This window comes from Aulonocara stuartgranti (assembly GCF_965226115.1).
Source record: "Aulonocara stuartgranti genome assembly, chromosome: 4".
Classification (NCBI taxonomy): Eukaryota; Metazoa; Chordata; class Actinopteri; order Cichliformes; family Cichlidae; genus Aulonocara; species Aulonocara stuartgranti.
The window spans coordinates 38,506,886-38,567,873 of NC_138942.1; the positions used below are offsets into that span (position 1 = coordinate 38,506,886).

Sequence of the window (60,988 nt, forward strand, 5' to 3'; positions counted from 1 at the left end):
ACAGCTGGCGCCGAAGGGGTATCCGCATTATGATGGTGATTTTTCTTTTGCAAAGACTCATGAGAATTTCAATCCAGCTTCCGCCCAGAGTTGTTCCGAGTGGTTTCTTCTCTGATGTAATCCAACATACATACGCTCAGAGGTGTTATTCTGAGCCTTCACTGCAGCCGTAAGTGTCTCCAAGCTCTTAACCATGCTGCCTTCAGTGAGTCCTTTCTGAGAAGCCGCACCTCGTCCCATTGTTTCAATCCCAGCGGACAGCCTTGTGGGGGTTTGAACAGCCGGTTCCGCTTCCTTAATTCTCCGATAAGCCAGGGCCAAGCCAGCTCCGATCAGCAAGAACCCTGTTATCATGGTTCCAAATAGGTAGATATCTTCAGCGTCCTCGATCCACAGTCCTGCCAGGCACACGATCCTCCATTTCTGCCACCCGTCCATCGTGTACACGAAAGTCCCTCCGGGGCACTCGGGCTCTCCCGAGCCCAGACTTCTTGTTGAGAAAAGGGTGTAAATAGCATTCAGAGACCAGTTGATCAAATCCATAATTCTCTTTTAGGTTTAGAGAACAGACTGTGAGAGAGTGTTCCAGGGAAAGTAATGCACACAAGACAAGACAAGGACACAAGAGGCTAAGCAGGGAAGATAAGGGGAAGGAGGAGAAAAGTGTGACTGCCTTCGCCGAGAGCCAAACAACCCAGGATTTGAATCCTGGGTTGTGTGAAATCCCAGAAATACACCTTAGACAAAGTGAACTAGGGTGTAGGTCTGTTAGGTCATGTTGTAGTGATCCTCGGGTTGGGGGATGGGTGTTCATACTGGAGTGCAAAATTAAAACCAATGTAAGATGGACAAGAAACATTCAAAGCCATCAGGTGCTCAGTTTAGAAAAAATAGAAAAGAAGAGGAGGAGAAACGAGCAAAGATGCAGGTAAGCAGATGTGTGATTGGATGATGGCAGCTCATCCTGAAACAATCAGAATCAGAATAGTTTATTAATCCTGAAGGAAATAATGTGGGTTACAGTTGCTCCAAGAAGAAATGGTAAAAATAAGATTCCCGAAGAAAGGCGACTTGTTCAGCTTCATTTTCTCCGACAATCACGTCTCTGTTTCTGTAAACGTATCTCTTCTGCTTTTTAGATTATCTCAACGGTGCGCACTGATTCATTGTGAAAGGTTAAGGCAAATCCAGGTATACACCTACAAGGTGAGGTTGTACAGTAATGGCATGTATACATGTACAAAGCTCTTTCTGGAATGCGCATTTACTTACAAAGTTAAAGATAGAGAAGACTTAGATGATTGTCATAGATGCAGTTGATGCAAATCAAGCCAAGGCAATAAGTGATTTTTAGCGGATTAATGTCTGGGGTGTGATCTGTACTGAATTTATGTAAGAAAATCAATAAATTGAATAGTTTATCTGGGAAAAAAAAAAGAAATGGTAAAAATAGTAACAGTAACAGACTAAACTCCAAATAATACATTAGGTTACAGATTTTAATATTAATGAGTCAGTGTCAAGTGTTGATTTGTCCTGTTCTCATTGTATGACGAATGATGATGGCTGTCTGGTAGCTGTTTGCTCTCTCTCTCTCTTCATATATGTGTGTGTGTGTTTCTCTGGCGAAATTCAGTGTGGTTCCGACAACAGTTTTATGTTAATGTACAATCCTTAATTAATATGTTGTGTGTGTGTGTGTGTGTGTGTGTGTGTGTGTGTGTGTGTGTGTGTGTGTGTGTGTGTGTGTTTGCCCGGGGCACCAAACAGGCTAGGACCGCCACTGAGTGAGATGTCGCCTTTCTCACGGTCCGGGCTGAAAGCCGACAGCTCGCTGATGTTTCGGCGGGTCCGCGCTTTGTGTTTACGTCTTTTTTGCGCTGATTCTGAAGCTGTTAGTTTGATCTCTCTTCAAACAATATTGAGTAAACCAGCAGCAAAAGAAGATCCAAACTACGCTTCACGTAAACATCGTCATGAATTTTCTCTGACTTTGAATCGAATCGTGGATCAAATCAATTCTAGAAATCAGTGACGACACACAGCCCTAACAGTTACACAATCATACCAAAACTCTGTTCTGATAGTTTCCACTTTCTCTTTTGTATCAAACATCCTGAGACAATATTCGGGATAAATAACCACAATTTATCAATAATAACAATTTTTTTATTCAGTTTAGAGGTTTAGAGCCTGTTTCACTTGAATCGTCCACTTGATGGCGCAGTAGAGCAAATGAATCATCACAATGTTTCGAACCATGAGTCGACCAGGTGGATGGAAGCTTCAGTTCATCACGAGGCTTCATCTCACCATCACTAACTGAGTCATTCCACGAGAATGGTTAAAATCGGACTTGGATGTTTCCACATTTTTTACCAAAATGTATTATTTATATGTATATCCCACATCATTAAGGATATATTTAACTATCAGAAAAATGCATTTTCCCATCTCAGGCATTAGTTTTCTTTTATTATTGATCATATTTTCAAGATGTAGTGACTGTAATTCTTCAACCCCGTTATGGACACTTTGGAGGCTCTCTGAACATTATCATAAAATGTATTTCTAAAGACATCAATATGTTTACATTAATTAGATGTCCCCATACTAATTCAATAATTTTACATAGAAAAGTTACATAAAATCACAAATTTTTACTTTCTTAAATCCTGAAATGTAACTAATGAGTGAAAGCAATCTTGTCATTTTTAATCAAAAATTTAGTTTAACTAAGAATTGTAATAAAAATCAATGATCATATGATAGCGCTCAATATCTTAGACAGAGATCCCCAAACATTAAATTATTTTTTTCAACATTTTAAGAAAATTATATATGAAAATGTAGGTGTGACGGGGTTGAGACTAGCATAACAGGGTTGAAGAGACAAATACAGCGTTACATATAAACAGTTGTTTACTCCTAAATTCAATGTACAGGACTTCCATTAACATTATATCTCACTTTGTAACCATAGCAAGGACACCAGATACAAACTGCAGTAGAGTTAAGTTTTATTAATCTCAAGTAAAAACAACCACAACAGCACATTAACAACTAACAAACATTGTAAAGTGAATTGCTCAAATGTAGCATAATGTGTGTGTGTGTGTGTGTGTGCGTGCGTGCGTGCGTGCGTGTGTGTGTGTGTGTGTGTCTAGGCATAAGTGCTGATGAGGTGCTAAAAGTCACCTCACCCTTGCTCCGATAACATACAATTAAACTTGTTGAACTGGTTGAAGTAATAACAATAATAATCAGTTAACGATTTCAGTGTGTCTGTCTGTATCAGTGTCCATGTCAGAGTGTTTTTGCATGTGTGTGCTTGCTTCGGTGTGTGTGTCTGTATATATGCATGAATGTGCCGGTTGTTTCATGAATTCATCTTGTGAGTCGGTTCCACACCTGTTTCAAGACTTCCACATGGCGCCTTGTCACAGCCCGTGGGGGTGGAATGAGTTCAAGGACATCATCAAACAGGTACCAGAGGATATCATCCTGATGCGGCTAGAACAATCGGTTTGACCCAACACGATGCATGCATTTGACCTGGACTTGTGTTGTTTGTATGTTTAGAATGATGCCTGGATACAAATCATCGTCATATCTGAGAATACACCATTTACCAACCAGCTCCGGACTCTCCCACTGGATTTCTTTTTCTGGATTCCTCCCACTGCCTGTCTGTGATACAGCTGTTTCTATCTTCTGGCCAACAGTGAAACACTGGGTGTTGCAGCTCTTGCAGTTAAACTGCTTCTGTGTTGTGCACATGCAGCTTACATCACGAACCATCAGTTTTCCTGGAGCTGCAGTAACGACCTGGTGAATTCTCATGGTTCCAGGAACAGCTGGTATCTGCTTCGGCATTTTCTCCATAGCTTCCTCAACATCTTCGCTTTTCACAAAGAACAGTTTCACACTTGTGTTTGTTTCAGAAAAGGCCCTGAATAACTCTTCTGCATCTGGGATGTCATGCCCCTTTGCTACCATCATGTCAGCTGCTCTTTTTAAGGCTCCCCCGACACCATCTGGTGCTCCTTTTCCATGACTGGCCTCGAAAAATTCCAAGAACCAGCCTTGAATCCTCTTCTGTCCAGTTATCCTCTTCTGTCCAGTTCTGTAGTGAAAAGGTAGAAGTTTCCTCGTTGTTTGTATCGCGTACAGGCTTAAAAAGTGCAGCAAAGACACTTGTGGATGTTGGCCTTGAAGGTAATCTAGCCCAGGATTTAGGTGCTGCCATATTGCTGGAGGGCCTTTATGTCTACTGGGGGAGATGGTGCTAAAGCACACAGGCTCTGGCTGTGTCCCAATTCAGGGTCTGCACGCTTGAAGTACGCGTACTACGCACGGTGCGTACTATAAGTACGAGAAGTGCGGAAGTGAGAGGCCTGTGAAATGGGACGGTCTAGCCTGCCTCGCGCTGTTCAGGTTGCCTAGCAACCATGATACTAACCGCGAATGACAAAAATGAATGATCAACAAAGCAAAAATGTTTTGTTGATCATTCATTTTTGTCATGACATCACTTTGAGTAGTTGAGTATTTGAGGCTGAGACCACAGGACTGGATATATATATATATATATATATATATATATATATATATATATATATATATATATATATATATATATATATATATATATATATATATATACCCAAGTTAACGCTGAATGTACAAACATCACTAATGTCACATGACTTTGCCAACATGTGGCCAACAGTCATGTTTTAATGTTCTTCGTTATTAAACATTTGCACATAAATAAGTGACATCGTATTCAGTACTTACTTTTGACAGTTCACTCTTCAGCTGCTCCCTTCTGCCGCAAAATTGCGGCAAAATTATCCACACCCACCGCTGCGCTATGAATTGTGTGATATATGGGACCACGAAGTGTGCACCGGACCACGCTTGATATTTGGGGAAATCGACGGTGCATTTGAAGCACACTTCGAATTGGGACAGCCGTCGTCGCATGGCGGTGACGTAATCGCACTTAAAATGCGTACTTCAAGCGTGCAGTCTCTGAATTGGGACACAGCCTGAGAATCCACAAACATACAACACACCAGTATGAAGGGCAGCCTGCTGATGTGAAGCCCCAAAGTGGACCGCCTGTACTTGAGAACTGTATTTACAGCTGTAGTTTTCTGAGAAGTCAACATGTAAAAGTCTCCTCCCCTGACATGTTGTTCTTCAGCTCACGGCAGAAGGCATACTGCTGCTTGAAGTGATGCATTTGAAATTTCTTTACAAAGCTGTGGAAGAGCTCAATGAGGTCCTCTTGTGTGCCCTCCACAGATTTCTTGACTGTCACCTTGACAGTTGCCTCCATCTCTCAGCTCACTCTGCAGGTTTCTCTCCCTTCTTTCAGGATCAGCTTTAAGGCGTTCCCGATACTTCTTTTGCCTTTCTGCTGCTGTTGTTGGTGCCATCTTACTCGCATCCTTAACATGGAACATAAATCACATTCAGCATGCATGCAGTATAAGAATGGTGATTGAATATAATAATAATTGATTTAAATAATTGGATAACTTAACAACCAAAGTATTAAACTCTCAACCCCATAACAATCTCACAACCGCGTTACAATCAAAAACATAACAGGGTTGAGATTTTTGCACAAACGGGCCGCTGCTCAATATAGTGAATACCAGACAGAGAACACATGGCATGCATGAAATTCAAAATCACCATATATTCAGGAACTAACAAAAAACTTTTCATAAGTAATAGTTTTCTTTTTTTCATGTTACGGTGTTGAGTCATTGAGGTTGATGACCACAATATCACAAGATAAATGACTAAAATAAAGGAAAAGAATGGAGCAACTTGCCTGTCTCTGGTCCTGTTGTCCAAAAGACTTCAGTGATGTCACTTCCTGATGTATACGAATTCTGGATCACACCATTGTATTTATGGGGGTGGGATCATTCATGTGACGGGGTTGAAGGGTTAGTCAGGTACAGGAATAATTGTGATTTTATTGAATAATTAACAATTAAATTTGAAAAAAAGAAATATTAACAGCAAAAGAGCACAAACAGATGTTTAGGTTGATACCAAAATTTATTGACTTTTTAAATAGTTTTATTTGGTATTTTCAAAGTAAACTTTCATCAAGGCCATGAGGGACATGACAAAATAGGTGGTGTCAAATGAAAAAACTGTATTATTTCCCATAAAAAGATCAAAATTAGTTCAGTTTTTTACACTGTATTAAATGGTACATTTCAATATATATGTAAAGCTGTTTAAACAGAAAGTTTGGTGACCCAATAGATGAAATACACCATAAGAGGTGAGAGGGACTCAAATTGTGCCATTTTCATGGAATGACTCGACTACACGACAACCTATGACTCAATGACCCACACATGTATCAACTTTATTTAGTTATTTATTTAATTTTGTACTTTTTTGATATTATTAGGATGATTTAAGTTTAACGAGTAAGTTCTGAGTTCATTTTTGCCACGTCTCTGAGTTTGCTTACAGCTGCAAGGCTCTTAAATACAGTAACAAAGTATTTGTATTTCTTTACCACTAACCTCTGGAAATTATATTACAATACTGTTCAAGAGTTTTGCGCTGTGTTGTAAATTAGTCTCCATGAAAAATGTGCCAATAAGGGCATCATTTGCAGAAAACGTCCATTTGAAATCAAAACTGAGTGTCACGATACGGACTGTGTTGTGACAGCTGAAACGCACAAGCGAAACGTCGTTCGGAGGATTCCTACGGACCGTGAACGCAGCACTGGACTCAGCCCTCCCATCCACCCTCTGTATCGATGTAGTTGTTTCAAAGATGGCGGACTTCCTGCCGTCCCGCTCCGTTTTATCTGCATTTTTCCCCAACTGCCTCCTTACAAGGGGCGAGGCAGAGCAGCTGCGGAAATCCAAAGAGATAGATAAGTGTATTCATCGAGACAAGACTTATGTTAAAAGGCTTGTAAAGATCTTATTGCTCGGGGCGGGAGAAAGCGGCAAGTCCACTTTCCTCAAGCAAATGCGTATTATTCATGGGCAGGACTTCGATCAGAAGGCCAAAGAAGAATTCAGGGCTACGATTTTTAGTAATGTTATTAAAGGTAAGCCGACATTATACCGACTGCTTTTCACATATTGAAACAGGTTTGTTCCGACGTGTGTAGAGATGGGGCTGTAGGAGCAGCCAGTGGGAAGTTGCTAGCTTCTGTTCAGCCGATTTTCTGTGTTCGACCAAGCTAGTCTGGTTAGCTTGTTGAGTAGCCAAGAAACGCCTCTGCTGCTTGTGTGTGCATGGTGGATCTGAACGCAGCACTTGATCGTCTGTGATTAGTAAAAGCTTCGCCGATATTTACGTATGATTTCTGCTCTCTTGTTCAGTCAAAAACATGCAGACTGGTTCGTCTTTATGGACAAAGTTGAGGAAAAGGGAACCAGTTTATTTGGAGTGCACTGGGTGTGTTGTTTATTACTTTTAAGCCTCTAAGTGTTACATAATCGCTCTGTAGCGATGTCTTTTTGCGAACCAGGCCAGTTTTTCATTGCTTTGCGATAAAAGAGCAGACGCGAGCATGCTGTATTATGGGAAGTGTTGCCTTGTGTGGTTTGTCATGAAAGTTTTTGTAGGAAGTGCAGGGCCACCCATGCGAGAGCTGCCGTTTTGTTCCAGCTTAACTGGTTTTCATGCTTTCTGGGGATGTTTGCCAACATTTCAACTGGTCTAAACAGATATTTCTAGTCGCAGAATAATCATATTTATGACATTTTATAGGTGAAAATGGACGTTTTGTTTTTGTTGTTGAATTTGAATATAAATATTAAGTCATTTTTTTGTAATCAAATATTGAAGTAAACCGATGTCCAGATTCTAATTGTTGGCCAAAATAGTCAGCAGTTTACAGATGCAAAGTTATTCATTGGGACTTTCTATAGATAATTGATGAATAAATTAAAACATATTAGATAAGACTAATCTATAAAGGACCATTCATGTCTCTTTAAACATTGTTGAATAACTGAAATCTCACAACCTGCAACCTAACAGGAAAGGAAAAACCAGCTGTTTGTGGAGAAGCACAGCAAACCGTGACCGACAGTTACACAGCAAACAATCGTCAAAGGCATCTGGTAGAGTGAGGCACGTCTGTGGCGCTATGCTCATTACAGCACCATACTTTAAATCATCTAGGTTACTGTTAGCTGAGCTGACATAATTCTGCCCCGTACACGAGGAGGTTTTCTAGTTTTATTCAGTGACGTCTTCAAACTGGTCAAACTTGAGACACAGTTGCAGGCACTGGAGCTCCGAGTGCTCCGAACCTGTGGTTTCACACGTGTTTCACGTTGATACAGATCATACGTTGATTTCAGGGTTTTTCCAGAAAAAAACAGCATCAACTAACTAACTAGGCCTACTTTAAAGAATGATACCGTCCTACTTCCTTAACGTTTCGTCAACATTGAAGGATTCTTATGACCTGCAGCACATTTCCTCTTTCTACCGTCACTCTAACAATTGCTGACAGATGGCATATAAATCTTTTCAGGGTGGGACTCTCACCATGAAGTTTGGGAGTGATTCCTTTAGATTTCTTAGAGCAACTTTCTTATAACAGAGATGAGCAATTTCATCCTGGATGGCGAAATACCGAAATTTGTCAATCCCACCATGATTTCACGAAAACTCGCTTTGCAATTTAACGTCACCGCTGTCTTTACACTGAACGAAGATAACTGATCTGACCAAATCCCTCAGAGGAGTTGCTAAAAATACAAGATCTGAAAATATCACCAAAATTATACATTGAGTTAAAAATGGCTGACTTCATGTTGTTGGTTCTTTTTGTTGAGACTTTTTACGCCCTGTTGTCTTACAGGCTGCCAAATGTCAGACTCATAGATGAAACGTAGTGCAGCGGCTGCTTTTTGAAATTTTGTAGGTGGTGCTTGGAGACAGTGTGCAATAGGGCTGCCACGATTAGTCGACTACTCACGATTACGTCGACTATCAAAATCATCACGACTGATTTAATAGTCGACGCGTCGTTTGAAGCTTTGTAAGATCCCAAAAGACGCAGGAATAAGTGGCAGGATTTAAGAGTGTAATAACGGACTGAAACAGAAGATGGCAGCACTGCATGTACAAGGATGCCAGCTGCTGTTAAACCCCGAAGAAGAAGAAGCTGTGTCCCAGAATTCATAGCGCCCCAGCTCAGTTTCCAACAATGGCGGCAGCTAGTTAGTTTTAATATCCATCCATTCGCTTCGGCTTATCCTTTTCAGGGTTGCTTCAGGCCGTTTAACGGCACCAGGATGGACCTGAGTGATGCCCCGATCGTGTCATTTGTAGCACATACCCAGTGCATAGAAGAATACATATCCACCATGATTGTTCATCCAGTTTAGTTTTCTACCATTGTTACCACATGAAGTGTTGGCCCTAGTCATCATATCCTGCCTAGAAATGTTCCTGCCCTTGTGCTAATGCAGAGTCACAGTCAGATATATGAAACGTGCGTACTTGCTGATCTTGTTGTTACCAGCTTACGTATTGTGAACCCCGGGCTCGTGCATGCTGCCTGCAGTCTGTTGAGCTGAAGTGTAGAAAGTAGTGACGATGTTAAATACATGAATCAATCATGTCTGAGGAGGAAGTCAGAAAGGCCAAAGGGACAGTGACTGTGGCTCGCTGTCACACAGAGTCTGGATGTTAAAGTTCAAAAAGTAAATGAGATCAGAAAAAGAGAAAGCAACAAAAAGCCTGATCTGTCAGCCTGAGATCAGAAACTCAGGGAAGTGAAAAACTCATTATTGACATGAGGTAGTGACGCCTGTTACTACAAAACTGCCAGAATACAGAGTAAGACAAAAATATTGCTGCATGTCAAAGCTGATCTGCAAACACACAGTTCATCGTGGAAGGGTTTCTGATTGGTGGCAGTTTGTAAACACCCGTCTGACACACACGTGCAGCTCTGTGTTTCTATGCCAGGCGAGCAGTCTGAATCAGTCTCTTTCATACGCTCATTGGGCTGAAGGTGCTGAATTTGAATCGACCAATCAGCAGCAGCCTGTGTGTGATCCCTGGGCAGGAAATCCCTGCTGAGATACAAACACACTGTGGGTCCCACTGAGAAACCTGTGACAGCGTGAGCACGACGACACGTGTGTGAGTCTGCAGCACTGAAACAATGGCCCCGGAGCAGCTGGCGTTGTTGTGGATGCAGACTGTGTCCTCGTTGAAATCGTGTGGTTCACTGTGTTTGTGTAAAGGTCGTTTCTTTTTCTTTTTTTCTTTCTTTCTTTTTTTTTGTGTCCCGTTTGGATCTTTAGCATCAGAATTGTTGTCTTAAGGCCAAGAAAGATGCCAAGCAGATTTATTTTACCAAGTGGATCATCATGGCCTTGCCATATTGGTCCATTTGTTTGACCTTTATTATAATTATGAATTTATTTTATTTTCAGTTGCTACAAACGGGACAGACGTGACTGGGGGATAGGACAGGGAGAAAGAATGAAAGAAAGAGAGGGAGAGAAAGAAAACCAAAGGGGAGAAGAGACGGTGAGAAGGGGGGAAGAAAGAAAAAACAAACAAACAAAAAAAACCAAAAAACACCTGGATCACCTGTATGGAGAAAAAAAACAGAGGAGACAGCAAACAACAAAGAGCAACATAATAAAAACAGCACCATCACAATAAACTAGCTAGCAGTAGATATCAGTAAATACTAAATAATAAACGATATTGTGCAGCACGCAAGATAGACAGCGCACAATGTGCTTTGAGGCAGCAGCCAAGAAAGCTGTAGTCCACGTCTGTGAATACCCGTGTGTACACCTGTGTGCATGGACGCTTGTTTTTAAAAGGTTCCTTCATGTAATGATCTGCTAGAGGGTGTGGGGGGGCCACAGCCCCGTCCTCCAGGGCATGAAGCAGGTATGGAGGAGATCCAGGCCCCAGACATCCAGAGGCCCCCAGAACACAAGAGACCAAGGAAGACCAACAGAGGGGCAGCCGCGCCACTGTCCCAGAAAGAGCTGAGGAGAGTCCCAGATGAGGGCTCACTCAGCAGCCGCGGAGCAGAAGCCAGGGGGGGTTGCAGTGACGCGCCCGTGAGCTCCGCCGGCAGCCAGCTGTGCCTGAGTGACCGAGCCCCAGGCCGAGAGGCCGGGGGCACCCCACCTCCGAAGTGGCCCGAGCGAGCCCCAGGCTCCAGGCCCCGATAAGCAGCCACCAAGGAGTGAGCCGGTGTGTACCTGGACGCCCATCCCCAGACACAAAGAACCACCAACGCACCGATGTCTGAGGGAGTCCGCCACTGGCAGGGGAAGTGGTGGTGGGGGGAGATAGGCCTCCAAACCTTGGAGGGCCTGAGATGTCCCCAGAGAGGTGGTGCCTGACACCCAACCTGACATATAGACACAGACATACAGGCACACACAGACACAAACATCCATTCCCACCCTCATGCTCTCATATGCACTTACTCCACACTCAACCAACGTGGAGACAGACATAAAGAGACGCTGTACACACGATCACACTCCCCAAGCGTACTCTACGAACCGGGTCTAGGTACCCTTGCCCCTGGAGGGGGGAACTGCACCCAGACCCAGGTGGTGTTACCCTTTTCCCTGCGGTGGGGGGAGGCAGACCGCCCCGACTCCGCAGCAGCAGGGAGGCCCCACACTCCAGACCGCAGTCGGACGGCCAACTCCTCCTCCTAGCCCCCCCCCGCTCCAGCAGGCCGCAGAGAACGGGGGTGAGAGAAGACTCCAAACCTCCCTCCACCCGCTCATTGTAGTGTTGATGCATGTGTGTTCTAAGGTGCATTTAAAACCCAGGAGGGCTTGGAGCTACCTGCCAGAGAGCAGCAGGTAAGCGCATGGTCTCTCCTGCTAGCCCTCAATGTCTACGTGTATTTAAAATTGAGAGGTGGGCAACGACGCCAGGGGTGGGGTGTACACCCTGATGGTACTTTGGACTCCGTGTATCGTGCCCACCCCCAATATCCTATATGTATGTGTAATGAGAGTGTGAGTAATGTGAATGTCTAAGTTGTGGGATAAAATTGAGGCAGAGGCAGCCAGAAGGGGACGGGGGGGGGGGGGGGGGGGGGTAGCCTCCTCTGCACCCTGGTGACATACCCCTACTCCAAGGTCCTGCATGTGTGGGTGGTTGTGGTGGAGCGGGAAGAGGGAGGCAGCTGGAGATGGGGAGGGAAGGAAGGGAGGGGCAGGTGACCCCTCCCTGGGGCCAGCTCCCCTGCTGACCCCAGTAGGCACCCCCATACTCCGCGACCCGCCAGGGAAAGGGGGCCCAGGCCCATCCAGACCGGGGCCCAGTGCAGCAGCGCCCCCCGGCCCCACAGAGCCCAGGACAGTCCACCCAACCCCACCACAGAGAAAACTGCACCCACCCCACCATCCACTCATCTTCCAGACTACATGAGGCAATAAACACCCAGGCTGAGATCTTCCTCCACCTCTCCTGTATCTCCCCCTCCTGCAGAGAGCTCCTGGGGAGAGGAAAGGTCGTTTCTTAGTGAGGACAGCCACAGCTGCATGTATTACACATGTATGTTTGGCTGTGAAAGAGAGAGAGGTGTTTTTGTCAGCTTATCGTCCACCCTCAGATTTTAGAGCAGGTGATGTCATCACGCAAAATTCTTCATTAAACTTAAACTGTTTGAAAACATTAAACATAATATATTAAGAGAACACCTTAATAGATCGAGGAGCGGTTTTAAGTTCTCCTCTTGCTCCAAGTCTTTGGAGGCTTTGAAGAGGAGTTTCTCTCCTCGTTTGAAGAGAAACCATCAAACGTTACAAAAATGAAAGTAAGAGCACAGTCCTGATATGCAGAAGTAGTTAAGCACACAAAACGTACGGAAGAATAAAACAGAACAATGATAAAGACGTGGAGCTCAGCAATGCAGAAGCTTAAACAGTGTAACTTCCTCTAATCTTATTCATCTCTCTCCTATGTTGTTTTCCCAAATACAGAAATGTGCTTCATTGTCAGGGCAGCTTCTGAAACCACGGTTACCAAAGTATCACAGTTCATTAGTAATAATCAGCCTGGCTCAGCGATGGTCAGAGCGCTGGTAGCTGCACCAATCAAGTTTATCATCATTGTCTGATTCCAAATAGACGGCGTCGGCCTCGCTGTACTTTCATGTTGCACACTGGCAGCACAGACATGTGTGGGCAGCACAGACATGTGTGGGCAGCACAGACATGTGTGGGCAGCACAGACATGTGTGGGCAGCACAGACATGTGTGGGCCTGCACAGGGAGTGGTGTTCCTGACTCATCCTCATCAAATGAGGAAACACAGGAGGATAGTTAGGACTGCTGCTGTGTTGTTGTTGTTGTGTAACTTTGTAAATGCAGACACGCGTGTTAGTAGCGTCTCAATTCCCCCTCTGCTGTTTTGGTCTTGTTTTTCAAACAAAGGTCAGAGTCGATCTTATGTCAGTAATCTGGGGTTATTACACAGAGCTGCTGGTTTGCTTTCCTCCCCAGCACCTGTGTCATGGTTGCTTCCAGATGCTTTTCTCATACAGTCACTGGCAGCTGTGAGCTCCATGACTTTTGTGTAGCTTTGCAGATGTTGCTCGTTGTAATCTCACAGACCATGAGATGTTCTAAAGAGACAGTCACATCCTGTCTCCATGACTCCCTGTGTTCCTGTGTCATGAAGTATACAAATACATTTACATGTTTTCATACATGTATGTCTTTGTGGTATTTTTCACTATTTGCACTGTTTAGTGATCTTATAAGTCAAATTGTAAAAGTGATATGCAGATGAGTCAGTTATGAAGCTGTAACTTGGAGCCCACATCTGGCCCAGCACACAGATCGCTCATGTGTTTTTGTCACTGTCTGCAGGCATTCGAGTGTTAGTGGATGCTAGAGAGAAGCTGCACATCCCATGGGGTAACACGTCCAACCAGCGGCATGGAAACACTATGATGGCATTTGACACTCGGTCGGCGATGGCTCACGGTCACGGCATGGTGGAGCCCAAAGTTTTTCAGCACTACCTGCCGTCAATCAAGGCCCTGTGGGCGGACCAGGGCATCCAGAATGCCTACGATCGGCGCAGGGAGTTCCAGCTGGTGAGTGAATCTGCTCAAGTCCAGTCGGCTGTCAGGTGACACCTAAAAAACCTTAACTGGTATTCTCACCAAACGCTCAGCTGAAATCGTTATTTAACCCTGTCATGCAGGAATTGTGACAACCTCAGTCTGGATTTTATTCTTTAGTATTTTTATCCATCTTCAGTCATGAAAAGATGAATAACAATCCTGATTGAGGTCGTCATAATGCATGACAGGGTTAAATGACAATAACTACAATGATACAGGTCATACATCTGTAGTAACATTAAAGGACCAGTGGGTGGCAGAGTGTGGGGCGACACATCAGAGTGTAGTGGTTTATGTGCAGGTACACCATCAACACTGACACAAACACAACAGCCTTTGAATAGCTGTCCACTGTAGTGACCAGTATGGTGAAAGGGTGACAGCAGGGGCCAAACAAGATAAACATTTATTGAACACTCAAACAATGTTTTTTAAACATAAATGTGAAGAAAAACCGACAGGAATATTATTCCAGTTTAAATAAACTTAAAAAAAGAAACTTTAACTTTAAATATCCTGTCAAAATGATGCAAGTTAGAAATATGAACATGCTGCCAAAACCCCAGAAAAAGTAAATGAGAGCAAACACAAGGTTGGAGCCGCATGTAGACGAGCTGGGCGCTGCTGCAGGAGTGGAGCTAATAAACTGTGCGGGCCATTCAGTGTCTTTCCCTGAGTGCATCATTACACTGCAGCTGCATCTGAATCTGCACAGGTGCAGCTCAGCAAAGTGCGCTGACTTGGTTCAACGTTACTGCAACAGGGAAAGTGAGGCAGGCTGCACTGGTGCATTAGTGACAGCTTCACTTGAAACGCCTTCACCGCATCACACATGTCCATGAACTGACAGGTTTCCTTGCTGAGCTCAAAAACTCTGTTGAACTTTTATCCCGACTCAGCCAGCGGAGCTCTGCATGAAGGAATGTGGGCAAACTCTGAATCTATTTCCCACATAAAAGACTGAAACTGACGGTGATTTAAACTTTTAGCTCAGGTAAAATGTACGGTCTGCATCACGGTGACCATTACATGCTCCATTTTTAGGACTTTACCACACAGCCTTTCCTGGTGTGTGATGCAGTGATGTGCTGTTAACTCACCGGTACATTTCTCCTGCATCTTTACTCGCATCCTGCTGACTACTTTTTTCACCGCACAGCACCGGCGCTCCATCTGTTGTAAGTCCAAAAAGTTTGTCCCAGGACAGTTTCACGTCGTTACACTTTGACATGCGTTTTAAAAAATGTCTTTTCCTGTCGTTGTCCCGTGCATCGATTTAATGTCCAATATTTCCTCTCCACGGATGAAGATGGTCAGCTGTGCAACGTCCATCATGTCTGTCCTTTCATCCACAGCCGACTATGCAATAAAGTTTTTGCTTCTTTCACACAACTGTGTTCTTAAATCAGTGACCATCTCACAAACCGATCAGCAATCGTATTTCTGCTCAGGCTCACATTTGCCAAACTCTGTGTTTTGTCTGGACACAAGACGTCGCACAGCTTCATCCTGCAGCTCTTCAGAGCGGTACCGGGCTGATTTGGCTCCTCTGCTACAATAAAACTTGCTTTCACAACAGCTTCACTTTGTGGTTTTGCTCTGGTGACAAACGTCTGCTGAAACGTCAGATTCTTCTTTAGCTCGTCTACTTCCTGTAGTTTCTGCGTTTCGGTTTTTCGGCTTATCCTGACGTTTTGTCTCGTAGTGCCGTCTTAAATTAAATTCCTTCATTACAGCCACATTAGCTCCACTAATAAGACGCACGGGTTTACCAGCATGTCTGTAAACATATATTCAGCCTCCCACCGGCGCTGAAAGGCTCTGCTTTCAGAATCGTTTCTCGCCACCATTGTGAGCGGCGAGCTTCACAATAACAGAAGTTTGGCTTGATTGACGCGGGAATGTTCCCAGGTAGCCTAGCGTTCAGCAAGGAGGCTGCAGCGCTGCATTATGGGATCTGTTGTCTGTGTGTTATTAGCGTCTCATATCGCCGGGCCATGCATAACAGTAATAAAAAATCTATATAAAATGATCTGGCGGGCCGGAAGTGGCCTTGACTTTGACACATGTGGGTTAGAGGATGTTTGCATTCACTGAATCAAACAACCCACTAGGGCTGCCACGATTGGTCGACTAGTCACGATTACGTCGACTATCAAACTCGTCGACGACTGATTTAATAGTCGACGCGTCGTTTGAAGCTTTGTAAGATCCCAAAAGACGCAGGAATAAGTAGCAGGATTTAAGAGTGTAATAACGGACTGAAACAGAAGATGGCAGCACTGCATGTACAAGGATGCCAGCTGCCGTTAAACCTCGAAGAAGAAGAAGAAGCAGCTGTGTCCCAGAATTCATAGCGCGGCCCAGCTCAGTTTCCAACAATGGCGGCAGCTAGTTAGTTTTAATGTTACTGTTAATATTCTTTCTGGGTCACAAAATAAACGTTTAACATATTTTCAGGCGAGAATGTAGCTGTGTAAACCTCAAATATCTGCTCAGTTTATCAAGACACCGCATATTTTCAAAAGCGCTCCGACGTTTTCGGAGACGGCTGTTACCCACTAGCTCGATAGCGAGCCGGGGGCTAGGTCACTAGCGCGGTGAGAACACCGGACTCCCGGCAAATCGTCTTCAAACCCACCGCCGTCTTTCACTGCTCAGGTTAAACATGATATATGAGTCACTTAGATAACTTAAAAATGTTGTTGTTTGGCTTTTTTTTTAGTATTTTATTTGTTCCTGAGTAAATCTGTTTGGCTGAGATTAAAGTTAAAGTTCTTACACAGCTGAATAAACATCAAGCAGACAGCTGATTATCAGAAGTGTGAGACGCTGGAGAATATACTCCGGTGTCCTGTTATATTTTAGAAAGCAAGGAGTTTATTAAACTTCACCGAAACAATCTGCAAATTTCAATAAAATTTAATAAACTATCATCTTGTCTTTATTTTTAGTTTGCACCTTAAACACTTAAAGCTGTAAGCTAATGATAGTTATATAAGAGCAGATGCTGCTGGTGCAATAAGCTGTACTTTTACGTCCAATGGATGATGATCTGATTAGTCGACTAATCGCAAAATTAATCCGTGACTAGTCAACTATCAAAATAACCGTTTGTGGCGGCCCTACAACCCACCAAACCCACGATACAGTTGGAAGAAACAGGTAGTTCCAGTTTTTCAGGTTTCCACATGCCACGGTCTCTGCAGTGAGGCTGACTGTTGCATATCTACCCTGGATGACACAAACACAGCTGAACCCTTATTCATGGGAGTTTCACTAGTAATCAAAAGCCGCCATCTTCTTCTGATGCCACCCACAACCTCAGATGAAACCACTGCCTGCTGTCTGAGCATGCTCTATGGTTCATCTTTGCTTTTAGATAAAGACGGGGAGAATAGATGAAGGAGACCTGAGTGTGCCCCCGCCCAGGGTCAGAGGGGATGGGCTTCAGTGTAGAGCAGGGCGATATGGCCAAAAATATTTATCACGATATATATTTGAAAATTTGTGATAACGATATAACTGACGATATAATTGATGCGAGACAAAATACAACTCCACAACATTACTAGCACAAAAAAAAAACATCCATTTATTGTCACTTAAACAAGAAGCTGGTTTTTATGTACATTAAAGCTTTATAAAAATGTAACAGTGCAAATGCAAATTCCTTGCTGAAAGTTTAACCAAAAGGCATTTCCAGTAGAAATGGGCTGACATATCCTGAGCATAACCATGTATAATATCCACTGAAGTTAAAAAGAGCTGCTTTGCAACATTAAACTGCAGTGTGCCAAATAAAAAAGTCAAATATGTATTTCTCGGACCATAAGGTGCACAGGATTATAAGGCACATTAAGCGAAACAAAGCAGTCAGATAAATCAAACTTTATTAAACTCATTCTTCTTGCTTCCTCCACTTCTGTCCCATCGATTCATTAATGCTGTATTCTATCACAGCTGCTCTATTCCCATGTTGTTGCAGTATATTAATGACTAACCTCGTATTGTGGATGGATTATCTCAGTTGTTCTCCTGGCTGAAGTTTGGTCCGTTTACAGCATCCTGCCATGCGATTGCATTTGTCTCTAACCATGAGGAACCTTAACGTTAACTTTTATAAGTGGAAAAGTGTTAGTGTTCGTCCTCCAGCTTCACTGTTTATGTTATGCTAACATAGCTGTGTCGCTAGCGATCACGTAGCACATCATTATATACCAGCTAGCCCAACTTCAGTAACCCTACAAACGTCACTGCTGTTTAGTTTCGTGTCTTCATTTATGTTGGAAGTGATAGCAGAGCTGTACGTTTGAATGTTTTCAGAAATCTCTCCGTCAGAACATGCTATATCATGGAAACTAGCGAGCTAACCTCCTGCTAACTTCTAACTTAAATGTAATAAATTCTGTTTTCATGGATGCCTGGAATTTAAACTTCATAGTTACACCTGGTAAAGCAGCAATGCTGATTGTTTTATTAAAGATGAAAGAATTTAGACAGTTTTTAACTCTCAGTGATGTTCGTTTGACTTTGGGACCTGAAGACGGAGTTTCGGACCCAGATTACTCCCAGATTTATGAGCACCTTAGTGCGACAAATACGGCAATAACGACGGCCCGCCTGCATGTTCTGCAAAAAAACTGTGCTTTGGTGTGTATCTGACGGACAAACACCAAACCAGTTCCACATCACTGAAGTTGCACCATTTTTACAAACCAATTCTGGTTCATCCGTTTCACTCAACGATCCGCGTTCCCCCTTCTCATTCTCCGTCGCCGCCATGGTTTTTCCACCATGTGCGTATGAAAACAAAGGCACTGCGCATGTGTGTTTTACCCATATTCTATCGTGATATTTTATTTTCTTATTGTTGCCCAAAATTATACCGGTATTACTGTGAACGGTATAATATGGCCCAGCCCTACTCCAGTGCTTAGTAATATGGATCCATGGCTTGAGACAGTAATGAGAGAGGAAACCTACAAAGATGCAGTCTGAGTGCTGCGTACCTGCAGGATACAACAGGGCTTCGTAGACACCAACAAAGCTGTGATGGTTTGGGTTTAGCATCACTGGCTGAACTGGGTCATACAGGTACTGTTTTATTATTTGGCTCTGACTCCCAGGCAGTCCCATTACATGGACAGTTTCTACTGTTCAGCTGCTCGAGCTAATCCATGAGCTTGGCTCTAAAAACCTTGTAGGATTGTGTTGTGGATGCATCAGTCTAAAAGCAGCTAAATGTATTTTTCTAAAAGAAAAAGGATGGGTGGTATCCAATTAAGTAAATGACATTAATGCGAACACCTCCCATGCAGAGGAGGGTCTCATGTGTCACATCTGACATGGATCTCCACTCTTTCTCTTTCAGGGGGAGTCGGTCAAGTATTTCCTGGACAATTTGGAAAAACTCGGACAGTCGGTAAGTCCCAAACACACACTAACAGAATAAAAGTGTAGTAACACAACTTTGTGTGTTATTTTACACATTTAGGGACAAAGTCTCAGACATGTGGACGATTTTAGCCAAAAACTGAAAACTGCTAAGAGCTTAACTCAGCAGTTTCAAACTATCCAGCTGTGACGAGGAGACGAATGAGTTTGTTTTTCAGCTGTTTCACTGGACCGTGAGTTACTCTTTGACATGTTTAGCTCAGTTCACGAGGCCTGGCACTGAAACTGAACTGGGCTTCCCAGAAACTAGATCATCCATCCCTCCACCCATCCCTCCCTTCATCCACCCATCCATCCAGCCATCTAGCCATCCATCCACCCATCCCTCCATCCCTCATCCATCCACCCATCCATCTAGCCATCCACCCATCTAGCCACCCATCCATCCATCCCTCCACGCACCCATGCATCCACTAATCCATCGACCCAGCCACCAATCCATCATTACAGTCTATTCGTGATTTAATAAGGGAGTGGATTGTTTTTTGGATTTTGTTTCCCACACGTGGCGAGGTCGGTTTGATAGTTTTTCCCTGTAAAAAATGAAATCATTATTTAAAAACTGCGTTTTGTGTCATCTGTGTCCAAGAGCCGAACATGCACACATAAATCATAAGAGTTTTTCATGCACTGTAATTCTGCATCGAATATGCTGATATCAGTAAACCTGTAAATGAAATGCAGAACACCAGATTATACTTCCAAAGTTTTGATGTGCCATAATTGGATTTTCAAATGTGGAAAAACAAACACTGACAACATCTAAGCACATCAGAAGGCAGTGGGATTTTCCCGCACTATGACAACACATGTCTGGTCTCATCTGGGAGGTTATTGGTGATATTTTCTTTGCGTTAGCTTTCAGAGATTAACTGTGAATCCCAGAACGTTGTGTTTTCCAGGTCTGGTTCAGTGTGTGGCATTAGTTAGTGTGTTTATTTAGCCACTTTCTTTGGATATTCCTGCAATTCAGAGCCGTGTAAAGATCAAAAGTACTTTTTTAATCTTTTAGATAAAGAGCATAAATAAAAGTAAAAGTTCTTTAAGGACCACAGAGCAGCCTTTTGTGTCTGACAGCGAAACGTCAGACGACTTTGAAGGGAGACGCTGAGTGCTGAGGGTGTGGACAGTGGTGCGAGTACTTTGAGGAGCTCCTCAGTCCTATTGGCATGTCACAGGGCAACAACAGTCTGGGGATGGGGGTGATTTGTCCATCAGTAGGGATTGAGTTCACTATAATCAAACCACACTGCTGGGCAGGCTCTGCACGGCTCTGCACGCTGTGGGTTGTCCTGGTTGATGCGCCTCCACAGCAATGCATGGAATTTAAAGCCAGTGCCTTAGGACTGTAGGATTGGCACATTGGGAGGTCATCTTTTCTTTTGGTAGCTGATCTCTGAGTTTCTTTTAAAAACAGTTGTTTGTTTTGTTTGTTGTGTTTTTTTAAGTAACTCTTAAGTAGATCAGTGCAACTTTACCAGTGTAAAGTGTTTTGGTGTAAATCTTGACAAAAGCATATCACACTGCAACACTTATCTGCTTGCAGGACTACCTTCCCAGCCAGCAGGACATCCTTCTGGCCAGAAAACCCACCAAGGGCATCCACGAGTATGATTTTGAGATTAAGAATGTGCCTTTCAAAATGGTGGACGTGGGTGGGCAGCGCTCTGAGAGACGGCGCTGGTTTGAATGTTTTGAGTCGGTCACATCCATCCTCTTCCTTGTGTCCTCCTCTGAGTACGACCAGGTGAGTTATGTGGAAGCAGAGTGTTGCTCAGTATGCTAACCTGGCTAAAGATTCAGCTAACAGCAGTTAGTTGGGTCTTTGTCTTCTTACTGAGTTCAGATTGATTGGAAAGCCTGTCTCGAACCCTCTGATGTTCTGTCTACTGGTGTTTTTCATGGAAACCTTCACTAAGTATCCTGCTTTGTTTACTTTGGTTAATGTCATTTAGGGATGTTTTTGTCCAGTGGTGAAGCAGCTTTGAGTCTAACAGTGGTGTGCAGTGATGCTGATTACATAACGAGTATGTATAACAATAAATGGAGGCGTTTGGGAGAGGGGGGTTGCAAAGCAGCTTGCAGGGCAGCAGCAGCTCCATGCAGGGTGATGCAGTTAGATAGCGTGCCCCAGTAGGATATGCATGAAGGAACCGACTGAGCCAACAGCTGGACAAACGTAGAGACTGATCCATCTGTAGATCTCAGCTAACCTGCAGCGCTCTGGCTGGACTCCACAGTCGGCCTTAACCTCAGTCTGTGCTCAGATTTGGTGGGTGTGCTTACCATCATTAAAATGTTTGAGAACAGGACATCATATTTTAGACTTCAACTTTCCAAAACCACATCAAAGTTGATTTTCCTAGAAGTTTTAGAGGCTTAGTGATCGATGCCCATGATACCACCATCCAGCATGGCTCCGTCACAGTGCACGCTGCTGCGATGGTGAAAGCTACTAGAAATCCTGCTATTTTACTTCTGCTGGTTGAGTCGAGCTGCTTTTCATACCACATGTCTGCGTTCTAACACATCCAGGTGCTCATGGAAGACCGGCAGACTAACCGACTGAGCGAGTCACTAAACATCTTTGAGACCATAGTCAACAACCGGGTCTTCAGCAATGTCTCCATCATCCTCTTCCTCAACAAGACGGACCTGCTGGGGGAGAAGGTGAAGCAAGTGTCCATCAAAGACTACTTCCCCGAGTTCTCTGGTGACCCCATGAGTTTGGCGGATGTCCAGTGCTTCCTGGTGGAATGCTTTCGCAAAAAGCGTCGCGAGCAGCAACAGAAGCCTCCGCAGCAACTGAAGCCTCTGTACCACCACTTCACCACAGCCATCAACACTGAAAACATCCGGCTGGTGTTCCGTGATGTCAAGGACACCATCCTGCACGACAACCTCAAGCAGCTGATGCTGCAGTGAGGGAGCGCGGCAGGGAAGGGCGGAGGCAAAGGGAACATGGCTTGCAGTGTCTCTTTCAGCAGCCATAGGAGGAGCGGACAGCGCCACTGCTTTCACCCACCCAGGATTTGGCTCTGCCCCTCACTGTTGAACTTGACTGTGTATTAAAGCAACCACTACTATGGCCACTCCCCCCTGTGCTTCTTTGCTTAACAAGCGTGTTCACTGTAACTTATAACAGCCCACTGTGGCTGAGTTCTTCCTGCCCTTAGACCCATGTAACTGACCTGTAGTCCTCACTCTCTCAGGCCACGCCCACACTCCTGAGCATCCTTTATAGTGTCCCTGTATCCTGCTGGAGAGGAGGGGGTGATGCAGGCCGCTATCAGTGACTGTTACCAAGGTGTTGTTGTAAATGTGCTCTTCACTGTGCCTTGGTGTGGATTTATACTTTTCTAATCATTTTGTTTTCTATTGTATGAACATACTGTTTTAACCTATGCATTTTTCTATCTCATAGGGGTTTACACTTTGACATTTGGACTGTTACAGTTATTCAAAGATGTCGGGGTGCTGCAGACACAAACACGCCGCTTGTTGAAAGCCGGTCGGGGTTTGGGGTGACCCACAGTACTGGTGCTGTTTCTCAGGGCACCATTTCTAAACCACTACTGTGATTTGATACAGTGCAGAGCATGTGTACCTTACCCTTGCACCAGTCAAACGGGTTTCCCCTTTATTTGCCACAAAACCGGCCGGAGTTGTACTTCAGAAGTACTCTGGCCGTCGACCTCAGCCTTATTTTACTGCGAGTGATTTGACCCGTGTGCTTGCACATATGCTAACATGTGATTTGTGGATGCTGCCTCATTGACAGTGGTTAAAGATAACACTAAGGGACAAATGTAAAGCGGCTTTTCTCAGACGGATGGCAGATGTTGCAGCGCGGGTTGAGCCCCTGGGTTTTCTTCAGTGGTACAGAGAGAGGGATTTTTCTCCTCAATAGAATTATCGCCTTAAGTGTTGCGTATTGCACTGCGGTGGCCATCTTGCCTTTTGTCTTAATCAGCTCTTCATGTTGCAGGCCGCCCCTCACCACAGGGACATATTCCCACTGCAGTCTGTGCAGCTAGTTTCTGCTGGCTGCTCTCGTTTTGTATAAAGTTCACGTGTCCATTCTAACACATGTGTCCCTCACATCGACCTAAAGCTTGTTGCAACCGCTCTAACTTTCCACACAGTATAATGGTAAGTGTTATTTTGCTACGTGGTGTTTTTGGTTTGGGGTTTTTAAGCAGAAGCAGGCATCTATTAGACTGTCTTGTGTTGTTTAAGGGGCTTCCTGTGTCTTTACAACACGAATGCCACAATCCTGTACGTGTCCCTGCAAATAACAGGCTCCGCTGGTCCACGCTAACCAGTTGTAAAAGTAGTCTTGTTGTCTTTTTGGGGGTGAGCAGTTCCACACTGTAGACTTTTGAACAATGGGAACATTCTGTGTGCGTCAGCATGGGTATTTTTTTTGTACTTTCTAATTGTGATAATTGCTAATGTTGAATAAGTAAAGAATACTTAATGTTAATCACTGTTAATAAGTGTTGTGCACAGACTTGTAACTGAGCTGCAAAGCTTCAAAGGGACACGAGGCAACTGAGAAACTGGCTGAAAAGGTTTGTCTGATGTGACCACAGAACTGTGCATTTACAAATACTATCATTAACTTCTTTGTCTTATCAGATCTGCACCTGCAGTGTTGACTCAACTCAAATAAAGTTTCCTCAAATACAACAGGTGACAAAAACCTGTGTGGGCTGCCAGAGCGATTTCACACTGTGCAGGGGGGGGGCTTGGAAGAGACCACTCCCATCAGGATGATAGATAATCACTGTCAATGACTGAGTGACCCATCACTAAATGAGGCGGTCAGAGTTTGATTTGTGGGCGTGTCATGTTCAGCTCACTGATGCTGTGACAAAACAGGACTGTGTGTGTGTGTGTCTGTGTCTGTGTCTGTGTCGTCTGAGCGTCTCATGTCACTGAAGCTTGTTGTTGAAGTGTTATCAGGACAGGCCTGCACCCTGACACCACCCTGATTGTGATTGTTGTCACACAGAAGCATGAGTGTGTTTGAGGTCACAGTCTGATGACACTTTTCGTTAGAAGTTGTGCTCCATCAGGATACGTGCCATGTGTACAAAGACACATTAAGCCAAGCAAACTGAGCTCTCTCCATCATTTATCGCTTTGTGCCTGTTTGCATCCATTCTTTACTTTACTGCCATCTTGCTCTCTGCAGCTTCTCTCCTCCTGCTACCCCCCCAAAAGCCCATCTCCATAGAGACTGTGTCAGCTCCCAAACAGACAAAAAACAAACTAAAAACCAGCAACAAACAACTTGAACATAAACAATCACAAAGAAAGAACAATACAGTATCCACATCTGAACCAAAGAGTAACACAGTGAAATGTGGATTATTAAATATTAGGTCTCTCTGCTCCAAGTCTGTTAGTACATGACTTAATAACTGATCAACAAATCGACTTACTCTGCCTTACGTCTTGATGCATGCTCAATCATCCAGGTAAGGAAATCTCCAAAAGTTGATTCTGTTCATCTGGACGTTTTCAGTGGGAGAAACGTTTCGTCGTCATCCAGGTGACGTCTTCAGTCTCAGCTGACTGCAGGTTTCAACCTTATAAACAGGACATAATGACTGAAACCAGCCCAGTGAAGGAACAATGGGCTGGGAGGTGACAGAATGATGCACCAACAATGACCAACTGAGGCCACAAGATGGCAGCGTGAAGGCTGGATGCACACTGGCAGGCCAGGAGCTTTGGCTGCTTTACTTTAGACATAATTGAAACGTACCATTGTTAGATTTGCAGTGCTCGTCCTGATCACTGTCTTTATCAGAATCAGAATACTTTATTCATCCCGAGGGAAATTAGGGTTACAGCAGGCAGCACGCTAATGGCGCATGCACACTTACAAAGGAACCTTCTGACCAACTTTACACAAACATCACATTGGGCAGACATGTCAGAAAGGTAGGCTGATAGGAAAAAACAACGAAAATACATAACATGAGGTAAGAGGAGGAGAAAAAAAACTCCACTCAGACTGAGCTCCTAGTGGGAGAACAGTTTGATAACAGAAAAAACACCTCAGCACAAAAGCACATGACTATCAATACACCATAGAAACACAAGACAAGCAACAGGGGCGGGTAAAGGGTAAGAGAGAGCCGGCGTAGACAGCGCATCCGGTCCTGCAGCATCTGCGCTGGTCCAGTTGACTGCTATCTTCCCCGGTAGGGCACAAGCATCGAAGGCGTTGGAAAGGGAGGGGGGATGAGTGAGTGAGTGCCTGTCAGTGTAAGTGTGTGTGTGTGTGTCCATAGTTCAGCTGAGACAGTGTCCTTCGGCCTATCAGGCTAAGTAAACAGTCCTCCAGCCAATCCAGGTGTCCTTGCATGGGATGGGAAGAATAGCTGTAACACAGTCATTATCAGGGAGTGATTGTTCGGCTCCAGCCTTGGGCTTGCAGCTGGCGCCATTATGGGGATCCGCAATGTTTATGTTGGTTTTGTTAATTTCCATGCGAGCAGCCCAGGAGAATTTTCAGGCTGCTCTTTAACACTCCGAGGCTGGTCTCTCGATCTCCCGTTGGAGAGTCGCGAGCCTCCCCATGATGGTATCAAACTTCTGTTCCATGGTGTTATCGTTCTTTTGATTCTGAGACCTCACAGCTGCAGTGATCCGTTCCGCGATGTTTTCCAACTGTCGCTCAAGGGTCTCATTTTGAGCAGGCCTCTCTCTGATGTTTCCCCTCATACGCTCAATGGTGTTGTTTTGAGCCTTCACAGCAGCTGCAAGCGTCTCCAAGGTGTTGACCATATTACGTTCGTTGTGAGAGGTTGCGCCTCGTTCCATTTCGATTCCAGCGGGCAGCCTTGGGGGGGTTTGAACAGCCGGTTCCGCTCTCTTATTTCTCCGATAAACCAGGGCTAAGCCAACGCCGATCAGCATGAACCCTGTTATCACGGTTCCGAATAGATAGATATCTTCAGCGTCCTCGATCGACAGTCCCGCCAGGCACACGATCCTCCAGTTCTGCCACCCGTCCATCGTGTATCCGGCAGGGAAAGTCCCTCCAGGGCACTCAGGCTCTCCCGAGCCCAGACTTCTCGTTGAGAAAAGGGTGTCAATAGCATTCAGAGACCAGTTGATCAAATCCATAATTCTCTTTTAGGTTTTAGAGAACGACAGTGGGAGACTTCCAGGGAAAGTAATGCACACAAGACAAGGACATAGAGGCTAAGCAGGGAAGATAAGGGTGAGGAGGAGAGGAGAAAAGTGCGACCGCCTTCGCTGAGAGCTAAAGATCTAAAGACACAAAATATGTTTACAACCAAACAGGTAAGTTACAGTAAAAAATTAGTTTAATTTGGCCTAAACGACAGAGACACGAGACACAGTGCAGTGAAACTGTGGCTCAGTGTGTCACAGGTGGCAGCTCTAACCTGGAACTGGAAACACTTTCTAAGCACTGACCTGAGTTTGGGTCTGAGCTCCACCTGCTGCAGCCGCAACACAAGGAGCTGCTGTTGGTCGTACCAATCAGCATGGATGCTGACCTACACATTCAAAACTGATCAAACACAAGGATTAGAAGTGAAGATTCAGATTTATTTGTATAGCGCCAAATCACACAACGGTTGCCTCAAGGCCCCACAATGATTGGTTTCCAGGACATGGACCAAGCTTAGTCGATTTCACTTTGAGTTTACTGCAATTTGTTACGTTTTTAGTCTAGGCAAGTAATTAAACGCAACAAGAAGTTTGCCCATTCACACCCCACCCAAGCAAGAACACCAACAATGATACCTTTTAAAGTGCTAAGCAGCCATTTATTTACTTCGGCAGTGAGCAATGCCAAAAATAACAAACAAAACTCCCTCGTGGTCCCTACGCTTCCCTACACAAAAATGAAAAAAAAACAAACAAAAGACAATTCACTTACCTAGCTTTCTAATGAAAAAACAGGAGAAAACTTATTCAACAAAAATGGCTTCTCACGCCTACTACGCTGCTGCAGTGAAGGATATATACAAAGTGAACAAAACGTACGATCGCTACTTGACAAATCTATTTACAGCTATTTACAAAATGGACATAATAACGCCAGACATACACACGAAAACTCTACACTGCAGTAAATCAACACACAGGTTCTTGGTTAAGTGGTGGAGGTTCGGGGAGAGGGGCCAGGTGGCTGTCATCCGGTAGTTAAGTACTGGAGGTGATCCATCAATTATCCAATCCGAGGATAGGCAGAGATTCCACCCAGATACCTAGCAGCCACGCCCAGGTGTCCACCTCCTAGGAGAGAAAAGGGGAAAGATACCCACAGCCATCCTCTGGTGGGAGGAGTAACACAAAACAAACACATCACTGGATCATAACAAATTGAAGTCCTCTGTTAAAAAGGAAATTCAGTGAGGATCTGAATTTTCTGAAGGTTTCTAGACCAGGTTGATGTGTGGTAGACGGGGTCTCTGTAGAAGTCTGTAGGCTCCCATGTGTTTATCAGTGCTTTGGATTCATTCAGATACCACCTGCTGACTCCTGAGCAAAGAACATCTCACAAAGTGTTCACTCCAGGTTAACTCTGGCCTGAAAGAAATCCTCATTTTTAAACCATTTTTGAAATGTTTTTGTTTAGTTCTGGTTTTATTTTTAATGAATTCATTTATTTTGTTTCCGACTGTCTCCTGTTGTTGTCGCTGTTAACATGTTAAAGTCTGTGCTTTAAAGACGCAGGATGTGGTGCTTGTGATGGTTTAAAAGAGGATTCCAGCCTTAGAATGATTCTGTTTAAAGCATGTTGAGGCCTGAAGTGTCCAAACACAACCTAAAATTTCTCTTTGTGCTCAGGGCCTCATAGTTTGTGACTGGTGAGTAGTGATGGGTGATAACTAGGGCTGCCACAAACGGTTATTTTGATAGTCGACTAGTCACCGATTATTTTTGCGATTAGTCGACTAATCAGATCATCATCCATTGGACGTAAAAGTACAGCTTATTGCACCAGCAGCATCTGCTCTTATATAACTATCATTAGCTTACAGCTTTAAGTGTTTAAGGTGCTAACTAAAAATAAAGACAAGATGATAGTTTATTGAATTTATGTCTGTGAAGGTTCTCAGTCATCCAGGTCATCGTAGTCAAAGGAGCTTGCAAAGAAAAGCGTCTGGACTTCTTTAAGTTGCTTGAAGACGTTTCACCTCTCATCCGAGAAGCTTCTTCAGTTCTAAGGTCAAATGGTGGAGAGTCCCAGATATAAACCTAGTGGGAGTTTCCCCCCACAGAGGGACAAAAGGACCCCCTGATGATCCTCTAATCGCCTAAGCCAAGGTGTGAAACTGGGTGTGGGTCCCAATCAGCCAGAGTTTCGGGTGTGTTCATTGTGAAACCTGGCCCCACCTTATTATTGAATTTAAATGAAATCTGCAGATTGTTTCGGTGGAGTTTAATAAACTCCTTGCTATCTAAAATATAACAGGACACCGGAGTAAATTCTCCAGCATCTCACACTTCTGATGATCAGCTGTCTGCTTGACGTTTATTCAGCTGTGTAAAAACTATAACTTTAATCTCAGCCAAACAGATTTACTCAGGAACAAATAAAATACTGAACAAAGCCAAACAATAACATTTTAAGTTATCTAAGTGACTCATATATCATGTTTAACCTGAGTAGCGAAAGACGGCGGTGGGTTTGAAAACGATTGGCCGGGAGTCCGGTGTTCTCACGGCTCTACTGAGCCTTGCCCCCGGCTAGCTATCAAGCTAGTGGGTAACAGACGTCTCCGAAAACGTCGGAGCGCTTTTGAAAATATGCGGTGTCTTGATAAACTGAGCAGATATTTGAGGTTTACACAGCTACATTCCCGCCTGAAAATATGTTAAACGTTTATTTTGTGACCCAGAAAGAATAATAAGATCCATCCATCCATCCATCCTCATCCGCTTTGTCCGGGGCCGGGTCGCGGGGGCAGCAGCCTAAGCAAAGAGGCCCAGACCTCCCTCTCCCCAGCCACCTCCTCCAGCTTGTCCGGGGGAATACCAAGGCGTTCCCAGGCCAGCCGAGAGATATAATCTCTCCAGCGTGTCCTGGGTCTGCCCCGGGGCCTCCTCCCGGTGGGACATGCCTGGAACACCTCACCCAGGAGGCGCCCAGGGGGCATCCTTGTCAGATGCCCGAACCACCTCAGCTGGCTCCTTTCGATGTGGAGCAGCAGCTGCTCTACTCTGAGCCCCTCCCGGATGGCCGAACTTCTCACCCTATCTCTAAGGGAGAGGCCAGCCACCCTTCGGAGGAAGCTCATTTCTGCCACTTGTATCCGCGATGTCGTTCTTTCGGTCACTACCCACAGCTCGTGGCCATAGGTGAGGGTTGGGACGTAGATCGACCGGTAAATTGAGAGCTTCGCTTTTACACTCAGCTCCCTCTTCACCACGACGGACCGGTGCAGCGTCCGCATTACTGCAGCTGCAGCCCCAATCCGTCTGTCGATCTCCGGCTCCCTTCTCCCATCACTCGCGAACAAGACCCCGAGATACTTGAACTCCTCCACTTGGGGCAGGAACTCATCCCCAACCCGGAGTGGGCACTCCACCCTTTTCCGGCTGAGAACCATGGCCTCAGATTTGGAGGTGCTGATCCTCATTCCCGCTGCTTCACACTCGGCTGCGAACCGTTCCAGTGCGAGCTGGAGGCCCTCACCCGATGAAGCCAACAGAACCACATCATCTGCAAAAATCAGAGATGAGATTCTGAGGCCACCAAAGCGAAAGCCCTCCGCCACTTGGCTGCGCCTAGAAATCCTGTCCATAAAAATTATGAACAGAACCGGAGACAAAGGGCAGCCCTGGCGGAGCCCATCACCCACCGGGAACGAGTCCGACTTATTGCCGGCAATGCGAACCAAGCTCTTGCAATGGTTGTATAGTGATCGAATGGCCCGTAGCAATGGGCCAGACACCCCATATTCCCGCAACACCTCCCACAGGACACCCCGAGGGACACGGTCGAATGCCTTCTCCAAGTCCACAAAACACATGTAGACTGGTTGGGCAAACTCCCATGCACCCTCAAGTACCTGGAGAGGATAAAGAGCTGGTCCAGTGTTCCGCGACCAGGACGAAAACTGCATTGTTCCTCCTGTATCCGAGGTTCGACTAACGGACGAACTCTCCTTTCCAGCACCCTGGCATAGACTTTCCCAGGGAGGCTGAGGAGTGTGATCCCCCTGTAGTTGGAACACATCCTCCGGTCCCCTTTCTTAAAGATGGGGACCACCACCCCGCTCTGCCAGTCCACAGGTACTGCCCCTGATCTCCACGCAACATTGCAGAGGCGTGTCAACCAGGACAGCCCTACAACGTCCAGAGCCTTCAGGAACTCGGGGCGGACCTCATCAACACCAGGGGCTCTGCCACCAAGGAGTTGTTTAACTGCCTCAGTGACCTCGCCCCCGGAAATTGGCGGGTCATTCCCCTCATCCCCAGACTCTGCTTCCTCCTCGGAAGACGTGTCAGTGGGATTAAGGAGGTCCTCGAAGTATTCCTTCCACCGCCTGACAATTTTCTCAGTCGACATCAGCAGCACTCCGCCAGCACTATACACAGTGCAGGTAGAGCACCGCTTTCCCCTCCTGAGACGTCTGACGGTTTGCCAGAATCTCTTCGAGGCAGTCCAAAAGTCTTTTTCCATGGCCTCTCCGAACTCCTCCCACACCCGAGTTTTTGCTTCAGCCACTGCCCGAGCCGCATTCCGCTTGGCCTGTCGATACCTGTCGGCTGCCTCCGGAGTCCCACAGGCTAACCAAGCCCGATAGGACTCCTTCTTCAGCCTAGTGGCTCCCTTCACCTCTGGTGTCCACCATTTGGTTCGGGGATTACCACCACGGCAGGCACCAACCACCTTGCGGCCGCAGCTCAATGCAGCAGCTTCGGCAATGGAGACGCTGAACATGGTCCATTCGGACTCAATGTCCCCAGTCTCCCTCGGAATGCTGTTGAAGCTCTGCCGGAGGTGTGCGTTGAAGATCTCGCGGACTGGGGCCTCTGCTAGACGTTCCCAGCACACCCTCACTACGTGTTTAGGTGCACCAGGTCTGTCCAGCGTCCTCCCCCGCCACCTGATCCAACTCACCACCAGGTGGTGATCAGTTGACAGCTCAGCCCCTCTCTTTACCCGAGTGTCCAGAACATATGGTCGCAGGTCTGCTGATACGATTACAAAATCGATCATCGACCTACGGCCTAGAGCATCCTGGTGCCACGTGCACTTATGGACACTGTTATGTTCGAACATGGTGTTCGTTATGGCCAAACTGTGATTAGCACAGAAGTCCAATAACAGAGCACCGCTCGGGTTCAGATCAGGGAGGCCGTTCCTCCCAATCACGCCCCTCCAGGTCTCGCTGTCGTTACCCACGTGAGCATTGAAGTCTCCCAGCTCGTCCACCGGGAAAAACCCCAACGTACCGGCAGCAAGCCGAGGGGATATTAGGATACCCACCCCAGCCCGCCGCCTCTCACCAAGGGCAACTCCAGACTGAGACAGAGTCCAGCCCCTCTCCAGGAGACTGGTTCCAGAGCCCAAGCCATGTGTAGAGGTGAGCCCGACTATATCTAGCCGGTACCTCTCAACCTCACGCACTAACTCAGGCTCCTTCCCCACCAGAGAGGTGACATTCCATGTCCCTATTGCCAGTCTTGGCAGCCGGGGATCAGTCCGCCAGGGCCTCCGCTCCTGGCCGCCACCCGGCACACAATGCACCCGACCCCTATAATAAGAGTAATATTAAAACTAACTAGCTGCCGCCATTGTTGGAAACTGGAATTGCCTGAGCCGCGCTATGAATTCTGGGATAGGTTGGGCCACGAAGTATACACCGGACCCCTCTTTCAAATCTGGGGACATGAAGGGCGCATTTGTCGGAGTCTTCAAATTTGGACAGTCTTCGTCGTGTCGCTGTAACGTAATCGGCCTACTAATGTGGGCACAGGAGGATGCAGTTCCTGAATTTGGACACAGCTACGATACCGGACACAGCTGCTTCTTCTTCGGGGTTTAACGCCAGCTGGCATCCTTGTACATGCAGTGCTGCCATCTTCTGTTTGTCCGTTATTACACTCTTAAATCCTACTACTTATTTCTGCGTCTTTTGGGATCTTGCAAAGCTTCAAACGATGCGTCGACTGTTAAATCAGTCGTCGACGATTTTGATAGTTGACGTAATCATGACTAGTCAACATTCACACGTATTCACATTCCAATCGATGCAACATGGGGTCAGTATCATGCCTCGACCTCCTGAGCTACAGCTACCCCGCAGCCCAGAAGGTAAAACTGTTACCTGCTAAAAAAAAAAAAAACCCTGAAGCCGTGAACAAACTCATCTTAGCCAAAAACACCTGCAGGCTGTAAAAGTAAAGCTGAGCTTCATTCATGTAACAGGAATCGTTGAGGAAATTTAGAGCATTAAATAAAAGAAGTCAACTGATAGTTATCTTTTGAGAGTTTTATTTTTGCAAGAAGGAATTCAGTCACACACGTGTGCACAACCAAACAGTTTGCCATGTTTTGTTTTGTTTTTGTTTGTTTTTTAAAGCAATGTAGGGATGGACACAGGAGACAGGTCGAACCAAGCACACATAAGAATGACAACAATAACAAAACACATCAGAGGACTGATGGCCTCATCAGTGACAACGATGAGGCCGCCTACAGGGAGGAGGTGGATCGTCTGGCTGAGTGGTGCGACACAAACAACCTGCTGCTTAACACCGAGAAGACCAAGGAGCTCATCGTGGACTACAGGAGGAATGCTGACCCACATCCACCCATCCACATTAAGGGGACGGCTGTGGAGCGTGTGAGCAGCTTCAAGTTCCTGGGAGTCCACATCTCCGAGGATCTCACCTGGACGACCAACTGCTCCAAGCTGGTCAAGAAGGCTCACCAGCGCCTCTTCTTCTTGAGGACTCTGAGGAAGAACCACCTGTCCTAAGACATCCTGGTGAACTTCTATCGCTGCACCATCGAGAGCATCCTGACCAACTGTATAACAGTCTGGTACGGGAACTGCTCTGCCTCGGACCGGAAGGCGTTGCAGAGGGTCGTGAAAACTGCCCAGCGCATCGCCGGAGCACCACTTCCTGCCATAAAAGACATCTACAGGAAGCGGTGTCTGAAAAGAGCTGGGAAAATCATCAAAGACCCCAGTCACCCATCACATGGACTCTTCACCCTCCTGCCCTCTGGGAGGCGCTACAGGAGCCTCCGGACTAAGACCTCCAGGTACCGGAACAGCTTCTTCCCCACAGCTGTCAGACTCCTGAACTCTGCCTCCTGACATCTGACCCACATTAAACTCATGGACTGAACATACACACACCCACAATGGACAACTGTACCCTCAAACACACAATAATAACATGGACTGAACCACCACTCACAACCACCAGCACTTTATATAGCCTCTGTAGAATTATCCACACCCTCACTTATCTTAACTGCACTGCTGTATAGCTCTGTGTAAATAATCATTCTGTACATACGATAATTTTTAATCCTACAACTGTTTACAACTTGCATAGTTCCCATTTCTGTATAGCTGTATATCTCAGATTCTGTAAAGTTATTTATTTCATATTCTGTATAGTTTTTCATATTTATATCCTGTTCATAGCCTGTACATAGCTTGTACTCACTACAGCCTGTACATACTTATAGTTATAGAATATTCACAACATACTTCATACCGTGTACATTATAACATACCATAATAGACCCATTTCTGTAATATACTCACATATCTATTAGGGGTGCAACGATATTCGTATCGATATTGAACCGTTCGATACAGTGCTTTCGGTTCGGTACGCATATGTATCGAACAATACAACATTTGTAATTTATTTTATCAACTTTCCTTCTGACGATGCTGTCTGTGTTGAGCGCTCAGTGAATCTCCGTTCGACTACTCCGCCTAGGCTGCACTGTCGAGCGCAGATCCACTGAGCGCTCAACACAGACAGCATAGTCAGAAGGAAGAGCGCAGGGCACCTCCCCCACCCTCATTCAGATCTGGCGTTTGGAATTATTTTGGTTTTCATGTGACGTATGACCCTGAAGGTAAGCGAGTCATGGACTAAAGTAAAACAGTATGTTGGATGTGCCATGCAATGCTCAATTACATGGGTGGGAACTAGTGTGTTAGCGCAGTTAGCTCGTTAACGTGTTGGCCGTCTAGCCCCATGCACGGGGCGATCGGCGGTAGTTCGTTAACGGAGATTTTCCGTGTTGTGGCGTTAAGGTCATTTCAACGAGATTAACCTGAAAGCACTAGTGGGAACACAACGAATATGACTGCACATTTACACCGACATCATCCTAGTGCAAAGACAAAAACAACAAGCATGCTACTAACTTTAGCCGAGTCATTTAGACAGCTGTTAGCACATGATTCTCCTTATGCTGCTGAGAATATAGCCCAGAAGAAGCGGATAGTATAGCTTTTATTTTGGAAAGAGACATTTCTCTGTAATAAACTCTCTTTTCCAAAGATGAGTGATTCCTCAATCAGATACAGGGCTTGCAATATCGCTAGCCTGACGTCCTGGGGCTAGCGATTTTTTTCAGTCGGGCTACCAAAATCTATCTCTTCCCTGCCCGTCGGGCTATTGTAGGAAGGAAAAATATATGTCAATGCTTTTGCATTCTTTCAGAAATGTAGCTGGGTAATTATGTCATTGGCATCGGTGAGCCACTGTCAATATGTGACATATTGAAGTCGCGTTTGAATTTGCGCTTGTTTTTTTGCTTTCACTTTGCAATCGTGCAAACTGTGTATAGAGAGCGACAGCACTGATCTGTGAGTGATGATAATTTGCGCACCAATTCCTCTGACATCATCTTATTAATCGTTAGCTTACTATGCAAACATGACAAGTGAAATCTCCCGCAGCAAGCTAAATGATGAGCTAAATAACCAGGGCTGCACATAAGTGGTCCGCAGGTGCGCATTCGCTGTCAAAATAAAAAACACGCACAAGGGTTAGGGTTAAATTTAAAAACTGTATTTTTGAGTTAAAATATATATTTATAATTTTAATAAATGACAAATTAAAAAGGCATGAACATTTTTTTTGTATCGAAAAAATATCGAACCGTGACACCAAAGTATCGAACCGAACCGAACCGTGAATTTTGTGTATCGTTGCACCCCTAATATCTATATTATTGCTAATATATATTGTAATATATCTATATCACTAAAGCACTTCTGGATGGATGCAAACTGCATTTCGTTGCCCTGTACCTGTGCATGTGCAATGACAATAAAGTTGAATTCTATTCTATTCTATGTCAGACAAGCCTGTCACTCATGTCATCTCTGGTGTGGATGTGGCTCATGCACGTGTATTCTCAGGGACCTGTGGTACACCAGCACCTGAGCAGCATAAGTGCACACTCAAAGGTATCAGGTGCTGTTCTGTAGGGAACAGCTGGTGCTGATGGGATTCTCCTGCAGGAGCTGCCATGGATCCAGTTGGCCCTCTCACCAATTCTGACCGTGGTATTCATGATGAGTAGCCCTTAGGAGGGTCGCTGCCAGTGCTTCCTCCTGAGCAGTTTAGCCCCAATCACCGGGTTTTACATCACACATATGGTGGGAGACGACGGCATCTCTGACCATCAGGGAAACTCAGAAGCGTTGATTTCAGTGAAGTCCATCATGACATGGCCAAAGGGTTTTCAGGTTGTGTTTCCTGGGTTAGTAACACAAATCATGCAAGAACAACAACACTTATCTTCATGGGTAGATGATCCTATAGCCAGCATTCCTCCTTCTGATGGATGGTGCAGCGCAACAGTAGAAGCACATTTCCAACCATGACGCAAGTTGTTTGTTGGTAAGTGGTTTTGGTGTGCAGTTTAGCTTCAGTGTGTTTGGGAGACACAACTGTAGTCATAGCTGAAATCTGACGCCTCAGGAAATCTAAATGTAGAACAGAATTAAACTCACGGCTTATTGCTGAGCTTGTGTGTAAACTAAGGAGGAACTAGAGCGTAAGGAACTGATCAAACACACAACACTGAGGGATCGCAACAAGTGATGGAATAAAACAGGCTTAAATACACACCAGGGTCCACAGGTGAGCAGAGCTAAGACGCAAATCTGAACATATCTCCAACTCACCATTAGAAACATTACTTCTGTTTAGAAGGGTGAGCAAACACACTCTTAAATGTACATGGAGATATTTATGGACTTTATCAGGAGTATGAACTTCTCTGATGAGGACGTGGCCAAAAACGAGGCAGCTGATGAAGATGCTGCTGGAGAAATGAGGAAGAAAATATTAACCTGGATATGACGTGTAATTGATTTTGCTGTTTTTTGTGTGTGTTATGATCACAACTATCAGTTTCTGTTAATTGTTCTTTTTGATCAATGAAAAGATGATTAACATATAATTATTTAAAAAATGCAAACCCTACACACAGATGTTTCAGGCTTTATTTGGAAAATATATCATGAGAGCGATACAGCACTGAATAGGCAGGACCCTGCTTTGTACTCAGATTAAAAAAATTACCTAAACAGAAGAAAGGTAAAAAATAGATTCAAATCAACATCCAAAACACTTTAAATAAAAAGGATACAGTGATTAAAGTATTCAAGTCAGGCTGCGATGGGTGTAGAGACAATGTGAGCCTGCACAACGAAGGGAGAGGCGCTTCAACGAACGTCTGTCTCCAATCAAATCTGTCAGTCACAGCTTTGCATACATACACTGTGCACTTTGCATTTCATCAACCGTGACACTGGCCAAAAACAAACAAACAAAAAACACTGTAAACCTTCACTTCTGCTGTATCACCACTGGCCTCATGTGTAATTCTACAGTACATCAATAGGATCATAACATGATAATATAAGGACAACACGTTTACACAAAGCACAATTAGGGATGTGAAGTGGTGCTGATTCTCATCATAACTTAATCCCACAATCTGCAGCTTTTCCATCATTCAAGGCTCCAGATGCACAGACCAGCTGGTGCTTCAGTTCAGCCAACCTATCAGGGAACACTGCTGCTGTATTTGCAGTGTTGCTATGGATAACATCATGTGAGAAAGCAGTCGATTAAAAATAAGTTAAATGAATGTGCATAAAACCATCAGAGAGGAGCCGGGCGTTGTGTTGAGACTGCAGAACTGCATTTCTGGAAATCGTCCTTCATACAGACACATCAGTGATGTTTAAAGCCACGAGGAGCAAGTTCCAACTTTCTGAAGTGACCCTATCATGTGGGCATCAAGAATGGGTCCAAAAACCTGTGCTCAGCAGGAATGATCATGAGAACAGTTTGTGTGAACATGGGAAAGTTAACAACGCAGCTCCTTTCCCGAGACAGGCACATCGAGCCAACGTTAGCAGAAACGAATGCCCCCGTTATCCTCGCTGTGTCACGCACCAATTATGACATCACGTGTCACGTGACAGAATCTTTGCGGCACTTTGGCCAGCCGTGCACCTCTTGCTTTTTGTAACTTTGTGCACTGCGCCTGCTGCAGCTGGGATCGGGTCGCTTTGAACCGCCATTTGAATCATATTCCAGTACAGAAGCTGAGATGTTGGATCAGGTAGAAAAAAAACAAGTGTGGAAAAAAACTTTGCAATAAAACACTCGATGAAGTCTTGGCTTCTGGTTTTGAAATACAACTGACTGTGAGACAAGGCTGTGGCGGCGAGTGAAGCGACCACTGCGGCGGATGTACTGGCCCTTAATACAGAGCTCAAGTAAGAAGGAGAACGTTTGGTCTGGTTCCAAACACTTCTAAGCTTTGGAACAACCACTGGTCATGTGGCTTGGAAAAAATTTTAAGTAGTAATTATTAAATGTAAGCTAATCTAGTGAGGTTTCGAAACACAGACAAAACCAATGATATGAGCTGTGTCCCAATTCCTAGGCTGCATCCTTCAAAGGACCCGTCCTTTGCAGTCTACGTGGGCCGGGTCCTCCAAAGACCGAGAAGGCCGTAAGTGCGAGGCTGTGAAATTGGACGGTCTAGCCTTTAGTTTTACGTCGCCGCGGTCTCGGTGGAGTTTAATAAACTCGGCCATCTGCTCCTTGCTATCTAAAATATGACAGGACACTGGAGTAAACTCTCGACTGTCTCACACTTTGACGTTTGACGTTTATTCAGCTGTGTGACAACTACAAATTTAATCTCAGCCAAACCGATTTACTCAGGAACAAATAAAACACAAAGCCAAACAATAACATTTTAAGTTATCTAAGCGACATATATATCATGTTTAACCTGAGTAGTCGTTTTTGAAAACAATGTGCCGGGAGTCCGGTGTTCTCACCGGCTCTAGTGACCCTTGACCTCCCGGTCAGCTATCGAGCTGGTGGGTAACAGACATCTCTGAAAACGTCGGAGCGCTTTTGCAAATATGTGGTGTCTTGATAAACCGAACTGATATTTGAAGTTTAAAAGGCTGCTTTCTCGCCTGAAAATATGCTAAAAGTTTATTTTGTGACCCAAAAAGAATAATAAGAGTAATATTAAAACTTAGTAGCGGCTGCCATTGTTGAAAACTGGAATTGGCTGGGCTATGAATTCTGGGATAGGTTGGGGCATGAAGGACACGCCCTTCAAATCCGGGGAAATGAAGGACCCATTTCCGGCTGCATTTGGACATATTCAGCCTTCAAATGCGGCCTCCGAAGGATGCGACATAGGTTTTGGGACACAGCTACAAAGATGTACCCAGGCTGGTTTTACCAAATGGAACCTGTAGTTTTTACTATATTCACAAAGTGATCAACATGAAGGTTTCTTGAAGTGTTAAGAGTCGATGCGCTCTCTTTTCATGAAACGTTGCTGGATGGTTGCATTGCTAAAGCTCACAGAACAGAGGCTAAACCCGGAGTTACATCATGATAGCAGTTCTCTATACAAGTCACACATTGCAAAAGAAAGGTTTTACCCTAAACAGACAGAAAAGTGTGGACATGTGCTCACGGATGTTTCATTGGTCTCATGTAAGATTGTTTTCTTCACTGGAAGAAGTGAATTTCAAGTTTGCTGAAAAGTGGAAATGCGACACCTGAGATTTTCCAGCCGTCACTGGTGTTTGTGGCAATGACGCCTCCTGCAGTACATCTGCACTTGTTTGGTTGACACTTCTGTCCATTGTGATGCCACGCTGTGGTTGGGCTCAAATAACGCAGCTGTCCTGATCCCCACCCTGTCCAACTGGACTGTCTTCTGGGGCCAAGTCCACCTCCAAAAAGTCGGCTTGGTCACTATTCTGAGATATTTTCACCTCTTCTGCATTCTCTTGGACTCTGCTCCCTCTTTGGCACGTTCTAGACTTGGCAGGGCCAACCAGAGCCAGACAGATGGCACTAAGACCTGTGCCTGCTGCACAGGAGTAGAAAGCAGCACCATAGTTGTCAGTGATGTCCACCAGCATACCTGGGGAAAAATTAGACAGCTGTTAAGACTTTATACCCAGAGATGTGTTAAATCAAACCGAAGAAGTAGGCGCTCATACCTCCCAGCGGTGGTCCAGCAAGTGCAGCAAAGCTCTGAATGAAAACATACACTCCCACAGATGACGGCATCTTCTCGATGCCCACGACATCTTCTTCAGCCAGCATGGGAATGTGCGTGGAGCCCACAGTGCCCATGATGAAGCCAAAGAAGCCGGAGCAGATTGCCAAACCCCAGAACTCCCACGCGATAGTGAAGGCCACCAGAACCAAGCTCATCAGAACCACACACCCCAACAACACCAAGGTCTTTCTGAATCGGACTTTGTTTAGCACCACTCCGATGAGCAAGCGGCCGAAGATGTCAGCCACAGCCATCACAGACAGCATATAGGAGGCCATGGTGGATTCCACACCCCTGCTTTTGCTCAGTTCAATGATGTAGAGCTGTGGCGCAAAGAAGCCAAGAGTGGCGAATAGACCGAAAAGGGAGTAACAGATGAAGCCAGGGTCTTTAAGGACTGAGAAGTCCAGAAGTTTGGAACCTGTGGAACTTACAGGGCCCCTATCTAGCTCTGCCAGTTCCCCCTTGTCCTCACTGACTTGAGCAGAAGGAATGGACAGTGATATGTCCTCACCGTCTTTGTCCGGCACTTTGTCCTTCCACTCCATCAGAGCTTTGGTTTCTCCTTCTGCATTTCTCAGGTCTACATTTGAGGCAGACAGGGAGGTGACACCAGAGTCCTGTGAACCTTGGGAGATGTCCGAACTGATGGAGGTTCTGGTTTGTTCATTTTCCAGCTCGTAAACAGCCTGCATCTCTTTCACGGAGAGCGTCTCGTCATCATGTTTCTTTAAAGGTTCTTCCTCGATGACGATTGGACGAAGGAGAACCCCACAGCCAATCACAGATGCTTGAATTATACCTAGAATCACTAGACAGAAGCGCCAGCCAATATGCTCCTTCAGTGTAGTGAAAGCTGTGGAAAAATGGGAGGTACGAGGAGAAGAACAATCAGAATATAGGTCACAAGCCATTTCTGATGTAAAGGCTCTTTTATCACTTACCTGGGGCAAATACAAACATAGCAACAGATTCTCCTGAAGAAGCCATCGAGGTGACGAGCGCTCGCCGTCCAGAAAAGTACTGGGCTAGGATGGTGATAGTGGGGAGGAAGCTGAGGCAGTAGCCAAGGCCTGTAAAGAAAGGAGAAGAGAAAAAGGGGACATGACAGCCACTGGTCCGCATGGTAGAACACTGCTAGGGGGGTGGGTCAAAGATTCAGGGTGTCAGGCCACTCCTTTGTCAAAGATGGTAGGCTGCTTGTGATGACTCGGGTTTGCTACAGCTGCTGCTGAAAGACAAAAGGCATGTAAAGACAAAAAAAAGAGAGATGGGGGAGAGAGAAGGAGTTGCCAAGTTAGCTGGAGTCCACTTCACAGGCCGACATGGTCATTAGGGTGGGAGAGCTAGCAGTGCTTTCTGTCCAAGAAAAAAGCAAGTTAATGTGCCTTGATGACATTTCACTCCACCAACTGGTTCGTCATTCAATCTGTCACTTTGGTTAAGTCAATTTACTGCTCTGTCTTCAGCTGCTTCAGTTTTATTACACCTGATCCCAAAGTACAATTTGTGTTTTGGGAACTATTTTACTTTCCTGTTCTGCTCTGTTCTGTCAGTCCTGGACAGCTAAGACATCAGAGTAGACCTGACTGGATGGTGTTTGGGAGAGGCCGTTCACCTCTCACTCATTGCACAGTTGTGGAAGAAATACATTGTAGCAGATTTTGTTGCTCACACTGCTAGGAGTCCCTTTAGATCAAGTCAAAGAATTCACAGGGTGTTAAATAAGACAAACACATCTGCAAAAGTAAAGCTCAGTAAACGGCACACTGTGGTGACAAAAACAGACACAGAGGTGTGGAAAAGCTTGTGTCTTTTTAGTACCTGCTACAATCCCAGTGGTAATGTACATCTCAGTGATGGAGCTGGTAAAGGCAGAGGTGATAGTTCCCAGGCTAATAAGGAAGCCTCCCGTCATGACCACAGGTCGATAGCCAAAGCGGTTGCTCAGCATTGTCGACAGCGGAGCTGAGGATGAAAATCACAACAGCAATGTATTGTTATGTATTGTGATACGCATCATAGGCAAAGTCTAATACCAGGAGGGGGCCAAGAATTGATCCTTCCTGATATGGAGTCCATACAGGGCTGGACTGGGACAAAAAATCAGCCCGGGCATTTTGACTAATGACCGGCCCACCATGGTATTATAGGAAAAGCCATAAAGCCTTTATAATAAACTTAAACCTACACCATCCTCCTTATTCTGGTATTCTAAACAGTAGTTAGCAAAAATATAAAACAACCTAATTTAGAATTACATATACCTGGATTGTGGTGAAATGGAAATGGAAAGAGTTTATATTAATCTTTGCTCGTAGTGCCCCATAGAAAGCTTTCCAAAGAGCTCTGGGCCTTTCTCAGAAATTATATCTACTGAAAGTCTGTTACTGAGAAAGACATGTTGGACCAATACATGAGCTCTGGCAACACTTTGCTAGACCCGCCCCTGCACAGTTACCAGCTGTCAGCTACTTAGAAAAGGATCCTGGTGTTATTTGTCTCTCAGAAACTGTTCATAACTTCAACTCATCCATGTCACCTAAAAGGTAAACCTGTTTCTCCATCACAGCTCTGATGATTCAGTAAGGACATCTCCTGGTTTCATCTTCATGTTTCCCTCTCACCACATATCCAAACTGACATCATGACCAGCAGCTTTACAGCTGTGGCTCCAGCAAACATCAGCTGATACTAGAAATTAATATTAAATAAATTCTAACAACAGCTGATCAAGCTTAAACGTGCTGCTGTTGTTTAGCGCGACATCCGCTGGTTTCCTCTTTCTGGCACAAAGTGGGCGATAAACAAACGAGAGAGACGATCAGCTGATCATTGATCAGTTTCATGATTGAATTAGCAACTTTCTAGCTGAAGTAGTACGGGACAAATCGCGTTCCTTTTCACCTCAACTTTAGTTCGACCTCCTCGGCTGTAATTGGTCCAGCCCAGAGTTGATCATGACCAACTGGCCAATCCACCACCGTTCATTTATACCGTAAAAAATGAGAAAAAGAAATAAAACCCCATCGGCCCATAAAAACGACAAATCAAGAGCGGCCCATCGGGCAAATGTATGCCCGATGGCCAGTCCAGCCCTGAGTCCATATCTCCATCATCTATAATCTGAACAACACAAGGGCCATTTTTCCGATCTATCTAGATATTATTTGTATAATAGTATTAAAGCATTCGTTAGTTCTGCAACTGGCTGGCCAGGGTGTGCCCTGCCTCTTGCCCTGTGTTTGCTGGGACACGCTTTGTAAAGGTTTAAGAAACAGGAAGGTTAGGAAATGGGCCCTGACACTACCTCCTGGCTTTGTCTTACATTCAATTTGTCTGCATGCACAAAGTCTCTTAAAAACTTAAAGAGTGCAGGAGAAGAGACTGACCAGAGAAGGCGAAAACGAAGACACAGATGGAAATGACCCACGACACACGGCTGTTGCTCTCCCCAAACTCTTCCATCAGATCCTGGAGGAAGACACCCAGGCTCTTGATGACCCCATAGGTGCAGACCTCCACTAGGAAAAAAGCCAGAGCCACAACCCAGCCCCAACCACCATCGGGGACCTCTGGGTAAATGTTTGGACCCAGACAACTTTGGACATTGGGTATCTTCATTGCTAAACCAAGTCACCTGCAGGAAGAGATGGAAAAAACAGTTATAATTGGAGGTCAAAGGTGAATTTGCTGATTTTGGGCCATTTGGCAGCAGCAGGACTTCAGCAGAAGCAGAGATGTTTTAAATAAAAACAGCCCTTTGCTGCTGCTGAGCACCAAGTCGGGCACATTTAACAGAAATAGCACTGGTTAATAAAGAAGAACCAATACTTTGACCGTAAAGTAACTAGTCCATTTAACATAAGCCCACTCCATATACCTCAGTGAAACCACTTCCTTTGTCAGATGTACTACACAAAGAGAATAAGAGATAACAAATTTAATTACTCACTACACACAAATCCAACCAATCTTACTGTACCCGCTTGATTTCACTGGAATAAAGAAATTTAAATATTAAACTACAATTTTGTAAAAATGCTGAATCTCTGCTTTTGCATTGTTTAGAAGACAAACTAAGGTGGTCACTTATTTTTAAATTGGCTCTTTACTGTAAAAGCCAGGGTAAGACTCGAGTGGGTTGAGTTTAGAACAGCCTGTGCGATGCATGTCTTTCATGTTGACACACTCTTATTCCATTCTTTGCACACTTAAAAATCAAACCAGGAGTGTTTTCAGGCAGCATTTTGTCTGCACAAGGTCTTTTACCCTGAAAGTTAACTCCCTCATCTGCTTTGTGCAACTCTGATGCACATCTAACAAACTCACACTGAAATCACAAGTTAAAAAGTTAAAATAAACATTTTTAACTAATAAAACTGATTTTTAATGTCACAAATTTAATACACCATTTTCTTATACAACTACAGATGTTTTGGTTCACAGGTATTAAAAATATAGTTATCTCTAATTAACTGCCAATTTAACAATGTTTGGTCTGTTTAACAGTGTGAATATATTAAGTCCTAGCATGAAAACTGCAACTCAAGTCTACACTACTCGATGCAGAAACTATCTGCATTTATTCTTTAACCTGAAAATCTTCAAGCAACAAACTTTGATTTAAAGTAAAGTCAACTTTTCCTTAAAAACACGAAGCTTTCCAGGTTTGAGAACAACTACACCTGTAATACCATTAACAATGTAACAAACAAACGAATGTGTCAGTCATGAAATTAACCCTTAGATGAGCCTGAAAATCCACCTTTCCCAAAACTGATGTAAAGATATTATTTATTAATATTCTTTCCCACAGCCTGAAATATACATAGCTAAAATGAATTATGATTCTTTATATTTGAACCCTTTCCAGTATATCTACGTAACACCACTGGTTTTTATGGAGAACAAAACTAAAAAGTTTTCTTCAATGATCGGTAGCAACATTGATTTTCAGGCATTATTATTTTTTCTGTAACGTCAGATTTAAAAAGAAAAAAGTCTCACTTGATGTCCTAAAAACAGAAATGGCAGCTTAGAAAATCATTCTGGTTCAACACTACTATGCTTAAGTACAACACTGAGGTGCATACACATCACAGATCTGCTGGAAACTGACAACAATGTAACATATTGTTTGTTTAAATAGTTTAACCTGTTACTGTGTTGGAGCAACTGTAACCCACATCATTTCCTTAGGGATTAATAAAGTATTGTGATGATATGGTAGTACTGTGGGAGCATGTGATCAGAATTTCTCACCATCTTTGAATCATTAATAAAATAATCAGAACACCGAGAATGACAGGATGGTTCCGACCTTAAACAAGTATTAGTGTACAGATTATTAGACACACACTAAATATGGACAGTAGAATAATGAAAGCTGCCTCTGCCAACTTTAAAAGTAAAAAGCTACACAGTATGAAAAAGATACGGCCTAAATACTGACGCGGTATCCGTTAGGGCTGCCTGTGTTCGACATATCCGCAGTGCAGAGGAAGGATGATGTCAATATATCGCGTCCGTGGGCTTTCTTACCCACTAAAACACAGCGCAGAAGTTATTTCTTGACTCCTGCTGCTATTAACTGTGAAAGGTTTCTAATAATGTCGCTTCATTCGAGTCTTGAAGTGATTTCTGTGCGCCTTTGATAGAATAATAAATACGTCAGTAAAGTATAGTTCAGATAATAAACCTTAGAAAATGTTAACATTAGGCGCTACCGCTGTACCGCACCTCTCAGCACCCGAGGCTCGACAGCATCCTACCGCCGGACGGACCAACGTAGGTCGGACTTACCTCCAGAGCAGTGAGGGAGGACAGCCGTGTGATGGAGCAAAGTTCTCCTATCTCATGATCATTATAGTGGATCTGTGCGGTTCGGGGCTGTCTGGACGAACACTGGGCGGAACCTGTCTCAGACTGTAATATCTACGTATTGCAAACAATATGTGAAGAATGAAAGCGGTCCGGCTTAGACACAAAGGCGTCCAGGCTCAGGGAGCTGCACTTTTTGTCTTCAGCGGATGATTTCCTGCCTGCTTTGGCAGCTCTTTACCGGCTCAAGCCGGTATTCAAACGCGGGCGCGCAGGTCTGGACTTCGTGAACGCGCAAGGTTCCTCGTGCAACATAACTGACGACACAGAACGTCGCGTAGTGCCTGCAGACCGGCGCCGCGCCCGGTAGCGTGAAAAACAACGCTGCAGACTGAGCTAATTGTTCCTAGTGGATGAGGTGCGTTGGAGGGTACGTTTGAGATTCACAGCCATAAATAAATCACCACGAAACACGAGCCCACGGTCAGTGTTTATCGGTTTAACACTCCACATCTAGCAAGTCATCAACAGCGCTGCACATGAAGGGCTTTTAAATGGCGCGTACTCTCACATAAAGCTTCCCTCGTGTGACACACACGCTTTTTATCGCACATCCCTGCGAATCATGGCGCGCGCTACAAGCCCACGAAGCGCGCGGCTGCCACAAACAGGTTTATTCCAGTTGGGAGGAGGTTTGTACCAGTCGGGCTGGAGGTCCGTGTGTGTGTGTGTGTGTGTGTGTGTGTTGGTTTTCCGAATAAGACAGTCGTGTTATAATGTATATGGTCAACAAACTGAGGCAAATAGAAGAAATACGAGCATCAGAGGACCGAAAGGCTTCTTCCCACACGTGTTTGTTTCTTCACCATTAACTCAGCACCACGAGCTTAGAACATTTATAGATTACTACAATAACTACAAACCTGTTCGACTCTTAATCAGTAGAAGGGACGCAGCTTTCTAGTTCAGCAGATATTTGATAAATAGTCCTCATTTAGTTAGTAATGCATAAATGTTGCACGCCTCTGACCGACCCACAAACTGTGGTTGGTACTGGTGGAAGCATAAAAGACAAAGAGAACATCCTGATATTTTTAATCATTCGGTTTTTTCCACTACTCAAGTAAAACTTGAATAATGAAAAAGTAAAACTGCTGTGAAAAAACTGCCAAGCAGTTCCAAGATACACTAGATATTTTTAGTTATGATTTAACCACTCACATTTCAGGATGGTTGATGAGTATCAGCATTATTTTTGCCGGTTTTTTGTTATAAATAATGAACAACTCACCTTTCTTTTAGCTGTGACAAATCCTTTGACTTATTTGAAAGAGGTGCCCTGACCTGAAATACTTTTATGTGTGATACAGAGGTGTGGAAAGACAAGGTCCAGCCCTAAAATCTGATAGGACACCCCAGACAAAGCCAACCCTGCTCCAAGAAAAATAGATTCCCACAGAAGGATTTGAAGGAAACGTGTTGTCACCCAAAACTCTGTTACCACAAAGAGGACATTTGGAAAGAAGCAGATAATATTTGTCTTCACTGATAATGTATGTTACAGTGATAATGTTACAAATAATCATCTTTACTGGGGAAAAAACTGAAAAAAAAAATTAAAAAATGGGGAAATGACAGCTAAAGAAACCAACAACATGCGCTTACAAAACTAAATAGAACAAATATCATTAGGAAATGTTTTTGTCTATGTCAGTTTGGTTGAATTTGTCAAAACAGCCTACCTGATGAGGCCTTGGTTGAGTATCTAGATGTCTACATGAGCAGGAGTTAACTGCCTTTTGTTTTACCTCATATTGTTGTGTTGTCCTTATTAAACATTTATCGAGGGCCACTACCGCTCACCATCAACAAAGCACCAAACAGAACGTTGGTGGCTTGATTGATCATTGATTTTCAGTAAATTCAGTTCTATTCCTAACACAGTTGCTTAAAGGCGCTTTATACTGTAAGGTAAAGCCCTGACAATAATACAGAAATGTCCTAGGACAATATACTGAAACCCAAAATGCACCTACTGTAGTGTGATAGTGACAGAAAGTGCTCAAAGGCACAGTGTATTTAGTCTGTTTTTCTCCAAAACACCGTCGTTGCCTTATTTCCTCTCTTGATTTCCACATCACTTACTGGCTCCTGAGTTTCTTTGTCCCTCCACTGTAAAATTTGTCCCTCATGAATACCCCGCCACAATAAAAGGATCTTCATGGAAGCAGTTCATTGCAAGATGACAATGTTCCATACATGAAGCACAAGCACTCAATGGATATTTTGATCAGGAGCCATGTGAATGAAATGATATGGACTTCAGTCACTTACAGGTTAGACAACTACTATCATTAAAACAGCAAACATGGGGATATCTTTTAGAAGAATGGTGGTCAAACTCAAGACCTGGGAAACTGATGCCAGGACATACTGAAGCTGCTCTTATGGCATTTTTTCCCCACACTCCTTACACTGAACATTGATTTTGCGGTCTATCACCTGTGGTGTGCAATGTGTAGTTTGTCACTACTGTAATTCTAATGTCACGTTGGAATTACTTTTCATGTCTATGCAGCAGTCCTGTGTGTGGTGTTCACTGTAGGTCTGTTAAAACGTCTAATTAGCTTAATAAACCAGTCAAATGTTAAATATCCTTCCAGGTATACAGAACTAGCTCTGCCTCCTTTGGTATTTTTCTACATTTATGTCTTTTTCTTTCTTCCACATGAACTGTCAAGACCAAACAGGGAATAATCTTTAATTCAAAACTGAGGATCATCTATACTGAAAACAACTGAAAGCTCTTAGTGCCCTCTGTATTTGTGACGTTATATTCAGAAAGGATTGTGCTGGTGTGCGTTTCACTTCCAAACGGGGCAATCACGTAACATAAGCCTGAAGTCCAACGTGATTATGTTTCTGATTAGAGAAGTTGCATAACTGTTCATGCGTCACTGATGTCAGTGATTAGAGATCATTTTATATTAGTATATTTCAAAGTGTGACTTTTTTAAAGATTCAAGTCAACTTGATTCATCCTGAGAAAATGTAAATTGGGTTGTACAGTTTCTACACACTGGGTCTAAAACATCAGCTAAAACCAAAATGAAGCAGCTTAGAAAGAAGGCAACTGGACTTTAAGTTCATGTCAACAAGCTTGAAGAAGTCCAGTCGCCTGGACATTACTTGGACTTGCCCACTGGTAACGGGTAGTTCGAATGGTTATCCTAAAGCTAGAGTTGCTTAAGGTTGAATAACTTCAAGGCTGTACTGAGAAAATATGTAGACTTGCTGTAGAACAATCCACACGGATGGACTGGTAATCATCTGGCACAGCTGGCGAGGGCCGATGGGGCAATACAACTCTTTTTTTTCAATATAATTGCACGGGCTGTGGGCCAGGTTGACTGGACGCTGCAGCACTGGCAGCAGTCCTTATTTTCATTACTGACACTCAAACACAACCAGCCCTTCCCCTACCTTCACTGTGTGCTCATGCAGTTTACTGTCGAAGAAGTGGTTGATAAAGATGGATAAACAACGAAAAGCTGACTAGACGCTAGAAAGACATGCAGCAAAATGTGTCAAATTAACCAACACGTTAGCTGTCGGCTGCTGCACCAGCACCAAGTAGTAAAATTAGGAGCATTATTCCTTCTAAAGCATCTTTTTTAAAGAGAAAATAATGTGATTATTTTACTTCCTGTTTTTTGAACTGGACCGTCTGCACTGTGTATGACTGATCACAGTGTGCTGTACAAAAAATGCAGAGGCTGATTTATTTTTTTGTCCCAGTCCAGACCTTTGCGTACAGAAATGTGAACAGGACAGTACACCTCTAATGTTATCAGGACATGATAAAAAAAATCCAGATATTAAAATTCAGACAAAACTAGAACATGGATAACCACCAAGTGCTAAGAAACAATACTATACTCAAAGGATGAAACACTAAATAAATCATGAACCCACAAAACTCAGAACACTCGGTAATCAATCCAGAAACTATAACATTGTCACGGCCTGGAGGTTCAGCTGGTCGCTGATCAGCTGTTTCTCTCTCTCTCTCTGGTTCGCTCGCTCTCTCTCTTGCCAGGGCAGAACTCATTACGGGTTCGCGCCCTCGGAGGAGGAAACACCTGTGCCTCATCAGTGTGGATGGCATTTAAGCCAGGAAGCAACGGCTGTTCTTCGCTGGATCGTTGCGAGAATCACGTCAGTGAAAGTCGAGCATCCAGCAAGTGTTTTTCCATGTAGTTGTGTGTTTGGAATCGAACGAGCGTTTCTTGGTGTGCAGACCCTCTGGACTGTTTCCCCTGGTGTTCCCTGAGTGACGAGTGTTCGAGTGGATTCGTGTTTGGATTGTTTGAAGAGAGACGAGAGTGTTCACCTGGATTTCCCTCGGAGCCCTGCCCCTCTCACCTTTGTATATACACTCATGGGACATTGTTCATTAATAAATTCTCTTGTGTGCATCAATCCCCGGAGTCCAGCGTGTGAGTCCACCTTGAACACCGTGACAAACATGCTGCTATATGCTAAATAAATAAGCACAAATGTGTGTTAGGTTTTGTTTTATACATGCATGGATCTCCAAAAGGTAAACTGTCATGGATCACGGCATAGTTCATTTATCCATGCAGTGTGGCAAAGAACTCGTGGCACTGTGGGAGTGTTATTGATATTGATTACAGTCTTTGACTTGTCTGTATATTGGCATTTGTGCTTCCCATCTTCCTCTTCACAATACCTCATAGGTCTTTGATGGCATTGAGGCCAGGTGAGTTGGCAGAACATTCATAAATACTTTTGGCACCATGGGCAGGTGCTAATCCTGCTGGCATCTCCATAAATCCTGTCAGCAGATGGAAATGCTGACCAATCACTACCAACACAAGCAAATGACATAGGACTCCAAATCATCAGAAACGTCTCACTGGACTTCAAAGATCTTGGATTCCACTCTTTGTCCAGACTCTAAGGCATAGGTGTCAAACTCTGGCCCGCGGGCCAAATTTAGCCCGCGGCCTAATTACATTTGGCCCACGAAGCCATACCAAATTACTATTAGAGCTGGCCTACTGGTATTATACAGCTACTATTGTTTAGTATTAAGCTTTGCTTGTTCCATATTCAGTTTTTCAGCAAAACGTGTCCATAAGAAAAGATTCATTCTTATATCTGGAGGAATAAATATATTTAATAAATATTAATGTTAGCCCGCGACCTTGTTCCAGTTTTGAATTTTGGCCCACTGTGTATTTGAGTTTGACACCCCTGCTCTAAGGCCTTGATTTAAAAATGCACAGTAGTACAAAGTCTTGCTTATCTGTTTTTTCTGTTTGCTTTCATGTTCAGCTCTCTTCAAAACCATGAGTCCCATCGTGGCACCAATTAATCCACATAATACCATGTGAATACACATGGTAGTTTTCTAAACGAGACCTGTCCACCTTCACTAAAAATGTGCTCCCAAAAAGCAAACAGGCATTGGTTAATTCTCCACAGAGTAGCTCCACTGAGCTAATGAGTTTACCTTAGTGGGATAAGCCAGCTGTCAGATAAGCTTATCTGCTGATGCTTTAGGAGGTATGTTTTTAAATGTGTTTTTGATTTGACCCAGTCAGTTTTTGTGGTCTACTTTATACTCTATATTCTATATTTTCATTGTGTTCTTCATAAAAGGATAATTATTGCATGCTCTTTGGATTACACTGCTGCTGTTATCTAGAATAAAACTGACAAAGTGAGTTTTATTGCTATCAGATGACAGTTAAGGCAAGTCTGAAGTCCGTGACTTGTCATCTAAAGAACATTTCAAGCTCAAGTGTCAGTCATTACATGATCACACAGCCATTTTCAGAGGAGGCAACAACTCACAGGAGAAAACTTTTTCTAGTCGTCCAAACTAACAACAGGCCCTGTGGCAAACTCATGGTCTGGAATAACTGTCTTTCCTCGTTTGTTGACTGTGACCATAAAGGTACCTGTTTCTTTATAATCTCTCTCTGTTTGCTGTCTTCATACAGCTCTCTCCATTTCTCTCACTCTCTATTGTCCCCTCTCAGTCTTTGTGCTGTCGAATTAAGTATGTCAAGACATAATTTCAGACACCATCCCAAATGTGTCCTCAATCTGCAAACATATTTTAAGATGAAATCTTTAGAGCACAGACTGTCTGCAGGCTGGATTTAAAACATTACTAACACATACATACATACATACATACATGCATACATACTGTTATGGCCCGTCTAGGTGCGGCCAGACCACAACATAAAGGGTGATCCATCCCCGTCCAGCCCCAAGCAGCACGTCACACACTTAATATTTTGTGACAGTGATTTATTTACAATAAGTGCAGTTAAACAAAGGAAGGGAGCATCATAACTTCAGGGTGAACCCAAGGCCAAAACAACAAACAAAAGTAACCTATCTCAGGAATAAACACAACTTACCTTCTCAAAAGAACTAAACCAAACAACAATCACTTTCCTCCCTGCCTAACAAAAACAGGAGAAAACTGATCAAACAAAAAGGCGGCCCACCCCTACATGCTCTTACATTAACCAACATGGTAACATAGTGACACAGTGAAGGGTCTGCTGGTTGGGTTGGGCTGAGGATGAATGAAGTGGCAGTCCCCGGCGCTCTCTTCTTATCCGCTGCCTCCCGGTCCTCAGCCAATCGGTGCGAGCCATCCACCCTGGATGCACCAACCACGGAGGAGCACCTGCACACTCAAATTTACATATGATTATGATCACAGTCGTAACATGCCCTTTCCCAAGAATTAACATTACCCCCAAAATGTTTCATTCAAGGAGAAAGCCTCTAGACAGAGTATCAGCCAACACATTCTCTTTCCCTTTCTTGTAATTGATCTCCAAGTTAAAATGTTGCAATAACAAGGACCAGCGCATAAGTCTTTGGTTGGAGTTGCACATCTGGGAAAGAAACACTAGTGGGTTGTGATCGATAAACACCTGCACAGGCAGCACACTTGACCCGACATAGACCTCAAAATGCAAGGAGTAAGGCAAGAGCCTCTTTTTCAATGGTGTTATAATGGGCCTGGTGTCTGTTAAATTTTTTTGAAAAGTAGCAGACGGGATGATCTACGCCGTGACCATCTTCCTGTAACAGAACAGCGCCTGCACCACACGAGCTGGCATCAACTTCTAGTTTAAAAGGGCGCTCAAAATTCGGCGCAGCTAGCACTGGTGCACTGCACAACAATGCTTTGGCAGATTCGAATGCCACCTGACACGCTGGAGACCAAATAAAAGGCTGTAAGGGGCTAACAAGATCAGTTAGGGGACTAACCACATCAGAAAAATTTCTGCAAAACCGTCAATAAAAACCGGCCATTCCTAAAAAACGACGCAGAGCTCTTTTTGTCTGCGGGACAGGAAAATCAACAATGGCCTGTACTTTCGCAGCAACAGGGCGCACTTGCCCCTGTCCGACCTGTTTCCCTAAATAAATAATGGTGGCTTTACCAAACTCACACTTAGAGAGGTTTAATGTGAGAGAAGATTCACAAAAACATCTGAACACATCAGAGAGCGTTTCCAGATGTTCTGACCATGTTGGAGAATAAATGACAATGTCATCCAAGTATGCCTCACAGTTCTTCACTCCAAACAATACCTTCTGCATCAGACGTTGAAATGTTGCAGGTGCGTTTCACAACCCGAAGGGCATTACAGTGTATTGGAGGAAATGATCTGGAGTTACAAACGCGGAGACTTCAGAAGCTCTGGGGGTTAACGGGACTTGCCAATACCCTTTTAACAGGTCTAATGTAGTGACGTATGTAGCTGAGCCGACACGATCAATGCAGTCCTCCATTCTGGGGAGAGGGAAAGAATCCGGTTTTGTGACTGCATTAACCTTTCTGAAATCGGTACAGAAACGTGGGGTGTCATCTGGTTTAGGCACCAAAATACAGGGTGAACTCCACACACTGTTACTGGGCTCAGCTAACCCATGTTTATCCAGGTATTCGACTTCCTGTTGCATTAAAATCTGCTTGGTTGGATTTACTCAATAAGCATGTTGCTTTATTGGCTTATCAACTTCCACAACGACATCATGAAAGAGCACAGATGATCTGCTGAGGATGGTCAGAGAAAAGCAGCAAATTAGCTTCAATCAGATCAAGGATATCTTTGCGGGCGGAATCTGACAGATGCGACAGAAACGATTCTAAGTTCTCTAACACTTATGAGTTTCGCAAACGGGCCAACGGCATACAACTGCTCTTGTCAATCAAGTCATCATCTTGCAAAACATACAATGGTGGTGCCGAACACACAGAGACAGGCGCAATGGGAGAGGTTTTTTCAGCTGCCACATCCTCTCTGGAAACATAGCGTTTAAGCATGTTAACGTGGCAAACCCTCAGTTTTCTCTTTCATCAGGAGTTTTTATTGCATAGCTAGTGTCACTTGTCTTTTTGTCCACCTCATAAGGACCGGAAAACTGAGCATGGAGGTTAGACCCAACTAAAGGAAGAAACACCAGAACTTTTTCACCAGGAGCAAAATGTCGGACCACCATCTTTTTATCTTTTTGTCATACTGGGCTTTCATGTTGCCTTGAGTTTGTTCCAAATTGTCATGGGCCAACTGACATGCACGGAAAAGACGCTCTCTAAAACTGCAAACATAATCTAACACGTTATGTTCGGCTTGCTGCGACTCGGATAATCACTTTTCTTTAAGTAGTCGCAGGGGACCCCGCACAGTGTGTCCAAAAACTAAGTCAGCCGGACTAAATCCAAGGGATTCCTGAGTGGTTTCTCTAACAGCAAAAAGCAAAAGTGGAAGTCCCTCATCCCATTCTTTACCGGATTCAAGGCAGTATTTGCGCAACATGGTGTTTAGGGTTTGATGAAATCGTTCCAGTGCACCTTGACTCTCTGGGTGATAAAGGCTGGACGTTTGACGTTTAATTTTTAACTCCTTCAAAACCTGGGCAAACACCTTTGACATAAAGTTTGTTCCCTGATCAGTTTGAACAACTCTGGGTAACCAAAGGTTGAAAAGAATTTTGTGAGGGCTTTCATAACGTTCTTTGCCTTTAATGTACGTAATGGAATTGCCTCTGGAAAACGAGTGGAAGCGCACATTACCGTTAACATGTACTGGTGGCCTGATTTTGTTTTTGGCAACGGGCCCACACAATCCAACAGAACTCTCTCAAATGGCTCACCCAGCGCTGGAATCGGGTGAAGAGGCGCATGCATGCATACATGCATACATACGTGCATACATGCATACATACATACATGCATACATACATACATGCATACATACATGCATACATACGTGCATACGTGCATACATGCATGCATGCATACATACATGTGTCAGGGTTCCTGGATCGGTGACCCAGTGTTTTCAGTTTTGTTCATGTTCAGTTTATTTTTCCACTTCCATGTTCTCACTTCCTGCTTTACCTGTGTCAGCTCGTCTTGTGTCATTAGCCAGATTATGTTCAGCTGTGTACTCACCGGTTTCTCCCACATCTCACGGTCAACAAATTTGGCGTTGTTAGCTAAACCTGCCTTCTGGGCCCTATTTCAGGAAGCCGGTTTAGAAAACTCAGAGTTAAAAATGATACACGGGGTTGAGTAACCCCGAACTGTCCAACTCGGAATATTCGGTTTCAGAAAGGCTGATAACAATTAGTTCAATCAACGCGGAGTTGCTTTAACCCCAAATTAAGCGCGCGCACGAGGATACATAAAGCCCTGATTAGTGGAGCACAGATTAAGCGAGTCACCATGGAGACGGAGGGAAAGAAGGCGCGGTCAATGCATCTTACAGCGCTTGAGGCCGAAATTCTGATGGCAGCATATGCCGATAACATGCAAATTTTGCGGAAAAAAAGTAACACAGCCTCAGCTGCAAAAGAAAGAGAGCATGCATGGCAAAACATAGCCGACAGAGTCAATGCGTGAGTGTTAATTTAAACATTGATCTAGGGATTTCCACCCATTTAACACGTTATTTTATTATTTTTTATTTTTTATTTTATACATTTTATTTTGTGCTGTGATGTGAGCGCAGGTGCAACCCAACAGGCCCCAAACGTTCCTGGCAGCAAGTAAAAATGAAATATAAAAATATAGTCCAAACAGGTAAGGTGTAATTGTATTATGAGCCATAGTGCTTGGTCTGTTTGTCCGATGTAAATCAATTGCAGTTAGAGGCTACATTAATTTCCCCTCTGTAAGCACTTATTGAAATTATCTGAGCACATTACAAGTACATATTTGCTTACTCTGTATGCTCAAATGTGACCCGTTATAGCCAACAGAAAAAAAAAAAGCGGAGGCCCGAAAAACAGGTGGGGGTCCTCCACCACCACCACTCACAGAGGCTGAGCAGTTGGCTTCCACATTTGTGATAATGTTGGCAGCATCACATATGATCTTCACAGTGCAGAGAACACAAATTAGCATCCATTACTATAATGAAATAATTTGTTAGTTTGAAATGCTACAGGGAACTATGTACCTGTACATTAATGCTGTGGAAAGACTTCCTGTTCACATAGTCTCCTTCATTTACTGAAGGAGCAATGATTGGAATGTGAGTGCCATCTATACAGCCAATCACGCCTGGGAACCGTGAGAATAAATGTAAAATTTAAGTAGTAGTTCAAGTATCACCACATCATGAATTAAGTTTTATTCATCCTGATACCTGCAATTTTGTGGCATCCCTCTTTGATAAATCTTGTGGGTCTGTGACCGGGGAACACCACAGACGAGTACAGGAGACGTTTCAGTGCAACTGTAACATTCCTGACTGCCCGACAGACGGTAGCCTTGGAAACGTGCTCAGCGTCACCAATATTATACAGAAAGCTCCCGTTTGCAAAAAACCGAAGTGCGATACAAATAATATGTACAGAACTGAGAGGATGTCCGCGATGTGTCACATGAGCAATATTAGGCCTGAGGATGTTATTCAAATAAATTATAGATTGTGCTGAAAAACGGTAACGTTCACACAGGAAATCATCAGGAAATGATAAAATGTCCAAACGCGCTCTAATCACTCTCTCCCGGCGGAGAGCTCTGCGGAGAATTTGGGCTTCAACATCTACTGGCTCTTCAAGGAAGGGGCACGCCATGTCTGACACTTCCTACAGTCAGGTTTCTGACAAAGAGGCGGAGAAGGTCAGGGTTAGTTGAAGTAAACCTGCTAGGGGGCAGGTTAGCTTCACGGAGTGTGTCGTCATAGTGACTCACTCAGAATTAATCTAAACTCGCTTTGTGAAACCGAAAACCCAGAGTTTCTGTTAACTCAGGGTATACTTACTCAGAGTTTGCACTAAACCGGCTTCCTGAAATAGGGCCCAGGATTACCCCCAGTGTTCACAAGTCCTTCTTTATTTTGTTGATGTGTACTTTGCACTTTGCTCTTAGTTTTGCTTCACTCGTCTCATCTGCTGTGACTTGGTTCACCTGTGTCTTGTTCTCCACAGCTATCTCCACTTCGCCTAAATACCCTTTCTCTCTATCTACTCTGTGTATAAATTGTGTCACTATCTCATCATGTCCTTTTTTCAGTTCACTTGTTTAAGTTCCTGTGCATGTTCCTCTAGCCCTCGTGTTATGTTATTAGGAGCTGGGGTGTGTATGTGTGGTGTTTTGTGTTTGCTTTCCTTTTTCGGCACAGTCCGGTGGGGTGATGATTCACAGGATCCCGGCACACCTGCGGTGAATCAGGTGTCATCATCAGGAGTGTTTAAGGAGCTGCGTGGCCGACGCCTGGCGTCAGAGTATTGTCACTTCCACGAGTGGTTAAGTGTTTGTAAACTCTCAAGCTTGGAGCCAACGACCTGCCCATTATTCATGATTCATTTCCTTGCCTGATTTCCTTTCCATCAACCTGCCATACTGCCCGCCCCCCTGTCTGAGCCCCTGGAGATTGTCCCCGTCCTCGGTCAGAACGGAGATCTGTCTCACCCACCTGTACCACACTCCGCCTTCGCGTTACGTGCCTCCACCTCCGATTACGGGAAACCTCCACCCGTATTTCAGTTTATGCCAAGTAAGCTTTCCAACTCTCATTTATGCAAATGTTTTCACTGTTCTGTCCTCCTCACTTAGATTGATCAAGTTCGCTGCCAGTCTTTCCAGCATGCCCCGGATCTATAAATACACTTCACTGCAACTCCCGTGCAGTGGTGCGTCTGTGTGTTCTGCTATCTGAGTCCACCTTTTTAGCTACCTAACATTTATTTGCTCAGTGTATTTCTTGAGGGGGGGTAGAGGCCCTGACATGCCGAGCCACAGTTTCCAAAACTGTCTGCCACCTTCTGGTGGTGACTTGGTTTAGATGGTAGGAGAAGATGTTGGGCAGAACGGGTGTACCCAAATGTATGTTTCCCTGTTGGTTTCAAGGGTGTGCTCCAACTATAGGCGGATCACACTTCCCAGCCTCCCCAGAAAAGTCTATGCCAGAATACTAGAGAGGAGAGAGAGTCCTTTAGTCGAACCTCAGATTTATGAGGAACATTGTGGTTTTCCAGCGTGGATTTGGAGAAGGCATGTAACTGTGTCCTGTGGGGAGGTGCTTAAGAAGTATGGGGTTCTTGCCCATTGTTATAGGCCATTCAGTCCCCACCCGTAGTACTGCCGGCAGTAACTCAGACTCATTTTATTTTTGGTTTGTAGTAAGTGTGAAGTGTCAGGAAGTCTCCCCGTCAGAGACCACAGTTCTCAGCCAGAAAAGGGAGGGGTGCCCATTCCAGGTCAGAGATAAGTAACCACTCCAAGCCTGGGACTTCAAGTGTCTCTGGGTCTTGTTCATGAGTGGGCGTAGAGTGAAATGTGAGATTGACTGATGGTGTGAAAAATGTAAGAAACTCCTAAATCCACAGTGATGTGGATCCTGCACCTAATTTTTGTGAGAGAGTGCTGAACATGGAAGTGGATTTACTCGTTCCTACCATCACCTACCATCACCTGTGGTTATGAGCTCTGGGTAGTGACTAGTAGAATAAGCTGCCTCCATTTCCTCCCAAAAGAGGAAGTGGAGATAGCAGGAAGTGCATTAGTGTTTCTAAGAAAATAAAAAGTAGAATAATTCAATATTCCTTTTATGAAGTGAGAAAATATTGTCATAACTGTCTTAAGTCAGATGTAGCAGTAATTTTAATCCAAAACACACCATGTTTCATATAACTGCAGAAAACAAATCCTGACATTTATTTCATTTATTTACATTCTGGATCTGACACGTACACACCGCCCTTCATACTTTTTACTATAAAGATCTGAGTACTTTCTCCAACATTGAAAAAGTCCCACTTTGCTGATCAAGTTGTTTTAGATGGAAAGAGAAAGGGAGATCAGCCCATTCTCCCCTGTTCTCCATGTCTCAGCTGCTGCTTGCTGTCTCTTTCTAGTCCTGTTCCTGTCCCAGCAGCCCTCCCACAGATGATTTACAGCAGGGGGTTTATCAGTCTGTCCTGGACACTTGCAGTTCTCAGACAAAGGAAATCAAATATGTGACGAGTTGCGGGCAAACACAATCAATGAACTTATAATTACATGTATGTACTTTGTATTAATTATTCATAAAATCGTAACAGGAAGGACTCATCCAGGCTGGAGAAACTAATCAGGAAGGCGGGCTCTGTGGTCGCCATGAAGCTGGACACTCTGGTGACAGTGGCAGAGAAAAGGACACTAAAGAAACTGCTGGACGTTATGGACGATGCTGGGAATCCTCTGCACACGGTCGTAAACAATCAGAGGAGCCTGTTCAGCTTCTACCAAAGTCAAGAACCAACAGACTTAAAAACTCCTTTGTCCCACACACCATCAGACTGTTTAACTCCTCCCTGGAGGGGAGGGGGAGGGGAGACAGGAGGACAAGGGAGGGCAGGAACAACTGAGTTGTAGTGCTTTTTTACACTGTGCAAGATTAGTTTTTTCTTATATTCGACTGTGCAATAATCACTGTGCAATATACTCACTCGAATGTGCAATCCTATTTATCCATATTATATATTCTGTTTTTATATATGTGTATATGAATGAATGAATGCTTTATTGGCCATATGCAGGTTGTCCCACAGAGGAATAGGACCTCTGTGTGTATATATGGTGTATTTGTGCGCACATCCTTACTCTCATTCCCCTTATTGTATCTGTAACATGCAACTTCTGTCGGTGCTGTGCTACTGGGGGAAGCCACCCGAGGGATTAATAAAGTTTCATCCAATGCAACAATACTTGAAAACCTTCAGACCTCAGAATTAGGGAGACATTCAAAAGGACTGTTGGGGGGGGGGATATACATATACATACATATACAAAAAACTTGAGTTTTACAGTGTTTATTTATCGGATAAACACTTATCGGCCTCCACAATGTAGTGGGCCGGGTCCTCCGAAAGCCGGAAGTGAGCGACTGTAAAATTGGGCGGTCTAGCCTTAGGAATTACATCACGAGCTGTCTTTGGAGTGAAACTCTGCCGTCTGCTCCTGGCTATCTAAAATATGACCAGTTTATTCAGCTGTGTGAAAACCCCGGAGGAACCCTCCCGAGGGATTAATAAAGTTTTATTTAATCTAATCTAATAACTTTAATCTGCGCCAAACCGATTTATTCACAAACAAATAAAACACTGAAAAAAGCTAAAAAACAAAACAAACAAAACATTTTTATCTAAATGACTTATCATGTTTAACCTTGGGGGGTTTGAAAACGATGTGCCGGGAGTTCGCTGTTCTCACAGCTACATTCTCGCCTGAAAACATGTTAAAAGTTTATTTTGCGACCCAGAAAGAGAAATAAGACTAATGTTAAAACTAAGTAGCTGACGCCATTGTTGGAAACTGGAATTGGCTGAGCCGTGCTATGAATTCTGGGATATTGTGTTTCAAT

General features: G+C 44.3%; 2 protein-coding genes across 3 annotated transcripts; one reads left to right on the forward strand and one right to left on the reverse strand.

The window, feature by feature from the left end:
* Nucleotides 1-6,783: 6,783 nt before the first annotated feature.
* Nucleotides 6,784-24,310, forward strand: gna13b (guanine nucleotide binding protein (G protein), alpha 13b). Its single transcript, XM_082530543.1, has 5 exons — nt 6,784-7,108; nt 13,902-14,131; nt 19,536-19,586; nt 21,165-21,365; nt 22,154-24,310. Exons 1-5 carry the CDS (start codon nt 6,826-6,828, stop codon nt 22,541-22,543), a joined length of 1,155 nt encoding a protein of 384 aa, XP_082386669.1. The 5' UTR covers nt 6,784-6,825; the 3' UTR covers nt 22,544-24,310.
* Nucleotides 24,311-37,111: 12,801 nt separating this feature from the next.
* slc16a6b (solute carrier family 16 member 6b) lies at nt 37,112-47,422 on the reverse strand. 2 transcript variants are annotated; one of them, XM_082530512.1, is made up of 6 exons: nt 47,356-47,422; nt 43,634-43,881; nt 42,066-42,209; nt 41,186-41,314; nt 40,180-41,097; nt 37,112-40,100 (listed from the first exon to the last, which is right to left on the reverse strand). In XM_082530512.1, the coding sequence occupies exons 2-6, from the start codon at nt 43,863-43,865 to the stop codon at nt 39,841-39,843; spliced, it is 1,683 nt and encodes a 560-aa protein (XP_082386638.1). In that variant the 5' UTR covers nt 43,866-43,881; nt 47,356-47,422; the 3' UTR covers nt 37,112-39,840. The 2 variants fall into 2 exon arrangements, with proteins under 2 accessions (XP_082386638.1, XP_082386637.1); XM_082530511.1 differs by lacking the exon at nt 47,356-47,422 and adding an exon at nt 46,047-46,349.
* Between the last annotated feature and the right edge of the window lie 13,566 nt (nt 47,423-60,988).

Excerpts from the sequence above, each read along its gene's own strand:
- gna13b (XM_082530543.1), top strand. The coding sequence starts at position 6,826 with ATGGCGGACTTCCTGCCGTCCCGCTCCGTTTTATCTGCATTTTTCCCC. Across the intron at positions 7,109-13,901 it reads TTTTAGTAATGTTATTAAAG|GCATTCGAGTGTTAGTGGAT; the intron begins GTAAGCCGACAT and ends CACTGTCTGCAG. Across the intron at positions 21,366-22,153 it reads CCTCCTCTGAGTACGACCAG|GTGCTCATGGAAGACCGGCA; the intron begins GTGAGTTATGTG and ends TAACACATCCAG.
- slc16a6b (XM_082530512.1), bottom strand. The coding sequence starts at position 43,865 with ATGAAGATACCCAATGTCCAAAGTTGTCTGGGTCCAAACATTTACCCA. Across the intron at positions 41,098-41,185 it reads TATGTTTGTATTTGCCCCAG|CTTTCACTACACTGAAGGAG; the intron begins GTAAGTGATAAA and ends ATTTTTCCACAG. Across the intron at positions 40,101-40,179 it reads TGCTGGACCACCGCTGGGAG|GTATGCTGGTGGACATCACT; the intron begins GTATGAGCGCCT and ends ATTTTTCCCCAG.